The sequence below is a fragment of the Neovison vison genome, chromosome 13 (assembly GCF_020171115.1).
Source record: "Neovison vison isolate M4711 chromosome 13, ASM_NN_V1, whole genome shotgun sequence".
In the NCBI taxonomy this organism is placed as follows: domain Eukaryota; kingdom Metazoa; phylum Chordata; class Mammalia; order Carnivora; family Mustelidae; genus Neogale; species Neogale vison.
This window is the reverse complement of record NC_058103.1, coordinates 55403126-55475214: the sequence shown is the minus strand read 5'-3', so window position 1 is coordinate 55475214 and position 72089 is coordinate 55403126.

Sequence of the window (72089 nt, the reverse complement as noted above, 5' to 3'; positions counted from 1 at the left end):
CTACATTTGTATCTTTAGGGTAAATACCCAATAGTGTGATTGCTGGGTTGTAGGGTTGGTCTATTTTCAACTTTTTGAGGAACCTCCATGCTGTTGTCCAGAGTGGCTGCACCAGCTTGCATTCCCACCAACAGTGTAGGAGGGTTCCCCTTTCTCCACATCCTCGCCAGCATCTGTCATTTCCTGACTTGTTAATTTTAGCCATTCTAACTGGTGTGAGGTGGTATCTGATTGTGGTTTTGATTTGTAGTTCCCTGATGCCTAGTGAAGTGGAACACTTTTTCATGTGTCTGTTGGCCATTTGGATTTTTCTATGCAGAAGTCCCTGTTCATGTCCTCTGCCCATTTCTTGATTGGATTATTTGTTCTTTGGGTGCTCAGTTTGATAAATTCTTTATAGATTTTGGATACTAGCCCTTTATCTGGCAGGTTGTCTATAAATTTCTTCTCCTATTCTGTCAGTTGTCTTTTGGTTTCGTTGACTGTTTCCTTTGCTGGGCAAAAGCTTTTGATCTGGATGAAGTCCCAATAGTTCATTTTTGTGCTTTCTTCCCTTGTCTTTGGCGATATTTCTAGGAAGAAGTTGCTGCAACTGAGGTTGAAGAGGTTGCTGCCTGTGTTCTCAAGGATTTTGATGTATTCCTTTCTCACATTGAGGTGTTTCATCCATTTGAGTCTCTTTTTGTGTAGGGTGTACAGAAATGGTCCAGTTTCATTCTTATGCATGTGGCTGTATGATTTTCCCAACATTTTTTGAAGAGATTATCATTTTTCCATTGGACATTCATTCCTGCATTGTTGAAGATTAGTTGAACGTAGAGTTGAGGGTCCATTTCTGGGCTCTATATTCTGTTCTATTGATCCATGTGTCTGATTTTGCGAGTACCATACTTTCTTGATGATGACAGTTTTGTAATAGAACTTGGAGTCTGGAATTGTGATGGCACCAACTTTGGCTTTTTTTTTTTTTTCCTGCATTCCTCTAGTTATTCGAGGTCTTTTCTGATCCCATATAAATTTTAAGATTATTTATTCCATTTCTTTGAAAAAAATGGATGGCATTTTGATAGGCATTGCATTAAATATGTAGATTGCTTTAGGTAGCATAGACATTTTCACAATAATTGTTCTTCCAATCCATGAGCATGGAACATTTTTTCCATTTCTTTGTGTCTTCCTCAATTTTTTTCATGAGTACTTTATAGTTTTCTGAGTACCAATTCTTTGCCTCTTTGGTTAGGTTTATTCCTAGGTATCTTATGGTTTTGGGTGCAATTGTAAAAGGGATTGACTCCTTAATTTCTCTTTCTTCTGTTTTGTGGTTGCTGTATAGAAATGCGACTGATTTCCGTGCATTGATTTTATATCCTGACACTTTGCTGAATTCCTTTACAAGTTCTAGCAGATTTGGAGTGGAGTCTTTTGTGTTTTCCACGTAAAGTATCACATCATCTGCTAAGAGTGATAGTTTGACTTCTTCTTTGCCAGTTTGGATGCCTTTATTTCTTTTTGTTGTCTGATTGCTGAGGCTAGAACTTCTACTATGTTGAACAGCAGCGGTGGTAACGGGCATCCCTGCTGTGTTCCTGACCTTAGGGGGAAAACTCTCAATTTTTCCCCATTGCGAATGTTATTTGTGGTGGGTTTTTCATAGATAGTTTTGATGATATTGAAGAATGTATTCTCTATCCCCATACTCTGAAGAGTTTTGATCAAGAAAGGATGCTGTACTTTGTCAAATGCTTTCTTAGCATCTATTGAAAGTGTCATATGGTTCTTGTTCTTTTATGAATGTATTGCATCACATTGATTTGTGGATGTTGAACCAACCTTGCAGCCCAGGGAAAATTCTCACTTGGTCGTGGTGAATAATCCTTTTAATGTACTGTTGAATCCTATTGGCTACTATTGCGGTGAGAATTTTTGCATTTGTGTTCATCAAGGATATTGGTCTGTAATTCTTTTTTTTTTTTTTTTTTTTTTTTTTTTTTGATGGGGTCTCTGTCTGGTTTTGGGATCAAGGTAATGCTGGCCTCCTAAATTCAGGAGTTTGGAAGTTTCCAAAATAAGTTTGGAAGTTTTCCCTCCATTTATATTTTTTGGAACAGTTTCAGGAGAATGGGAATTAATTCTTCTTTAAATGTTTGGTAGAATTCCCCTGGGAAGCCATCTGGCCCTGGGCTCTTGTTTGTTGGGAGATTTTTGATGACTGCTTCAATCTCCTTACTGGTTCTGGGTCTGTTCAGATTCTCTATTCATTCCTGGTTCAGTTTTGGTAGTTTATATGTCTCTCTGGGAATGCATTTATTTCTTCCAGATTGTCAAATTTGCTAGTGTATGGTTGCTCATAATATGTTCCTATAATTTTATGTTTGTATTTCTTTGGTGTTGGTTGTGATCTCTCCTCTTTCATTCATGATTTTATTAATTTGGGTCTTTTCTCTTTTCTTTTGGATAAGTCTGGCCAGAAAATTGTCAATCCTATTAATTCTTTCAAAGAAGCAGCTCCTACTTGCGTTGATTTGTTCTGATTTTTTGTTTTATGTTTTTGTTTTTGTTTTTTATTTTGGTTTCTGTTTTTCTTAGTTTTTCCATGAATTTTTTCAATTCTTCTTTAATTCCTGGGTGACCCCTTCATTCTTTAGTAGGGTGCTCTTTATCCTCCATGTATTTGGATTCTTTCCAAATTTCCTCTTGTGATTGAGTTCTAGCTTCAGAGCCTTGTGGTCTGAAAATATGCAGGGAATGACCCCAGTCTTTTGGGACCATTTGAGACCTGAATTCTGACCCAAGGTGTGATCTATTCTAGAGAATGTTCCATGTGAATTAGAGAAGAATGTATATTCTGTTGCTTTGGGATGGAATGTTTTGAATATATCTGTGATGTCCATCTGGTCCAGTGTGTCATTTAAGGTATTTATTTCCTTGTTGATCTTTTGCTTGGATGATCTGTTTATTTCAGTGAGGGGGTTGCTAAAGTCCCCTACTATTATTATATTATTGTCATTGTGTTTCTTTGATTTTGTTATTAATTGGTTTATATAGTTGGCTGCTCCCACGTTAGGGGCATAGATATTTAAAATTGTTAGATCTTATTGGACAGACCCTTTGAGTATGATATAGGGTCTTTCCTCATCTCTTATAGATTTGGCTTAAAATCTAATTGATCTGATATAAGGATTGCCACCCCAGCTTTCTTTTGATGTCCCTTAGCATGGTAAATTGTTTTCCACCCCCTCACTTTGAATCTGGAGGTGTCTTTGGTTTTAAAATGAGTTTCTTGTAGACAGCATATTGATTTTTTTTTTTAATTCATTCTGATACCCTCTGTCTTTTGATTGGGGCATTTAGCCCATTTACATTCAGGGTAACAATTGAGAGATATGAATTTAGTGCCATTGTATTGCCTTTGTTCCTTTCTGGTCTACTACTTTTAGGCTCTCTCTTTGCTTATAGGATCACTTTCAGTGCTTCCTGTAGGGCTGGTTTGATGTTTACAAATTCTTTTAATTTTTGTTTGTCCTGGAAGCTTTTTATCTCTCCTTCTATTTTCAATGATAGCATAGCTGTATATAGTATTCTTGGCTACATGTTTTTCTCTTTTAGTGCTCTGAATATATCATGCCAGTTCTTTCTGGCCTGCCAAGTCTCTGTGGGTAAGTCTGCTGCCAATCTAATAATTTTAGTATTTTATGTTACAGACTTCTTGTCCCGGGCTGCTTTCAGGATTTTCTTTTTGTCAGTAAGACTTGTAAGTTTTACTATTAGATGATGGGGTGTGGACCTATTATTGATTTTCAGGGTGGTTCTCTGTGCATCCTGGATTTGAATGCTTGTTTCCTTTGCCATATTGGGGAAATTCTCTGTAATTCTCTCCAATATACTTTCTCCCCGCCTCTCTCCCTTTCTTCTTCTTCTGGGATCTCAATTATTCTAATATTGTTTTGTCTTATGGTATCACTTATCTCTCAAGTTCTCCCCTTGTGGTCCAGTAGTTGTTTGTCTCACTTTTGCTCAGCTTCTTTATTCTGTGTTAGTTGGTCTTCTATATTACTAATTCTCTCTTCTGCCTCATTTATCCTTATAGTAAGAGCCTCCATTTTTTATTGCACCTCATTAATAGCTTTTTTGATTTCAGCTTGGTTAGATTTTAGTTCTTATTTCTCCAGAAAGGGCTTTTATTTCTCCAGACAGCATTTCTCTAATATCTTTCATGGCTTTTTTGAGCCCAACTAGCACCATGAGAATCATGATTCTGAACTCTAGATCTGATGTTTTAGTATTGTCCATTTGATTAGGTCCCTAGTCTTTGGTACTGCCTCTTGTTCTTTTTTTTTGGTGGTGAGTTTTTCTGCCTTGTCATTTGATCCAAATGAGAATTTATGAATGAGAGAATAAAATACTAAAAGTGTGGCAAAGTCCCCAGAAAAATGTACACTAACCAAATCAGAAGAGATCCCAAATCAGGGGGAGAATAAAGGGGGTTAAAAGAAGATTTTATATATATATATATATATATATATATATATATATTAGACTGTTGAACTAAACAGAGCCACCCACTTGATTTTGGGTGTATTTTGGTCTCTTAGAAGAAACTACCTTCCAAAATTTTGAAGAAAGAAAAACTTATATATAAATGAAAATTCGGGCAAACATGCTGAAGGGATGGAAAATGACTGTAGGGATGAAAATTTTAAAAAATTCTAAAAAAGGAATTGATAAGATATGTTGGTTGGAAAAAGAAAGTGGAGGAAATTTGCTCAGGTTTGAGACAAGAACAAAGCCCTGTGCTAAATTTAGGCTATATTTTGATATATTAGAAGAAATTGTATCCAAAAAAATTTTTAAGAAGAAATAACTCTATATGTGTACAAAAAAATAAAGTTAGATACAGTAAAGGATAAAATATGACTATAATAATGAAGATTTAAAAGTTTTTTTTTAAAGAAAGGTATTATTAAGATAAACTAGCTAAAAAACATTAAAAGAGGAAAGAGGAAAAGTTAAAAATATTAGAATAAGAAAAAGTTTTAAAAATTTAATTAACTTTGCAAGACTAGAGAATCATGGGAAGAAAGCCATGAATTCTATGCTTTGCTTTCCCCTCCTCTAAAATTCCACTATTCTCCTTGATCAGTGAGCTTGGTCTTAGCTGGATATTCTTGCTGATCTTCTGGGGAAAGGGCCTGTTGTAGTGATTCTCAAATGTCTTTGCCTGAGGCTGAACTGCCAGGGACCAGGCTAACTAATCTCCTCAGGTTCGCTCTCAGGATCTTTTGTTCCCTGAGCACTTTCCATAGAGCTCTGGAAGATTAGAATGAAATAGTGGCCTCCCAGTCTCCAGCCCAGAAAATCTGAGACCTCTGGACCCCACTCCTCAGTGTGCCCTTGGAGAAAAGTACTCAGTCTCTCCCATCTCCCTGGTCTCCAGCCACGCTCCAAGCTCACCCAGCCTGTGACCGAGCATTTTTGTCTCTGGCACACAGCCCAATTTGGAGTCTCCAAACCCAGCAAGTTCCTGCCTTCAGAGATGGAAGGTGGGTTTCCCCAGATCTCCCACTTGTGGGGTCCCTGCTCAAAGAGCAGTGGTCTAACTGTGCCATGGATCACAGTTTAAGATAACCCCAAGCTGAGCGCTCACTCCTCAGCTCTGTCTCAGTAGCCAGCTTTCCCACTCTGACACCTGCAAGCTCTGCTACACTCAGACACCCCTGATCCTTCTGTGACCCTGTGGGACCTGAGATCACACTGTCCCTGTGAGAGCTCCACCCCCCACTTGGCCTCTGTAGCGATGGCCCTCAGTGGAGCAGACTTTTAAAAGTTCAAATTTTGTGTTCTGTTGCTCCACCAATTACCAGGAGTACCCCACCACCCCACCCCACGGACTATCTTCCCGTCACTTTGGATTCACTTCTTCGCCCATCCTACCTTTCAAAAAGCGGTTGATTTTCTGTTTCTAGAATTGGTGCTCTTTTCTTCGATCTCCTGTTGGGTTTATAGGTGTTTGGAATGGTTTGATAACTATCTAACTGAAGTCCTGCTACCTGTTATCATCTCAGTCTACTTCCCCTCAGCCATCTTGACTCCTCCCCTGCATATTTTTATTTTTAATAAATTTTCTTCTTTATTTTTTAAAAGATTTTATTTATTTATTTGACAGACAGAGATCACAAGTAGGCAGAGAGGCAGGCAGACAGAGAGGGGGAGGCAGGTTCCCTACTGAGCAAAGAGCCCAATGAGGGGCTCGATCCCAGGACTCTGGGATCATGACCTGAGGTGAAGGCAGAGGCTTTAACCCACTGAGCCACCCAGGTGCCCCAATTTTCTTCTTTATATTTAAGTTTTAGTAAGCAACATATATGTGGGTCTCACTTTCTTAATCAATTTGAAAAACATCTGCTGTTTGATTGGGTTGTTTGCTATTTACATCTAATGTGAATATTGATATGGCTTGATGTATATCTACAATCTTGAAGTGGTTTTCTATTTGTTTCAACTTTTTTTCTTATTTTTCTGTTTTACTTTTTTTTTCTATTGAGTTTAAAGCAATTTTCAAGTAAGTAACTATAACTGATAAGAGAATTTGGAAGGCCAGAAGAATATATTTTCAATATATAAAATTAAAAAATATGTGTACACACTATTAATGAACAATTGCAAGATAATATAAAAATTAAATGCCTTATAGTATAAGGTATTGATATCATATATAATAACTTGTATAATGCATTATAATGTATCCTTATATATTATTTATTAGTAGTAGTATGATATTAGTATAATGTATATGGCTTATACAGTAATATCAAAAACATATTCTTATGATTAATTTTATAAATATGTGAAAAATTTCTAGGATGAAATTATATATTTTATTTGTACATGTGGAATTTATACATATATGGAATTTGCATATATATGGACCTTATATATATAAATTATATATAAATACAATTTATATAATACATCTAATTATACCTTATGATATAATAAATTTATTATATTAATAATATGAATTAATATTCATATCACTATATTACATTATATAAATTATGATTTATGGATTTATAAATTTATGAATATATTAAATATAAATTTATATAGTATCTATGCATAAATACTATATAAATTTTTATATAACATTTTAACAATATTTTATTTATTTATTTGACAGAGAGAAAGATCATAAGTAGGCAGAGAGGCAGGCAGGGGTGGGGGAAGCAGGCTCCCTGCTGAGCAGAGAGACAGATGTGGGGCTCAATCCCAGGACCCTGGGATCATGATCTGAGCTGAAGGCAGAGGCTTTAACTCACTGAACCACCCAAGTGCCCCTATATACGGAATTTTTAAAAGCCTAAATAGCTGGAAATAATTCTTAAAAATTAATAACCCAATAAGATTTTAAAATGGGTAGTATGTGTAGACCATTTTACTAAAAAATAAAAGAAGCATTTAATAGCCATCATCATTCCAATAATTACAGAACAACAGCATTATATATCTACTAGAATTACTAAAATTAAAATAGTAGGCAATACCATTTACTAGAGTCCTTCACCTGTTCAGTACTTTTTTCCCACACCATATTTTGTCTATACAGACATTGTAGTTATCAAGCTGTATGTATTACTTTAACATTTTCATTTAAAATTAGTATCTATGATGTAATTCATATTTAGAGGGGTTTTTCATCTTAAAAATGTAACATAAAGTATTGATATCTAATGTATGAGGTGAAAGACTGATAAGCTTTAATCACTGCCTTCTATTTATGTATTCATCAATTGAATTAATAAATACCTGTCAAATACCCACCATATACTAGGCTGTGTTCCAGCACTAAGAATTCATCAGTGGATACAGTGGACAAAATGACCCTGATCATATCAAGTTTAGAGTTTAGTTAAATGAGAGGGACAAAAGTAAAGCATGAACTGGTAAAAGGGAGTGGGGGGATGCTGCTGTTTTGAATAGGGTTTTATAGAAAGACTAAGATGGAATTTGAAGGATAGCCAGAAGGAGAGAAGCTGATTAGTGTAGACATTGAAGTCCCAGACAGAACTTTCTACTGCTGAAAAATTTCAGGGACAAAAGTGATTGATATTTAATAAATTTGTGATTCTTTAAATGTAGAAATTGAATACTTGATTTTAATAACAATGTAATTTAATACATACATATGCTACATTCATATTATAGATGGGGGGCTACTCTCATTCAACTACCATCTCATCCTGTTGATTATTTCAGTAGATTTGCCTATTTTTATTTTTATGTGGTAATCATGATCATTATTAATATGAATTTATTCTGAGGGCAACTGAAGCAAAATCCCATGTGGATGTTTAAATTCTCTCATTTGTAAGTTCAAGTAGATGGTAAAAGTGGCCAACTATTCCATTAAACTGCTATAACCTAAGGCAATCTGTTCTGAAAATCACTGGGTTGTGAATTAACTACCAAAATAAAGGTGAAGACCTCTTAGTCACATTTCACTGGATACACATGAATAAATCTTAAGAATTAAAACTAACTTCTCTAACTGCTGAACCAGAAATGGCTGTATTATAATAATATAATGCCCAATATTCCATTTATAATCTCAGATGCATAAATTTATGTCACTTCATTATGTTTGCTGTGTAATGCATGTATTTTTAATACTATATATTGTTTAGAAATTGGTTCTACTGTAAATTCCTGAACCTTTATTCTACAAACTTTATATATTAGAACTTATTGTGAACTGTCCATGATAAAATATTTCTCAGAATTTTTAAGTCCCAGCTTCAGGTATATATTTTAATTGTATTTTAAATGATATAATCTATATTTATATAATACAGTAACATGTTTCAAATTATGTATGATTCATAGGATTTTCAGTTTTTACATATTGCACTATTTTGTAGAAGTGAAGTGAAAATGAACAATCGACTAAGGTAAGCTAACCTAAATTTGTTATGAATTAACCTTTCCATTCTAAATTAAGTCTTTACACGTGCTAGGATAACAGACAAATTTACCCTTTTCATCAGACTTTAATAATGGCTGAACACTAGGTTACTAAATGCTTTCTCTTCACTTCTAGGATTTTTGTTTGGGTTATTATAATTATTGTTGCTGCTGTTGCTGTTGGTGGTGGTGGTGGTAGTGGTATTTTGCTTCCTTTTAGGCTCTGTTAGAAGGCAGGAATTTCCAGCTGGACTCACCTACCTTTTTAGGTACTAGAAAAAAGTTAGCATGGAATGCAACCTGAAAATGTCAACAATATTTTACCCCAAGTATTTGTTTAAATACCTCATGTATTTAAATATCTTCATATTGCTAAGGTCCAAAGTCCCCTTTAACTCTCAGTGCATGTATATAATCAAAGAGAAAACTAATTTTCAAATATTTTTTATTTCCTTCCTTTTAAAGAGAATACAATGCTAAAATAACACAAAAACTGCAGAACTAAGAATAAATAATCAAACAACTTTTCCTTAGGATGATAAGAGTAGCAGAGAGCAGTATAAAATCAATAACTTAGGGACGCCTGGGTGGCTCAGTTGGTTAAGCAGCTGCCTTCGGCTCAGGTCATAATCCCAGCGTCCTGGGATCGAGTCCCACATCGGCCTCCTTGCTCGGCAGGGAGCCTGCTTCTCCCTCTGCCTCTGCCTGCCTCTCTGTCTGCCTGTGCTCGCTCTCTCTCTCTCTCTGACAAATAAATAAATAAAATCTTTAAAAAAAAATCAATAATTTAACTTTTTCAAAATGAATGGAGAGAAGAAAGGAAAATAGAGGAGAGATAAACATGAAAATAAATAATGACTCTGGTCTGTTTTTAGAGATGAAAATTTCATTTTAAGTGTGTTTATTCTTAGAGTAATATGTTCACTTGATACAAAATTCAAAAATTATAAATAAAGTTGGAATGGAAAGTGGCCCTCCCTTATACCTAGTCACTCACTTTCCTTATCTGATGGCCGCCCAATGTTTTCTGCTTTCAGAAATATGCTATGGATAAACACCTAGTACTGCAATTGCTGGGTGGTAAGGTAGTTCTATTTTTAACTTTTTGATGAACCTCCAGGTTGTTATTTAAAGGATACAAAAATACTGATTGGAAGGGGTAAACCTTGTTGTTTATAGCAACATTATCAACATTAGCCAAATTATGGAAAGAGCCCAACTGTCCATTGACTGATGAATAGATAAAGAAGTGTACTCGTGTGTGTGTAAAACACAATGGAATATTACTCAGCTATCAAAAAGAATGAACTCTTGTCATTTGCAATGACTTAGGTGGAGCTACAAAGTATTACACTAAGAAATAAGTCAGTCAGAGAAAGACAAATGCCATATGATTTCACTCATGTGGAATTTAAGAAACAAAACAGGTGAACATAGGAGAAGGGGGAAAAAAAAAAGAGAGGGAAGCAAACCATAAAAGACTCTAAACTACAGAAAACAAACTGAGGGTTGATGGAGGGAGGGGTTGGGATATGGGCTAAATGGGTGATGGGTATTAAGGAAGGCAATTTTGAGGAGTCCTGGATATTACATGTAAGAGATAAATCACTGAATTTACTTCTGAAACCAATATTACCCTATATATTAACTAACTAGAATATAAATTAAATCTCAAAACAAACAACAACAAAAAAATGCCCTACACTTGTGCAATGATGTACACTTATATTTTCATTTTCCTATTCAAGTGGTAGCATGTGCATATTATAGTTTGTTTTACAATTTATATCTTATAGATCATCCTATATCACTACAGAAATAACATATTTTAGAAGCATTCATATTTGTTTTTGCATTTTATAGCCTATTTAATATTATAATGTTGATTTTTTGCTTATTAAAGAAACTTGCATATATTAAAGAAATCAGTCTTTTACTTGCTATATGAGTTGAAACCTATTTTCTAGTTACTATAAATCATATTCCCAGACCGAATTGCCTTACTGTTTGGTTGGTCAAAATTATTAATATACATTATTTTACTATTTTGCATAGCATATTTAGAAAGAACTTTTCTATCCTAATAATAATAATGAGAGCAAAATATCTTGTGAGTTATGTTTGCACATTTAGAGTCTTTTTATATAGTGTACCTTAAAAGTGGAGTTAATTTTGTGTAAGTTTTGTTCATTTCTTTTTTAGATATATTTGAATTTATCCCCAAATGATTTACTTATGACCTTCCTTTTGTCATTGTATTTTAAATGTCTTCTAATGTATAATAGATCTCATATTTACTTGGGTATATTTTTCTGGCTTACTACTCTTTTACATTGTTCTTTTCATCTATGTGTTATTAATCACTACAGTATAGCTCTTAATGTATTTTAATTTCTTGAAAAGGTAGGCTTGTATCACCTTATTATTAATTTTTTGAAAAAAAAATATTATCCAACATTACATTTTAATTTATTCACCTGGATTTTTTTAAAATAAAACTGATTAGTTTTAAAAAGTTGTGGTAATCAGTTTATAGTTTTACCTAAGTAGACTTGCTATGACACTGTCTTTCTGTTTCATACTTGGAATCCTTTCCATTATTTTCCACATTTGGAAAATATACTGTGTTTTGAATTGTTAAAATGATTTAAAGAGAAACAGACAAATTTCAGTTTAAAAAAATCATTTCAGGGACATCTGGGCGGCTCACTCGGTTAAGTATCTGCCTTTAGCTCAGGTTATGATCCTAGGGTCCTGGAATGGAGTCCTGCATCAGGCTCTTTGCTTGGTGGGGGAAACTGCTTCTCCCTCTGCCTGCTCTAGCCCCCACTCCCTCTGCTTGTGCCCTCTCTCTCTCTCTCTGACAATAAAATAAAATCTTTTGAAAAAATTATTTCAGATTGATTAGCATTATTGACTAAAATGAGTGCTTAGACATTTGCAGTCTTTTCTCTTTTCTTCCTTCTTTCCTTCCTTTCTTTCTCTCCTTTCCCTTTCTTTCTTTCTTTCTTTCTTTCTTTCTTTCTTTCTTTCTTCTTTCTCAACTTAATAGTTAAAAATTCTTCCAACTTCCACAGTAGAAGCTGGAATTTCAGACACTTGTTCTTCTCACCACTTTAATGTGTAGAGTACAGGAACCTGATCCTACTTGAGCAGAAGCTTTGCAGGAAAAGCAGGAAGGGAACGTATCCCATCTGGCAGGTATGGCAAGACGGGATATGCCTTCACTCAGTTTCTAGAGGCAGGAGTGATTCTGACAATACCTAGTATTACCATTAGGTGGTCCTAGCTGCAGTGTCCAACTGTGCAAAGTTATTGTGCAGCCACTGACAGTGATATGTATGTCAGACTAACTCTGCTATACTATCTGAAGGTGGTATTCCTGACTGTGTCATCTTTAAACCTAAATCTCTGGCTCCCTTACTGATTCTGTGAACTTTCAAGCATCCTTTAATAAATTACCATGCCTCATAAATTAACTAGATTTTGTTCTAATTGCTTTTGTTAAAGGTGCTAAATATCTATACCATAAATCAGTATTCCTTAACCTTCACACTCTTGATATGTCAGACTAGATAATTCACTGTTGGGAACTAGGGAGTGGTTGTCCTCTGCATTATGGGATATTATCAGCTTTTACCTACTAGAGCCAGTAGCATATTCCCATTTGTGACAACCAAAAATGAATATCTCAAAGACCTTGCCATGTTTTTTTAATTTTTATTTTATTTTTCAGTATTCCAAAATTCATTGTTTATGCACCACACCCGGTGATCCATGCAATACATGCCTCCTTAATACACACCACCATGCTCACCCAAACCCCCACCCCCTCCTCCTCCCCCTCCAAACCCTCTGTTTCTCAGAGTCCACAGTCTCCCATGGTTTGTCTCCCCGCTCTGATATCCCCCCACTCACTTCTCCTCTCCATCTCCCAATGCCCTCCGTGTTATTCTTTATGCTCCACAAGTAAGTGAAACCATATGATAATTGACTCTGCTTGACTTATTTCACTCGGTATAATCTCTTCCAGTCCCATCTATGTTGATACAAAAGTTGGGTATTCATCCTTCCTGATGGAGGTATAATACTCCATTGTATATATGGACCATATCTTTTATCCATTTGTCTGTTGAAGGGCATCTTGGTTCTTTCCACAGTTTGGCAACTGTGAGCATTGCTGCTATGAACATTAGGGTACATATGCCCCTTCTTTTCACTACATCTGTATCTTTGGAGTAAATACCCAGTATTGTAATTGCAGGGTCATAGGAAAGCTCTATTTTTAATTGTGGCATGAAACCATTACATTTCAGTTTCTAAGAAAAATGCCCAAAGGCTGGTAAATTACTTTATGGAAAGGTATGAATATGGTTAAGTTACTGTCACTTGGGGCTTTGGTTCTCAGTCTTGCAGTTAAAAATTATATTTTATCTGTCCAATTAGAAATTAGTACACCACAGTAAAGTGTGCTTTCCTTTTATTTATTGTAGTAATATATACATTAAATTTACAGTTTGACCATTTTTAAGTGTACAGTTTTATGACAATAAGCATATCACATTATCATGCAACCATCAGCATGATTCTTCTCCAGAATTTGCCTTCCCCAATTAAGTGCTAAGTCCCTTTAGCCCTCCCACTACCCCCTGGTGATCACCATTCTACTTCCTTTCTCTATGAATCTGTTACTCTAGGAACCTTATACAAAATCAATCATTCAATTTTGTACTTTGTGATTGGCTTACTTCACTTAGCTAAAATTTTCAGTGTTGTAAAAATTGCTTTCCCTTTTAAGGCTAAAAAAATGTATAGATCACATTTTGTTGATCCAATCATCTGTTGGCAGACATTTTGGTTACTGTGAGCATTTGGCTATTGTGAATAACACTGTTGTGAGTATGAATATACAAACATCTGTTTGAGTTCCTTGTCTTCACTTATTTGGGAGATACACCCAGAAGTAGAATGGCTGGATCATATACAGGCAAACTCTTAATTCATCATCATTGCAAATTCTTTTTTTGATTAAAAGAGCACAATGTATTTCTTCTTTGTACTATAAAAAAGTTTACCACATCTTTAAAGACAACTCAAAGTACTTGACAAGATGGGGGTCAAAGTGTATTTACTTACTTATTTACTTAACTAATTTATTACTTAGATGGTTAGCAAGTAATGCAAAGTACTTTTTCAAAAGAAATTGACAGCAAGGTGTTCATACCTTGACTTACTGAGAATATATTTAATTAGATTTTTCTCTCAACTCAGTATCCATCAGGCTAACTTTCTGGGTAAAAATCACTTACCTTGATATCTATTTGATGTTAAAAAGATAGAACTTTATGTAACCAATATGCTATTAGGGAAAAGATCAGAAATGGATATTCCCCAATAAAAGGGGGTTGTGTTGGAAAGGAATAACAAAACATGTCCAACCCATGCAGAAACTGACAGTCATTTGAAAATATTAAGTTATTCGAAAATCATTCTCTTAAGATTATCTCCATACAGATTGCTTTTGGAAAATGAAAAACACAGATATGTATAAAGAAAAAAATGACAATTACCTATACATCCATTGGCCAAATGTAGCCTTTGTTAACTGTTTGGCACATTTCCTTCTAGTCATTTTTATGTAGATTTAAAGAAATTAAATTTACTTAAGTGAGTAAAGCATATTTATTCTTTATCCATCATTCAAAAAAGTAAAAAAGAACAAATAAAAATTGTGTAGTAATTTTATTGTTCTATAATTATCCTTGTTATAGTTCACTGAACCTCTGCAGATAATCTATTTATCTAGACAGATATATTTTTTACAATGTGATTTTACTTTGGGATGCTATTTACATCTTAAAAATAATACTGTGCTGAATTATTCTATAAAGAAACAAAAGTGAAATTGAAAGAAATTTTAATTCAAATAAATGTATGTTGAAGATGAAGTTAATTTCTTAGCTATGTTATTTAATTTTCAGTAGAAATAACTCCCAGCTGTTTAGGATAAGGACATTAGTATTCTTACATTTGATTGAATTTCCTCTGCCTCCCAATCTTAATTGTTAGTCTTAACTTCACAATGTCTAGTTTGTAACATTAACATTCCTGTCCTACATCTAATATTTGCATAAGTTTGATTTATCTTACATCTTTATTACATTAATACTATTTGTCAGTCCTTTACCATTTTTTTCTATTTTCCTCAGTTTAACTATAATTGACTAAATATTTTCAATTTATTTTAAAAAATAGGTTTAGGGGCGCCTGGGTGGCTCAGTGGGTTGAAGCCTCTGCCTTCAGCTCAGGTCATGATCCCAGAGTCCTGGGATCGAGCCCCGCATCGGGCTCTCTGCTCAGCAGGAGCCTGCTTCCTCCTCTCTCTCTGTCTGCCTCTCTGCCTGCTTGTGATCTCTGTCTGTTAAATAAATAATTAAAAAAAAATAGGTTTAATAGTATAGATATACAACTTACATATGTAGTGATTTAGTGAATAATAAAAGGCATTTTAACTTAATTTGGAAAATATAACTTTATTGAAGCATTTGAGTAGACTTTTTTTTAAGATTTTTTTCATTTACTCTAGTAAAGTAGGGAGTGAGAGAACATCAGGGATGGGGGAATATGGCAGAGGACAAAGCAGGCTCCCCACTGAGCAGGATGCCTAATGCAAGGCTCCATCCCAGGACTACAGGATCGTGACCTGAGCAGAAGGCAGATGCTTAACCAACTGAGCCACCCAGGGACCCCTTCAGTAGATACTTAGAAAATAAATTTAGATTCATTCCTTCTCCGTATGCCAAGATAAAATGAACACATATGGAAAATTTCATTGTAAAAAGAATTTATTTACAGACAAATAATTGGAATGTCTGTTTTAACCTTGGAATAAGGAAGAGTTTTCAACAATTACCCCAAAATTAAACTATTACATAATAAATATAAAATACCTTCACATGCAGAGAAATTGCTATTTGTTAAATTCAAAGATGAATTTAAATAAATATTTATAACTCACATACCAAAAGAATATATGCAGAGATTATAAGAAATTAAAAACTTTTTAGAAAACCAGCCAATGCACTATGTGTATTTACTGACCCTACTTACCAAATATCCATTTCTGTCTTGGATTCTTGTAGGATTGCACTTCCTTTCTACTTAGATTAAACATGATTACGTGATATGTTTGGACAGTAAAATGTGTACAGTAGTGATGTGTGTCACTTCTGAGTGGAAACTTTTGGCTCAACTGCCTCCTCAACTTTATTTAAGTACTCATGGAAGTACATGTGAAGATTGAACGTTGGTCAGCCCATATTCCTTATAGATTATGATCAGCAAATTTCCTAGCCAACTTGTGATATTCGGCACAATCAATAAATAAATCTTGATTTCTACAGCCTGGGTGGCTCAGTGGGTTGAGCCGCTGCCTTCGGCTCGGGTCATGATCTCAGGGTCCTGGGATCGAGTCCCACATTGGGCTCTCTGCTCTGCGGGGAGCCTGCTTCCTCCTCTCTCTCTGCCTGCCTCTCTGCCTACTTGTGATCTCTCTCTGTCAAATAAATAAATAAAATCTTTAAAAAAAAAAAAAAGAATATTTTTAAATTATTAGAGTATAAACTATTTCTTCCTGATTGATACACAGTACCAAACAAAAGACTCAAAAAAGACAAGTCATCTAAAGTGCATTACATGTATTTTAGAACATCTTGAAATTTTAGAACATCTTGAAATTCCAGTGTATTGTGCAGTCTAGTACAAGGATAAATGTACTACTTGTGGAGCAAAAGCTAGAAGTAATTCACTCTTGAACAGGAATATGCTCATAGATAGGGTAAACGGACATCTTTGTGTCTGCCAAATATCATTGAACAAAGGAACCAGAACATGAGGCACACTCTAGATTGAAAGGCGGTATTGAATAGAACAAAGTGAAGAGTGTGCTTTAAGTTGAAGAGCCAGAACAAGTATTACATGTGGTACAAAATCCTTGTGATAACGTTAATGGGTAATTATGAGATTCCTTTATCCCTTTCCTCAATGTCAACTCTCTGAAAATATCCTGATGTTCTGAGACAAGTAAATCCTCTCTTAAGGATAATTTTCCTCAATTGTATCACTCAAAAGAAATCCTACGTATGTTGTATTTTGGAGCAATGGTGGAAATAAAAAAATTTCCCTAATCAGCCAATTATCCATGCTAGGAGATAGATAACGAAAGTTTACACTCTTTTCATGATTAAATCATTGCCGAATCATCAACAACACAAAGTAAGGAGTCTATTTCACCCAGTATCTACAGAATTATTCTTTAATAGCTGAAGAAGCAAGTGGTAAATGTAGCTACTATATATGCAAAAGGTGATGGGGTGCCTGGGTGGCTCAGTCAGTTAAGCATTTGCTTTTGGCTCAGGTCATCCAGCTCCACATTGGGCTCCATGCTCTGTGGGGAGCCTGCTTCCCCCTCTCCCTCTGCCTGTCGTTCCTCCTGCTTGTGCTCTCTCTCCCCTCTCTCTAATAAATAAAATCTTTTTTAAAAAAGGTAAATATCTAATTTATATTATTTTCTGACATATCTTTATTAACTACTTGGAAATAATGACATATATATATATATAGAGAGAGAGAGAGAGAGAGGAGAGATTCTAATTTAAAAATTATAATTATGAACATTTAGCTACCTGACTTAATTTTTATATATATTTTAAAACTTTTATGAATCTTCAAAAGCAAGAAAACATAATCAAAACATAACAGTGAGTCATCTCTGATTTTAAGAGTTTTTGATATTTCATCTTGAGATGAAATATATATGTATATATAAATATATTCATCTTCTCTTGAGGATATTTTTATATAATTATATATCATCCATATTTTGAGCATTCATTCTTTCTTTTTAAACATTGACAGTTTTATTTCCTTATTTTCTGTTTGCATTAACAATAAGAATTCGAAGGTAAAAATTTGAGGCAAGAGGAACTTCTTCCTAATTTTTTAGTTATCTACTCCTTAGGAGGTATTCCTCCATCATGCATTAATTTCTTACTAAATTTTATCTTTCCATTGTTATTTGTGATAGTCTGCACTGAAATATCATATATTCTTTTTCAATATTATTTAAATTCAATTAATTAACATATAGTATATTATTAGTTTCAGAGGTAGAATTTAGTTATTCATCAGTTGCATATATCACCAAATGCTCATTAAATCATGTGCCCTTCCTAATGCCCATCCCCCTACCTACATCTCCTCCACCCTCAGTTTTTTACTTACAGGTAAGAGTCTTATGGTATGTCTTCCTCTCTAATTTCATCTTATTTTTCCCTCCCTTCCCCTATTACCTTCTATTTTGTTTCTTAAATTCCACATATGAGTGAAATCATATGATAATTGTCTTTCCCTGATTGACTTATTTCACTTAGCATAATACCCTCTAGTTCCAACCACATCATTACAAATGGTAAGATTTCATTTTTTTAAAATATCTTATAATCTGTCATCTCAGTTCTCAGGTTTGAATCCAAAACTTTCCACTTATTTGGTGTTTTAGGCAAATCTTTAGCAGAAATGAATCTTTTTCATTCAAATTCAAGTTAGTTAATGTATAATCTGGTATTGGTTTCAGGAATAGAATTTAGAGGTTCATCACATATATACAACACCAGTGTTCATCAGAAGTGCCCTCCTTAATGCCCATCAACCATTTAGCCCATCCCCCCATCCTCTCCTCCAGTAACCCTCAGTTTGTTGAGAGTCTTTAAGACTCTCTTATGGTTTGACCCGCCTTCTTGTTTATTCTATTTTTTATTTTATTTTTCCTTACTTTCCCCTATTTTCATGTTTTGTTTCTTAAATTCCATATATGACTTGAAATCATATGGTGTTTGTCTTCCCCCAACTACCATATTTCACTTAGCATAATTCACTCTAGTTCTATCCACATTATTACAAATGGCAGATTTTGTCCTTTTGATGACAAAGTAATATTCCATTGCATATATATATAGATAGATATAGATATAGATAGATAGATAGATATAGATATCACCTCTTTTTTTTTTTTTAAAGATTTTATTTATTTATTTGACAGAGAGAAATCACAAGTAGATGGAGAGACAGGCAGAGAGAGAGAGAGGGAAGCAGGCTCCCTGCTGAGCAGAGAGCCCGATATGGGACTCGATCCCAGGACCCTGAGATCATGACCTGAGCCGAAGGCAGCGGCTTAACCCACTGAGCCACCCAGGCGCCCAATATCACCTCTTCTTTATCCATTCATCAGTTGATGGACATTGGACTTTTTCTATAATTTGGCTATTGTTGATAGTGCTGCTATAAACATTGGGGTGCACGTGTCCCTTAAAATCAGCAATTATGTGTCTTTTGGGTAAATACCTAGTAATGCAATTGCTGTATCATAGGTTAGTTCTATTTTTAACTTTTTGAGGAACCTTCATACTTTCTTCCAGAGTGGCTGCATCAGTTTACATTCCCACCAATAGTGCAAAAGTCTTCCCCTTTCTCCAAATCCCTGCAAACATCTGTTGTTTTCTGAGTTAATTTTAGCCATTCTGACAGATGAGGTAATATCTCATTGTACTTTTGATTTTTATTTCCCTGAAGATGAGTGATATTGAACATTTCTTCATGTGTCTGTTAGCCATCTGTATGTCTTCTTTAGAGAAATGTCTGTTCTTGTCTTCTGCGAATTTCTTAACTGGTTTATTTGGTTTTGGGGTGTTGAGTTTGATGAGTTCTTTATAAATTCTGGATAATAGCCCTTTATCTGATATGTCATTTTCAAAAATCTTGCACTCCATTGGTTGCCTGTTAGTTTTGTTGGTTGTTTCCTTCACTGTGCAGAGGCTTTTTATCTTGATAAAGTCTCAGTAGATCAATAGGTGGTTTTTCCTTTCATTTCCCATGCCTCAGGCAATGTTTCCACTAGAAGTTGCCATGGCCAGGGTCAAAGAGATTGCTGCCTCTTTTGCCTTCTAGGATTTTGATGGTTTCCTATCTCACATTTAGGTCTTCATCCATTTTGAATTTATTTTTGTGTAATGGTATAAGAAAGTGGTCCAGTTTCATTCTTCTGCATGTTGATGTCCAGTTTACCCAACACCATTTTTTGAGGAGGCTTTTTTCCATTAGACATTCTGACTGCTTTATTGAAAATTAGTTGACTATATAGTGGTTGGTCCATTTCTGGGTTTTCTATTCTGTCCCATTAATCCATATGTCTGTTTTTGTGCCAATACCATGCTGTCTTGATCATTACAGCTTTGTAAGACAGCTTGAAGTTCAAGGTTGTGATGCCTCCTGCTCTGCTTTTCTTTCTAACATTACTTTGGCTATTCAGGGTATTTGTGGTTCAATACAAATTTTAAGATTGTTTGTTTTAGCTCCGTGAAAAAATGCTGGTGTTATTTGAGTAGGATTGCCCTGAATGTGCAGATTGTTTTGGGTAGTATAGACCTTTTCACTAATCCATGGGGATGGAATGTTATTCTATTTTTTTTTTTTTGGTCCTCTTCAATTTCTCTCATAGTGTTCTATAGTTTTCAGAGTACTGATCTTTTACCTCTTTGGATAGGTTTATTCCTAGGTATCTTATGGGTTTTGGTGCAATTATAAATGGGATCAATTCTTTAATTTCACTTTCTGCTGCTTCTTTATTTGTGTATAGAAATGCAACAGATTTCTGTATGTTGATTTTATATCTTGCATCTTTGCTGAATTCATGTATCACTTCCAGCAATTTTTTGGTGGAGTTTTTCAGGTTTTCTAGAGAATATCATGTCATCTCCAAAGAGTTAAAGTTTGACTTCTTCCTGGGTGTTCTGGTTGCCTTTTATTTCTTTGTGTTTGTGATTGCTGAGGCTGACTTCCAGTATTATGTTGAACAACAGTGGTAAGAGTGGACATGCCTGTCATGTTCCTGACCTTTGGGGGAAAGCTTTCAGTTTTTTCCTGTTGAGGATGATATTAACTGTGGGTCTGTACTAGAAATGAATCTTAATTTACTCGTTAGTAAAATGAAAATATTTTTTCCTAAATTCAGAGTATTGCTTTAGACATTAAAGAAGAGATGCAAATCCAGGCATGGTACCTAAGTTTTGGTAGATATTATGATATTAAACTAATGTTATCTATTTTAACATCTGACTAAGGCAACAAATTAATCTGTGCTAATGGAAGACATTGGAGGCCTCAAGTCAGGCTGACTCCTGTATGCAACAGTTGTGTACTTTGTTATTACATGTATTTCAGCTAAGAAATTTCTAGAGATTTTTGGAGGAGTCCATAATACATAGCAGGTATTATTTTGATCTTACGTAACTCAAACTGCAAAGACATTTACTTTTATTACATAAGTGTGAGCTCAGTTAAGAATATAGTATAATTGGTGATTAAAAAACAGAGTCCAGCTAACTGTCTCAAAAAGAATCAGACTGTGCCTAATATTCTCTGCCTTCTAGAAATTATTTTAGATATGCTAGTTTTCTGAATAAGCATTGAGTTTCTATTAATGAATTATTATGATAATCATAGACACTTTAGTTAAAATATATTAAAACAAAATTGTATTGAAATATGCAATCTGTTCTTCTGAGTATATGTACAAAGTAATTAATATATGGAGTCACATTTACCTCTACTTGTATCATAAGCTACAGAGATAGTGATCTCATGGTTGACAGACCAATAACATAGAAAGTGACATGGCACGCTGGGTTTTCTTTGAAGTATAATTCTGACATTTACTTTGAAATACCAGTAGCACTAAGAGGCCGTGCAGCCATAATTCAATTTTCAAGAAAAATGAGGGTCTATATATTGTGGTTCTGTTTTAAAGAACAGCCACTTTTTTATTTGGTCTCTCAAATAAGTAACAGTGTTGGTAGTTTGTTTTTTGTATTATTATTATTGTTTTTTCTTTTGGAATTTTGTTCCCATAACTCCTAGGGAATAATAACATTAAGACATAGTGCCATTTCCATATTCGATGTTTCTAAGATATACCATTTAATCAGTTCTTGGAAAAATCTTGTGAAGAACATTTTTAAACATTTTATGTAAGTGAAATTTAAAACTTTGATGGATTTTTAGCATAAGTATGGAAATAGAATGCCATTGATATTCTCAAAAAAATTTAAAGTATACTTGAACTAATAATAAGAGAAGGTGGTACTGTATTTTCTAAACAAAGCACAACATTAATATTGATGACTTCATATGTATTGTCCCTTAGCTCTGATAAAGGAGAGAGGAAATTACACTAATGGCTAATATTTGTCCAAGTGTACCCTGGATATTTTCTTTTACATTTTTAAATTGACTTTTGTAATAAATCATTGAGGGAGGTATAACCATAGTCATTTTATTTTTTTTAACTATTTTATTTATTTATTTGACAGACAGAGATCACAAGTAGGCAGAAAGGCAGGCAGAGAGAGAGGAGGAAGCAGGGTCCCCACTGAGCAGAGAGCCCAATTTGGGGCTCCTTCCCAGGACCCTGAGATCATGACCTGAGCCAAAGGCAAAGGCTTTAACCCACTGAGCCACCTAGGTGCCCCCACCATTGTCTTTTAAAGAAGAAACAGGTTTAGGAAAGGAAGATGATGTTTTTTTTATTTTGTTTTGTTTTAAAGATTTTTATCTATTTATTTGACAGACAGAGAGAGATCACAAGTAGGCAGAAGGCAGGCAGAGAGAGAGGGGGAAGCAGGCTCCCCGCTGAGCAGAGAGCCCGATGTGGGGCTCGATCCCAGGACCCTGAGATCATGACCTGAGCTGAAGGCAGAGGCTTAAACCACTGAGCCACCCAGGAGCCCCAGGAAGATGATGTTTTAAAGGGCATTAGTTAACATAGTTATAGAAATATAATTTAAACTCGAATTGTTTGACTAGCGCTCTTTTGTCTAGAGCTCTTTTGACTAAAATCATCTGTTCTGCCATTTACAAAAAGTCTGAGTATAACAATGAGTAGAATTTTACTCTAAAAGTGTATGCTATTACCAATACAAAATTTTAAATTTTTGAGGCCACTGAGAAACTGAAGCATCATTTAGTGACTGTGAGTGAACATATACATGATGGTGAGAAGTTCATTTTGTATTGGGTAAGCTTGTCTATGATGTATGTGTCATGGATGAAGCTATATATAAAGGTCTGAGGTAGATATGGGAACTGACAGTGGGGGACTTTGAATGTGATAAAGGATACAGAATATAAACAAATTTATATAAGAGAATTTATATAATTTATATTATATAATAAAAAATGAAATGAGTAAATTTAAAACTTCATTAAATATGAAAAACCAAACCTGACTTTGGGTAGGTTACTTTAGTTTTTTCATCTGTAACATGTAGGTAAAGATAATGTCTAGTTTAATGAAAGTTCTGAAGAATGCATTTTTAAGAAGAATGGCTTTGGTAGTGTCAGAAGGTCTGGTTCTTTCAGGAGACTCCAGGGTTAAATTTGTTTATTCCTTGCCCATTCTAGAATCTGGTGGCTGTTGGTTTTCAACCACATCACTTCAATTTATGCTTCTCTTCTTCTCTGTCACATCTCCCTCCACCTTCTTCTGAAGAGGACTGATATTACATTTAGGATTCATTTGGATAATCCAGGATAGTCTCCCTATCTTGAGATTTTTATTTTAATCATGTCTGCAAAGCCCCTTTTGCCATACAAGGTAATGTAGAAAAGTTCCAGTGATTAGGACCTGTGTGAATTGGGGGACTATCTTTTCATCTAACTCAAATCCAAGTGTATATGGGTAGTCTCAATGAATCCTCTAAACACCCAAATTCAGCTTGTTGTCTATTTATTAATTTTATATGTGAAGAAATAAAAAAACAGAGATTAAATAAGAGTTTACAAGTAAACTGCAGAGCTAGAAGTGGATTCTCAAACATCTTACGCCAGAAACCACTTGGAAAGCCACACAGTGTCTAACTAAAAGAAAACCATTAAACAAATAAAGGATCCCAAAAGGTGTGAAGAAGAAGGTCCAAATGGATGTATCTAAAAATATATGTGAGGATATAAAGGCATAAAAAATGATTTTTTATGTTAGAATCAGTAATCCTTAAATAATAATAATCCTTAGATAATATCCTTAGATAATAATAATAGTAATCCTTAGATATTAGATAAAATAATATCTATATAATAATAGATAATTATTAGATAATCAGTAATCCTTAGATAATTCAAAGACTTACTTAGAATGGCAGAACAAAATGTAAATGCTGTCAAACATGATAGTTAATAAAGTAAATGTGAATAGAAATAGGGAAGGAACCAGATGAAAAGGTAGAGTGACAATTGCTATTCATTAGTAAAATAAGGGAAAGGAAATCCTATACATGCTATTAAAAAAAGAGATTATTATGAAATCAGCAAGATAATAGGAATAAAAAGTAATTATGTCACCATAAGATATTTCTTTCAATCACTAAAATAAAACTATATTTAATGCACAATATAATGGCCACACGGAAAACAAATGAACAGGAAGACACTTCACTGCCTGTTACTTAACATTAAGTCAATATCCCAGGGGGTCACAAAAAATGTAAAATGTCTGCTAATTGTAGGAAATATTATAACCTTCAGCAAATTATATCACTATTTAATAAATAAGTTAAAGTAGTTTATTACATGACAAAATGTAAAGGGAAGGAAAATGTTCTCTGGTGTAAATGGATGAGATGTTACTGTGACAGAGCTAATTAGGCTCGGGAGAATTTATGCACAGTTAATAATAAGCAGAGCTAAATGTTGTCTTAATTTACCCTTAAGATCTCCCCACACCCAAAAAAATGTTCATTCAGGTTGCACTAATTGAGCCAATGACCATTAACCCCTCTTTTCTGGATACATCCCCATGCTAACATACAGAAACTGTGCTATTGCCAAAGAGCAAAATTTATTTTGTTTTGTTTTTCCATGTATCTTTTAACATGTATCAAAAGTTTATTCTATTTAAAGATAAAGCAAATGCACAGAATTCAGAAATTTATTTTTTCTCTGCAAGACATTTTGATTATTGATTTTTACTTTTAATATTGCATGATAGAGAGTAAAAAGGATTTATAATGACAAGTATTATCAAATGGGGTTAGACAAATACTCTCAAATGATGTTTGTGAGTGCCCCTCAGAATGCCCTTTGAAGTGAAGTCATCTCTTCATAACTCAAAATTTTTAATATCTTTCATCTCTCCTAAATGTGCCTGTTTTAGACACATGCATAGAGATGTGCAATGATGTATCAAAGAAATTCATTAAAAGAGTTTAAATCAGATTTGGTATAAATGACCCTAAGTCATATTTTATCTGTAAAAATTGATGTATCACTATGTATATTAAGTGGAATAACATTTTCAAAATTGAGCATGATATTTATGTCTGGGCAGATTTATATAAAACTTCAAACTATCTTTTTTTTTTAAGGATTTTATTTATTTATTTGACAGAGAGAACACAAGCAGGGGAGCAGGAGAAGCAGGTTCCCCACTGAGCAGGGACCCAATGTGGGGTTTGATCCCAGGACCCTAGGATCATGACGTGAGCTGAAGGCTGATGCTCAACCAACTAGCCACCCAGATGCCCCCAAACTATCTTTTTAATGGTAACGCAGAATTATTTTCTAATTTATAGATTTCTTTATTACTTAAAGGACTTATTATGAGTCTGTGTTATTTTGGAGATGAAACTATTTTAACATTGTTTGATAAACCTCATTAATAGAACAATTTAAATGATCTTAAAGGACATACTTGGCCACATGAAGTTTAAATTAATAAACAAATGAAGGGAATGGATAAATTTAACTTACATGATAAAAATGGAATTACACTCTTTTGATGTTAAAAAATAAGCACAGCGAAAAGTAATGCTGTTAGGAATACATACTGATGAAGGGAAACAATGTAAAAAGAAAACAGTGTATTGGTAATAATAGGATTGAGAAAGGTTATTATGATATACAGGAGTGTAGTCCTGGAGATTTTCAAAGCTAGATACAATTTTTTGTTAAAGTCATTGATTACGTTAGATGGTGAATTCAAAGTTACTAATTGCATGATTAATACTCTGGTTTCTCTTCAGATCGTATAAATCTTTTGCCTCTTTTGTACTAATTTCATGATTAAAATAAACTATAGGGAGGAAGGGAAGCATCCATGAACAAAGAACAAAGTTTAATTTCCATGGACTTGAGTTATATAAGAAAAAATTGAAAAAAAGTTATTATATAAAACTAATACCCTAAAACATTCTTAAATATGTTTGTTTTTAACATTAAAGATTTCTTGTTAAACTCCACACCTGTATACATAAAACAGAGACATAAATACTCAAAAATGTTGTTAGAAATTTTCTATAAATTATGTGTTTAGACAAGTATTCACCCCTTTTCTGTAATATCTAAACTTTTTATAATCATTATACTTCCTTGAATATTAAATATTCAATAAAATATATTTTGTACTAAAAAACTTTAAAATATAAACTACAAGGAGTTTTTCTAGACACATTTGAAGAAGGTCACTGGAACTTTTTATCTGCAATTCTATTCTTTTTGATATTGTACAATAGAGACTAATGAAGGAAATTTAAGTTACAATTAAAATGAGTGTTTAATAATGTGTGCATAATGTCTCCCCCATTGACCACATGCCAAGGTCACTCTGAGTATTTTTATTAATGTGAAGGGATTTTTACTTGAGTTGTTATTAAAAAACAAAGGAAAAAAGAAAACAACCCACACAACTGTTTTTACCTCTGATTTATTAGTACCCTGATCTTCAAATATTAAATAATTTTCATGGATATATGCTATGTTACAGTCACTAAAAATTACCAGACAATCTGACTTTCAGATTCTGGAGTGACCAGCAGGTACAGTTGATAGCATTTATGTATTTACATATTCTCTAAGGATTGTGATACAAATGCATGTAGCAAAAAAATATATGGCTTTCCCCCTTTAAAGAATTCATAGCCTTGGGAAATAAGACATGTGACCAAATATAGATAACATGCCACTTTTTTTTTTTTTTTTAAGATTTTATTTATTTATTTGACAAAGAGTGAGAAATCACAAGCAGGCAGAGAGGCAGGGGGAGAGAGAGAGGACGAAGAGACTTCCGGCTGAGCAGACCCCATGTGGGGCTTGATCCCAAAACCCTGAGATCATGACCTGACACAAAGGCTTAACCCACTGAGGCACCCAGGTACCCCAACAACTTGCTACTTTATACAGTTATCTATAAAGCTGAGTGGAATTGCTGTGAAGCTGATGTGGGCAAGCAGCAATGGATAATCATTTTGGGTGTTCACAAAAAGGAAAAAAAATTGTTGCACATTGGATCAAAAGGAAATGATGTACCTATATGAAATCTCAGCACATGTAAAGTCACAATACCATCATTTAAATATTCATAAGTCAATTAAATATGTTTTTTTAAAGATTTTAGCATATATAAAACTCTTACAGTTTTCAATGGTGCATCAAATGTGACGCATAGTGTCTAAAAATTAGTCTTTGACAGGAGGACAACATGGGAAAATACACACAGTATATTTTCATAAATTTCTGTGACTACACTATGCACTATGGGGTCTACTGAGGCAGAAAGGGGAGAGTGATTCCTTCTCTTTTTGGGGAACCTAGACTGTTTTCCTGAGGACATGACTTTGTATTGGTCTTTGAAAGAAATGTTAGCCTATAAAATGTACACCAGGCAGGGGCGCCTGGGTGGCTCAGTGATTTAAGCCTCTGCCTTTCGCTCAGGTCATGATCTCAGGTCCCAGGACCTAGCCCCGCATCAGGCTCTCTGCTCAGCAGGGAGCCTGCTTCCCCCTCGATCTCTCTGCCTCCTGCTCTGTCTGTCAAAAATAAATAAATAAAATTAAAACAAAAACAAAAACAAAAAACAACAACAAAAAAAAAACACCAGGCAGAAAAAGGATGGAAGGGATGAGGATTCTCTTAGTGGAAAGGTAGGGGTAAGAATACAGGGTCCACTGCCCGACTGGTTGACTGGTCTTTCGCTTTTGATCATGCCTCCATAGTCTTTGCTTTGTAAAATTTGAAGGAACGCATTCACATTGCAATGAATGCTGGTGTGCTGAAGCCCTAATGCAAGCAAAAGGAAGACAAAAAGAATATGGAAATTCAGTATAGGGATATTTTTATATTTATAAATATGATTTATAAATATAATTATAATTTATAAATATAATTATAGGGATATTTTTATATTTATAAATAATGTACATCTACTATTGTATTTCTAGTGATACACTATAGAACAGTTTTAAAAGGACAAGTATGAAATAAATTGATCAATTTTTGATCACTTATTAAGGTTTTTGGCTATGTTCTGTGTTTGAGTTTGTAAATGTCTGTAACCATGCCTTAATGATGATATTGATACTCTGTATTATTTTTAAATGTACTGTGTTTTAGAGAGATTTATTTTTAACAATAATAGACAAATATCTATCTCAGATTGTCTTTTTTGATAATTTCAAAGCTTTTGGCAGCTTATTCTCAAATCTGATTTAATTGTATTGTTTCAAGTCTGTAATGTAGCTAATGACTTATTTGCATTTTCCATTTACTTATAATTCTTAAAATTTGCATTGCACGTGTTATGTTCTTCCTGGAGTTCCTTTTCTTTTTCTTCCACATACTTGGTATCATGAGGGTTAAACTTACATATTTTGTTTTTATGAACTCACATACCTCAGACATATAAATTAAAAAAACCACTATATTAAAACAGAAGGAAAATACTAAAACCTGCTATGTTGAGACTTTCTCTTCCTCATACGTCAAAGCTATTATATGAGCTAATTATTTTTCTATAAGTATCAGCATACTAAATTTCTCTTAAACAAATCCACTTTTTCATTTTTATTGAAATACTCTAAGGAGGTGTTATCATCATTCTTCACTATATTGCATTGAAGTATGTGGAATCAATTGTGAAAAAAAATGTGATCAAATCTTAGAAAGCCATGCATGATGTGTTTGATAGCCTGGATATTATTGGAAATCAATAAAAGTTGATGGAAAAATATTTTTAAAAACTGACATGACCAGAATTTTTGGTTGAATGGACAACTCTCTGGTTCAAAGATAGGTGGAATGCAAAAGAGAGTGACTTTCAAGATTCAGAATGTTCCCTTCCCCTTATGTTCTGCAACTGCATTTCAGTGCCCCTAATTCCTGTCTTGGTCATATTTTTTTCCTCTTTGAGATCCAACTGAAGTAAGAAAGTAATACCAACCATTCATTAACATCAGTTTATCAGTTACCTAGCAAATCACTGAGAGACATAATTATGTAAACTATGAGGAGGTAAGAAGTTGAATGCCACAATGATTAGACAGAAAGTCCTGACTGGGAAAATGCGCGAAGTGTGAAAGGTCAGACTTTGAATATAGGCTGCCCTGACTGGTCCTATTTTACAGTAGGTCCCATTCTGATGTAAGTGTCTAAAATACTGCCTCACCAAATTCACGAAGAGTTTGTGACAATTAAACCAGTAGGGGCATAACTTCCCCAAAAGGCCTCGCATAGACATGACTAGAGAAATATAAAAAGTCCATAATATGTTGAGCCTGATTCTCAGGAGCCCACTCTCTCTTGGCTCTATTGATGAGGAACATTTAAACTTTTTGCCTCACACAGAGATCTATTCCACAAAGAATGAACCTGTTGAAAATGACTGTCCAGTTCACAGCTTTATATGTAACAAAACTGTCAAAGGTATCAGAGTCCCATTTCACAATTCTATACTGAAAGGGAAATGTAGAGCAAATGGACACTGAGCATAAAACAAACTTAGAAAAAGGTTTATAAAATTTTCAAGTCCAATTTTGTGACTAAGCATATGCAGTGTGGGTGAAGATTACATCACTTTAGCATGTGTGAATTTGATGGTAGATGTACTGCTTTTTAAAATTAAAGAAAAATTTAAAAAGTAGATCTAGCCCAAAATGATTTTCTTCCCTAAATCATTTCATATATATATCATTGAATCTTTTGACTCTCTTAAGAACTTGAACCAAATTCCATGAGTTCACAAAATAGAAGGAGCTGTAATTTAGGAAGAATAGTCTCCTTATAGATATAACCCATTCAATATTTATCAAACCTACTAATGACAACCACATTGTTAAAAGCTAGGGGCAAAAGACCAAATACAAATGTAAAGGAAGAAATGCAAATATAAAAAGTGTACAGCAGCTCCAACTTGACATTTCTGTATATCTATACTAACTTGATTTTTCCTAGGAGAGCTTTCTTTCTGCTCATGAGTCAAGGAAGCAAGGAGAGCTTTACATGCAGTTGGAGAAGGAAACTGACTGTAAAGAAAGACTTGAAGTACTGCTAACCTGTCCTCATCAAGCTCAACAATACCATCTTGTTGACCAATCTACTGAGACTTCTAGAAAAAATTGACACTTTTTATCATTCCTTTAATTCAAGAACTCTTCTCTTGATTTCTTTAATCTCCCAATTTTTGACCCAGTTTATAACTGATCTATTTCTTTCTGGGACTCTGTTCTGATAAGTTAGTTTTCTTTACATTTCAAACTTTGTTATTTTTTTACCTTTAGAACCCTCTAATTTTTGTGAAAAATCCTCTACATGGACTACCAATAGTTTTGCTTATAAATATGCATTCCTATATTCACATATGTTTTGTGTTTTATACATGATTTCAAGGTTAAATATTGTTCTTTCTTTTACACCTTTCTTGGTAGCTTAGGATAGATGATTCTCACACTGTGTTGATAAATCAATATGTGCAGTTATGGATTCCTTTTAACAGATTTTAAAATGGCAAGTATCTTAAACAAAGTGCTCTTAAAAATGCACTTGCCAGTAGGCATGTCATTTCACCCTGCATTAAACACAGGCCAAACAATGATGGAAAAGTCTAATAAGCCAGACAGGCCATAGAAATTAAATAATTATCTAAGCCTATTATAACATTAAGGACAACAAAGTCCAATGAGACTAAATGACAAATCTAAGGCTCTGCATGGAGTAAATATTAGAGGTAAGAATCATGTTTCTAGAGTCCTATTCCTAAGCTGTCACTCAGCACCTGGTTGCTAAGGAAACAGTGGCACAGCATTAGGAGTCTAAGATGGTCACAAGAGATCACCTTTCATAACCAGTTCCTTCCTGTTGTCAATTCCCACACACTGATCTCTCTATAAATAATACAAAAGGAATTGTTGAGCATAATGGGTTGAGGCAGAAACTTTACAGCTTTCCTCTAAAGAAAATAATTAAGTTATTTTTTTAGAAAGTCGTTAGTGATTATTTGGACATAGTCATCCCGGAGAAACATGATTCAATTAATTTCTTGCCTTGACTATATTCTTACTCTCCTGCCCTATTCCATTAAGGATTCAGGTTTTTAAATGTACATAAATATATATAAGTATTGGTTATAGAATAATTATTTAATTTAGTGATATTCAAGATATTAGATCATGATGTTCACAGCTTCAAGTTGGAAATCATTCAGAAATAATGATTACCATTTGGAAATTAACCATTCATTGCGGGTTCAGAGAAAAAACTTTTGCTTAGTGAGTCATAAAGGATGCTCATCATATTAATTTTACTACAGTTGGGATGTCACAAAAGCAGAAGGGCTGGTAAAACATTTTGTGGGCTGGTAAATATTTTTCATCTATTTGCATGGTTGACTGTATCATTTAATAAATTTGTTTTAAAGAGTCCCATGCCAAAGGCAGTAAAATGTGATATGAGGGGATAATAAGCCAATAAAAGCAAATTACTGCCAAGCAAGATAATTATATTTAGGCTTAAATAATTTTGTGCACTGGATTTATTACTGTGTCATAGTGTTACTGGTTAATCAAATGTAGGGCAAACACTAAGAAAATAAAGAACTTATATATGAGAGTTAACTTGTATGATGATATGGTTTAATTGTTAGAAATATTTGTATAAATGAAATTACAGTCATATCTATATTCACGTTTTCAGACAATGTAAAATGTTGTTGCTTTTCAAGATAATAAGCTGAATTTTAAGTCAATATTATGGCTTAAAGTGCATTTTTTCATATTATCATTTGATATTCACAAATATTTAAGGCTTTGTATTTACTGCATTTTTTAACTCAAGTGACTCAGAAATTATGTAAATTATTTATTGAAGTATAAATGACATATAATGTTATATTAGTTTCAAGTATACACTATATTGATTCAACAGTTCTATACATTACTCAGTGCTCACAATAAGTGTAGTCACTACAAAGTTATTACAATATTATTGATATTTTTCCCAATGCTACATTTTGAATCTCCTTGACACTATTTACTTTGTAATTGGATGTTTGTACCTCTTTATCCTTTTATGTTTTTCACCCATACCTCCCCTCCCCTCTGGTAAACATCATTCCCTAAGAGAGTTACCAGTCTGTTTTTCATTGTTCATTTGTTTTTTAAATTCCACGTATGAGTGAATTCATGGGATATTTATCTTTCTCTGACTGACTTATTTCATTTAGCATTATGCCATCTACATCCATCCATGTTGTGTAAATGGCAAGATTTGTTCTTTTTTATAGCTGAGTAAAATTCCATTGTATGTGCATACTACCTCTTCCTTATCCATTCATGTATCGATGCACACTTGGGCTATTTCCATAATTTGCCTATTGTAAATATTGCTGCAACAAATATAGGGCTGGGTATATCTTCTCAAGTTAGTGTTTCCATATTCTTTGAGTAAATCCCCATTAGTGGAATTACTGGATCATATGGTAAGTCTATTTTTAATTTCTTGAGAAATCTCCATAGTTTTCTGCAGTGGCTGCACCAGTTTTCATTCCCACCAACAGTGCACAAGGTGTCCTTTTTCTTCACATCTTTACCAATACTTGTTTCTTTTGTTTTTGATTTTAGCCATTCTGACCCGTGGGAGGTGATATCTCATTGCGGTTTTGATGTGTATTTCCCCCATAAATGATGTTAAGCATCTTTTCATGTGTGTGTCTTGGCCATCTTTCTGTATGTCTTCTTTGGAGAAATGTCTCTTCATGTCCTCTGCCCATTTTTAATTGTATTAATTCTTTTTGTTTGTTTGCTTAGGTGTTGCATTGTGCTTTTATATATTTTAGATACTAACCCTTTATTGAATATGTCTTTTGCAAATATCTTCTCCCATTCAGTGTGTTGTCTTTTAGTTTTGTTGACTGTTTCCTTTGCTGTATAGAAGCATTTTGTTTAGATGTAGTCCCAGTAGTTTATTTTTGCTTTATTTTCCTTGACTCAGGAGACATATTTTTGAAAAATATTGCTGTAACCAATGTCAGAGAAATTATTGTCAGTGTCTTCTAGGATTTTTATGGCTTTACACCTTGCATTTAAATGCTTCACCCATTTTGAGTTTATTTTTGTGTGTGGTATAAGAAAGTGACCAGATTCATTCTTGTGCATGTAGCTGCCCAGTTTTCCCAAAACCATTTGTTGAAGAGACTATCTTTTTCCCTTTGCCTCCTTTGTTGGAAGATTAAAAGACCATATAAGTGTAAGTTTATTTCTGGGCTATTCTATTCTGTTGATCTGTGTGTCTATATTTGTGCCATTATCACACTGTTTTGATTTCTACAGCTTTGTAGTATATCTTGAAATCTGTGATTGTGATACCTGTAGTTTTGTTCTCCTATTTCAAAATTGCTTTCATTGTTTAGTTTCTTTTGTAGTTGCATACAAATTTTAAGGTAATTTGTTCTAGTTCTGTGAAAAATGCTGTTGATATTTTAAGAGGGATTACAGTAAATCTATAAATTGTTTGGGATAGTATGGACATTTTAACAATGTTTGTTTTAACAATCCATGAGCATGGAATATCTTTCCATTTGTTTGTGTTGTCGTCAATTCCTTTCATCACAGTTCTATCCTTTTCAGAGTACAGGTCTTTTACCTCCTTGGTTAAGTGTATTTCTAAGTATTTTGTTATGTTTAGTACAGTTGTAAATAGGATTGTAGATGGAAGGTTTTCAGCTATCATTTATTCCAATTCATTTTCAGTTTTATCTCTCTTAGAATATCAATAATATTTGGTGGTAATAAACTAGAAATTATTTCATGTTATATAAGCTAATATTAAAAATTAAATAAAATAGTTAATGTGAGACTTGTATATTAATTTTTGTAACATTACATTCCCTCTTATGTAAAATGAGGGGAATATTGCCCTCTTCTCTCCTTTTTTGTTATTCTCCTAACCCAGTAATTAGTAGTCAATCCTTTAAAGTATCCTTTGTTTTTCTCTTCATCTCATCAATGCTTATGTTGGTGTGAAGTAGGGCTTATTTCTTGAGCCTATTTCTTTTTTATTGTATTTTCCCTTTTGGTGACCTCATGCTCATGTTTCTCAAATTTAGGTCTCTAACCTGCCTGTCCTTTGAACTTCAAAGCCATGTACCATGCCTACTTGTCATCTATTGAATATTCAATCTAATTTTTCCAAACCAAATTATTCATCTTTCATCCAAATATGCTCCCCATATTGTTTTCCCATTTCAGAAAACCGCAACACAGTTCTTCCAGGTGATTAGGGAGAAAACTGTGAACTCATCCTTGATTGTTCTCTTTCCTTCTTTCTTTCACAATATGTCTATCAAACTGTGTCAGGTGTAACTTCAAAATCATTTTTTTTAACGTAACACTTTCATAACTAATATTTTGAGCCAAGACTGAGCTATTGCAAGAGCCTCCTAGAAAATCTTCCTCTTTATGCTCTTGATACCACTCCCATCATGCACTTGGCTGCTTTCAATGCAGCTAGAGAGTGGTTTTTCCCAAAATTAGGTCAGATAATATCACTATTCTGATAAAAGACACCTAATGGCTTCCCATCTCACTCAGAGTAAGTGCAAGCCGTTCCTTCTGTTATTACTTTGCCTTAATTTTCTAAGGCTCTCCCCTCTTTCAGTAGATCCCATCTACTCTGGCCTCTTCATACTTCTCTAACATGCCAGGCATGCTCTCATTTTAGGGCCTTTATCCTGCTGTAGCCCCTGTTGGAAATGACATTTCCAGATGTCTACATGGTTTCCCCCTGCTTCCTTTAGGCTTCTCTTAAGCTTGGCAATTCATCACCCCATTCACTGCTTTATTTTCTAAAGAAATACACACACACACACACACACACACACACACACACACGTACCAAAGTCTCACATAAGTAAAACTGAATCATGTGTCTGAATTCCTTTATAACTTTGGTTCCACTTGCAGTTACAAACTTTTAAAATTACAGTATTACATACCTTGAAGCAATTTTATGAGCTAGATTGGGCCATGAAATGGAGGATATTAGGGAAGAAAATAAAGGATTTAAAACTTTATGATTTTTCTAAATTTATTATTCTGAGAAATCATGAAATACTCATACCAGTGTTCTTTCTATATTTCTTCAAGCACAATATTAAGAGCAAAAATATTTTATTATCCTAATATCCATCTTTTCATATGTAATAGTTGTATATAGTAACCACTCTAAAATGGAACTATTAGGAATAATTTATTGGTACAATAAATTAAAAACAAGGATAATAGTAATAGGAATTATAAGAAGTGCTAAAATTTAAGGACATTGTTGCTATGTATAGGAAATATGCTAATAATTTTAGACAACTTTTTATATTTGGCATTTACATAAATTGATGAGGTAGTTAGTATTATTCCCAATGTACAGATAAAGAAATTGAGACTTAGTGAACTTAGCCAACTTGGTCATATTTACCAAATGGGTCTCTGGCTGAGCAGAATTCAAGCTGTTTTGATTCCAAAGCCCAACCTTCTTGCAGTGCCCCATATATTATTCATACTGCATAATCATTTATTCAGAAATTTGAAAATACCAATTTTGAAAATAAAATGGTTTTATCTTTCAGATTAACGAATAGCAAATTTTTATCAATGTTCTTTTTTAACAATTTCTGTTCTATTTGTATAATGAGACTATGAAATACACATACCTAAATATAATATAATCCCAAGCTGAGAAATGAGAAAATAATCTATCTATATGGATACAGAAATAACATAACACAATAAAAAATTTTTAAATTGAATTCTGTCAAAATCTATGAGAATTAGTTATCTGTAATAATTTTGCTAGTTTTGTTCATGCCATAATCTTCCATATCCTAATATATATATATATATAAATTGTACTTTCCTAACCTGTAAAACTTGTATAGTCATGGGTGATAAGAAACTGGCATGCTTATAAACTGATAATGGGAGTATAACTTAACATTTCAGAATAGTGATTTTTCAAAGTTTTTAAGACTATAAAATGTGCCTAAACTTTAAAATTGCAATCTCATTATTTTGGCTCTATCCTAGGCAGATAGTAGCAAAGGAAAACATGATATGTAAAAAAGAGGGGATTCAGAGTGTTGCTTACAGTATTAGAAAGCATACAAAAAGTAGATGATTGATTAAATGATTATGATACATACACACGAGGCCATTAATAATGAAATACTATTATCCTTTTGATAACAACACATATCAGATCACCATCAAGAGTGCTCTGACCTTGGAGGAAAGTACTTTATTTTTTTTTTAATTTTTTATAAACATATAATGTTTTATCCACAGGGGTACAGGTCATTGAATCACCAGGTTTACACACTTCACAGCACTCACCATAGCACATACCCTCCCCAATGTACATAACCCCACCTCCCTTCTCCCACCCCCCTCCCCCCAGCAAACCTCAGTTTGTTTTGTGAGATTACGAGTCACTTATGGTTTGTCTCCTTCCCAATCCCATCTTGTTTCATTTATTCTTCTCCTACCCCCTTAACCCCTCATGTTGCATCTCCACTTCCTCATATCAGGAAGATCATATGATAGTTGTCTTTCTCTGATTGACTTATTCCGCTAAACATTATACCCTCTTGGGGCGCCTGGGTGGCTCAGTGGGTTAAGCCGCTGCCTTCAGCTCAGGTCATGATCTTGGGGTCCTGGGATCGAGTCCCATGTCGGGCTCTCTGCTCAGCAGAGAGCCTGCTTCTCTCTTTCTCTGCCTGCCTCTCTGTCTACTTGTGATCTCTCTGTCAAATAAATAAATCTTTAAACATTATACCCTCTAGTTCTGTCCACGTCATCGTGAATGGCAAGGTTTCATTTATTTTGATGGCTGCATAGTATTCCATCTTCTTTATCCATTCATCTGTTGATGGACATCTAAGTTCTTCCCATAGTTTGGCTATTGTGGACATTGCTGCTATACATATTCAGGTGCATGTGCCCCTTTAGATCACTACGTTTGTATCTTTAGGGTAAATACCCAGTAGTGCAATTGCTGGGTCATAGGGTAGTTCTATTTTCAACATTTTGAGGAACCTCCATGCTGTTTTCCAGAGTGGTTGCACCAGCTTGCATTCCCACCAGCAGTGTAGGAGGGCTCCCCTTTCTCCACATCCTCGCCAGCATCTGTCATTTCCTGACTTGTTCATTTTAGCCATTCTGACTAATCTGAGGTGATATCTCATTGTGGTTTTGATTTGTATTTCCCTGATGCCGAGTGATATGGAGCACTTTTTCATGTGTCTGTTGGCCATATGGATGTCTTCTTTGCAGAAATGTCTGTTCATGTCTTCTGCCCATTTCTTGATTGGATTATTTGTTCTTTGAGTGTTGAGTGTGCTAAGTTCTTTATAGATTTTGGACACTAGCCCTTTATCTGATATGTGGTTTGCAAATATCTTCTCCCATTCTGTCAGTTATCTTTTGGTTTTGTTCACTGTTTCCTTTGCTGTGCAAAAGCTTTTGATCTTGATGAAATCCCAATAGTTCATTTTTGCCCTTGCTTCCCTTACCTTTGGCGATGCTCCTAGGAAGGTGTTGCTGCGGCTGAGGTCAAAGAGGTTGCTGCCTGTGTTCTCCTCAAGGATTGAGGTCCTTCATCCATTTTGAGTCTATTTTCGTATGTGGTGTAAGGGAATGGTCCAATTTCATTTTTCTGCATGTGGCTGTCCAATTTTCCCAACACCATTTATTGAAGAGGCTATCTTTTTTCCATCGGACATTCTTGCCTGCTTTGTCAAAGATTAGTTGACCATAGAGTTGAGGGTCTATTTCTGGGCTCTCTATTCTGTTCCATTGATTTATGTGTCTGTTTTTGTGCCAGTACCATGCTGTCTTGATGATGACAGCTTTGTAATAGAGCATCTAGTCCAGAATTGTGATACCACCAACTTTGGCTTTCTTTTTCAATATTCCTTTGGCTATTCGAGGTCTTTTCTGGTTCCATATAAATTTTAGGATTATTTGTTCCTTTTTTTTTTGAAAAAAAAGGATGTTATTTTGATAGGAATTGCATTAAATGTGTAGATTGTTTTAGGTAGCATAGACATTTTCACAATATTTGTTTTTCCAATCCATAAGCATGAAACATTTTTCCTTTTCTTTGTGTCTTCCTCAATTTCTTTCATGAGTACTTGATAGTTTTCTGAGTATAGATTCTTAGCCTCTTTGGTTAGGTTTATTCCTAGATATCATATATTTTTGGGTGCAATTGTAAATGGGATTGACACCTTAATTTCTCTTTCTTCTGTCTTGTTGTTGGTATAGAGAAATGCAACATTTCTGTGCATTGATTTTATACCTGACAGTTTACTGAATTCCTGTACAAGTTCTAGCAGTTTTGGAGTGGAGTCTTTTGGGTTTTCCACATATAGTATCATATCATCTGCGAAGAGTGATAGTTTGACTTCTTCTTTGCCTGTTTCGATGTCTTTAATTTCCTTTTGTTGTCTGATTGCTGAGGCTAGGACTTCTAGTACTATGTTGAATAGCAGCGGTGATAACAGACATTCCTGCCGTGTTCCTGACCTTAGCGGAAAAGCTTTCAGTTTTTCTCCATTGAGAATGATACTTGTGGTGGGTTTTTCATATATGGCTTTGATAATATTGAGGTATGTGCCCTCTATCCCTACACTTTGAAGAGTTTTGATCAGGAAGGGATGCAGTACTTTGTCAAATGCTTTTTCAGCATCTACTGAAAGTATCATATGGTTCTTGTTCTTTTATTAATGTGTTGTATTGCATTGATTGATTTGCGGATGTTGAACCAAACTTGCAGCACTGGATTAAATCCCACTTGGTCGTGGTGAATAATCCTTTTAATGTACTGTTGAATCCTATTGGCTAGTATTTTGGTGAGAATTTTCGCATCTGTGTTCATCAAGGATATTGGTCTCTAGTTCTCTTTTTTGATGGGATCCTTGTCTGGTTTTGGCATCAAGGTGATGCTGGCCTCATAAAATGAGTTTGGAAGTTTTCCTTCCATTTCTATTTTTTGAAACAGTTTCAGGAGAATAGGAATTAGTTCTTCTTTAAGTGTTTCATAGAATTCCCCTGGAAAGCCGTCTGGCTTTGGGCTTTTGTTTGTTTGGAGATTTTTGATGACTGTTTCAATCTCCTTAGTGGCTATGGCTCTATTCAGGTTTTCTATTTCTTCCTGGTTCAGTTGTGGTAGTTTATATGTTTCTAGGAACGCATCCATTTCTTCCAGATTGTCAAATTTGTTGGCGTAGAGTTGCTCATAATATGTTCTTATAATTGTGTATATTTCATTGATTAGTTATTTCATTAGTTGTTATTTCATTAGTTGTGATCTCTCCTCTTTCATTCATGATTTTATTTATTTGGGTCCTTTCTTTTTCTTTTTGATAAGTCTGGCCACGGGTTTATCAATCTTATTAATTCTTTCAAAGAACCAGCTCCTAGTTTTGTTTATTTGTTCTATTGTTTTTTTGGTTTCTATTTCATTTATTTCGACTCTGATCTTTATGATTTCTCTTCTCCTGCTGGGTTTAGGGTTTCTTTGTTGTTCTTTCTCCAGCTCTTTTAGGTGCAGGGTTAGGTTGTGTACCTGAGACCTTTCTTGTTTCTTGAGAAAGGCTTGTACCGCTATATATTTTCCTCTCAAGATTGCCTTTGTTGTGTCCCACAGATTTTGAACCATTGTGTTTTCATTATCATTTGTTTCCATGAATTTTTTCAATTCTTCTTTCATTTCCTGGTTGGCCCATTCATTCTTTAGAAGGATACTGTTTAGTCTCCATGTATTTGGGTTCTTTCCAAATTTCCTCTTGAGACTGAGTTCTAGCTTCAGAGCATTGTGGTCTGAAAATATGCAGAGAATGATCCCAATCTTTTGATACCTGTTGAGACCTGATTTAGGACCCAGGATGTGATCTATTCTGGAGAATGTTCCATGTGCACTAGAGAATAATGTGTATTCTGTTGCTTTGGGATGAAATGTTCTGAATATATGTGTGATGTCCATCTGGTCCAGTGTGTCATTTAAGGCCTTTATTTCCTTGTTGATCTTTTGCTTGGATGATCTGTCCATTTCAGTGAGGGGACTATTAAAGTCCCCTACTATTATTGTATTATTGTTGATGTGTTTCTTTGATTTTGTTATTAATTGGTTTATATAGTTGGCTGCTCCCACATTAGGGGCATAGATATTTAAAATTGTTAAATATTTTTTATTTATTTATTTATTTATTTATTTATTTGACAGAGAGAGATCACAAATAGGCAGAGAGGCAGGCAGAGAAAGAGAGGAGGAAGCAGGCTCCCTGCTGAGCAGGGAGCCCGATTTGGGACTCGATCCCAGGACCCTGAGATCTTGATCTGAGCCGAAGGCAGCGGCCTAACCCACTGAGCCACCCAGGCGTCCAATATTTAAAATTGTTAGATCTTCTTGTTGGACAGATCTTTTGAGTATGATATAGTGTCCTTCCTCATCTCTTATTATTTTCTTTGGCTTAATATCTATTTGATCTGATATAATGATTGCCACTCCGGCTCTCTTCTGTTGTCCATTAGCAAGGTAAATTGTTTTCCACCCCCTCACTTTAAATCTGGAGGTGTCTTTGGGTTTAAAATGAGTTTCTTGTCAGCAACATATAGATGGGTTTTGTTTTTTTATCCATTCTGATACCCTATGTCTTTTGATTGGGCAATTTAGCCCATTAACATTCAGAGTAACTATTGAGAGATATGAATTTAGTGCCATCGTATTGCCTGTAAGGTGGCTGTACTTATATTGTCTCTGTTCCTTTCTGATCTACTACTTTTAGGCTCTCTCTTTGCTTAGAGGACCCCTTTTAATATTTGCTGTACAGCTGGTTTGGTGTTTGCAAATTCTTTCAGTTTTTGTTTGTCCTGGAAGCTTTTAATCTCTCCTTCTATTTTCAATGATAGCCTAGCTGGATATAGTTTTCTTGGCTGCATGTTTTTCCTCGTTTAGTGCTCTGAGTATATCTTGCTAGCTCTTTCTGGCCTGCCAGGTCTCTGTGAATAAGTCTGCTGCCAATCTAATATTTTTACCATTGTATGTTACAGACTTCTTTTTCTGGGCTGCTTTCAGGATTTTCTCTTTGTCACTAAGACTTGTAAATTTTACTATTAGGTGACGGGGTGTGGACCTATTCTTATTGATTTTGATGGGGGTTCTCTGCACCTCCTGGATTTTGATGCTGGTTCCCTTTGCCATATTGGGGGAATTCTCTCCAGTAATTCTCTCCAATATACCTTCTGCTCCCCTCTCTCTTTTTTCTTCTTCTGGAATCCCAATTATTCTAATGTTGTTTTGTCTTATGGTGTCACTTATCTCTCAAATTCTCCCCTCATGGTCCAGTAGCTGTTTGTCTCTCTTTTGCTCAGTTTCTTTATTCTCTGTCATTTGGTCTTCTACATTGCTAATTCTTTCTTCTGCCTCATTTATCCTAGCAGTGAGAGCCTCCATTTTTTATTGCACCTCATTAATAGCTTTTTTTATTTCAACTTTGTTAGATTTTAGTTCTTTTATTTCTCCAGAAAGGGCTTTTATATCTCCCAAGAGGGTTTCTCTAATATCTTCCATGCCTTTTTCAAGCCTGGCTAGAACCTTGAGAATCATCATTCTGAACACTAGATCTGACATATTACAAATGTCTCTATTGATTAGGTCCCTAGCCTTTGGTACTGCCTCTTGTTCTTTTTTTTTGTGGTGAATTTTTCTGTCTTATTGTTTTGTCCAGATAAGAGTATATGAAGGAGCAAGTAAAATACTAAAAGAGTGGCAAGGACCCTAGGAAAATATGCTTTAACCAAATCAGAAGAGATCCCAAATTGTGAGGGGGGAGAAAGAGGATAGAAAGAGGTTCATAAAGAAAAAATAAAGAAAGAAGGAAAAAAAGAAACAATTTAAAAAAAGAATAAAGAAAAAATATAAAAAACCAAAGAATATGAATATATATATATATATATATATATATGATAAACTAGTTAAAAAACGTTAAAAAAAGAAAAGGGTAAAAGTTAAAAAAATTTAGCAGAAGAAGAGAGAAAAAAATATATTGAAAAAGAAAATAAAAAATTAACTGCAAGACTAAAAAATCATGGGGAGAAAGCCATGAGTTCCGTACTTTGCTTTCTCTTCCTCTGGAATTCCACTGCTCTCCTTGGTGTTGAAACTGCACTCCTTGGTAAGTGAACTTGGTCCTGGCTGGATTTCTTGGTGATCTTCTGGCGGAGGGGCCTGTTGTAGTGATTCTCAAGTGTCTTTGCCCCAGGCGGAATTGCACCACCCTTACCAGGGGCCGGGGTGAGTAATCCGCTCGGGTTTTCTTTCGGAAGCTTTTGTTCCCTGAGCACTTTGTGTAGAGGATGGGAATGAAAATGTTGCCCTCGGTCTCAGCCCAGAGGAGCTGAGAGCTTGGGGCCCCACTCCTCAGTGCACCCTCAGAGAACAGTGCCCATTTACTCCCGTCTCCTTGGCCTCCGGCCGCGCTCCGAGCTCACCAAGCTTGCAACCTGTTCAAGGTAACCCCAAGCTGTGAGCTCACTCCTCAGCTCTGTCTCTGTAGCTGGCTTCCCTGTTCTAATACCTGCAAGCTCTGTGACACTCAGACACCCCCGATCCTTCTGTGACCCTGGGGTTCCTGAGGCCACACTGACCCCATGTTAGCTTCACCCTGGTTTAGCCTCTGGAGCAATGTCCCTCAGCGGTACAGACTTTTTTTTTTTTTTTTTTAAAGATTTTATTTATTTATTCGACAGAGCTCACAAGTAGGCATAGAGGCAGGCAGAGAGAGAGAGAGGAGGAAGCAGGCTCCCTGCTGAGCAGAGTGCCCAATGCAGGACTCGATCCCAGGACCCTGAGATCATGACCTGAGCCGAAGGCAGTGGCTTAACCCACTGAGCCACCCAGGTGCCCCAGCAGTACAGACTTTTAAAAGTCCTGATTTTGTGCTCCGTTTTCTGCTGCTTGCCGAGAGCTGGACACCCGCCCCCCCCACATGGTCTATCTTCTCGTCTCTCTGGTTTCACTTCTCCACCAGTCCTACCTTTCAGAAAGTGGTTGATTTTCTGTTTCTAGAATTGCTGTTCTTCTTCTCTTCAATCTCCTGTTGGATTTGTGGGTGTTTGCAATCTTTATATAAGCTATCTAGCTGATCTCCAGCTACCTGAAGTAGTCTCAGCCTGCTACTTCTCTGCCATCTTGACTCCTCCAAGTACTTCATTTTTTAATGTGAGAAAACCAAAGAGATAGTAATGTCTATTCCAATTGCTAAAATAATGTCACTAAATTGTGTGTATGTTTTATTTAGAGCCTGTTTACTCAGTGACATGAAAACATGTTTATAATATAAAGATTAACTTAAAAACTTGTAAGATAAAAAGAAACACTTTCCTGAATTTTTTAGCAGAAATAACATTCTATTTCTAAATCAAAAATAAATTATCTTTTTGTATTATATACTTAACTATGAATTGTGGGTACATCATTATTAATTGTAGACTATAATTTAAACCCAAATTTACAGTACTCAGTTTATTTTAAATGGTGTGCTACAATTTTCATAACTTTTGTTTACTTTTATTTTCATCTTACAAAGTATGCTTAAAAATAGCATTTATATTTAATAACAAAATAGTCACATTTCTTCTTCTTTTTAATTGATTTATTTTTACAGTTTTAATTTGAAGCCTGCAGATTCCCTCAATAGATGTGAAAGTGCCTATTCCACAGGTAATTTAATTTTTCAAATTATATGTGATAACTTCTTACTAATGGTGCCATCTCTTCATAACATACATTATTCTTTGATACAGTAGAAAGTACCTCAGTTTTAGAAATTTTCTTAAAACTATGAGATTTTTCACTTTCATGTAGAATTTCATTTTTCAAAATTTCAGTAGTTTCTTTTATTAATCTGTGGAGTTTTTTATTGGAGTTTTTTATTATTCATTCAAAAAACAACTTACCACCAGTAAAGTCACCAATACGTTCATGTTTGCTTTATCCTCACCCTTATCATTTATAGCATGTCCTTTAATAACCTATTTTAAAGAGAGTGAATTATTAGTAAATATTCTTCTGAAAAATTTCAAGTGAAAAAATACAGAAAAATAGAAATTAGCGTTGCTCTAATTCGACATGCTTGTCATAGAACATTTAAGTGTTCAGATTCAATTATTACTACAAAGATACATCTACTGTTGTACAGATCTCCAGAATTTCATTTTGCATAACTGAAACCTTATATCCATTTACAATAAGTCCTCCTTTTCCTCTTTTATTTAGCCCATGACAACCATCGTTCTACTCTCTGCCTGTATGACTTTGGCTATTTCGCATACCTCATATAAGTGGAACCATGCAGTATTTTTTCTATTGTGACTGCTTATTTCACTTACAATAATATACTTCGGCTTCATCCATGCTGTTGCAATAGCAGGATTTCTTTCAGTGGGTAAATAAACGTTCATCATGTGTATATCTCATATTTCCTTAATTCATTCATCCATCAGTGGATACTTGGGTTGTTGTCATATCTTGGGTATTGTGAATAATGCTACAGTGAATATAAAGGTGCAGATATCTCTTCACGATCCTAATTTTAATTCTTTTGCATGTTTATGTAGAAGTGATTGCTGGATCATATACTAATTGTAATTTAAATTTTGGGGAGGAACCTCCATACTGTTTTTTGCAGTTCCTTTACCATTTTACATTTCCACTAGATATAAGAGTTCTAATTTCTCCACATTCTTACTAACACATCATTTTTTTTTAATAATAAAGCCATCTTAATAAGTATGAGGTAATATCTCATTGTGGTATTGATTTTCATTTCTCTGATAACTAGTAATATGGAGCACCTTTTCATATACTTGTTGGCCATTTATATGTCTTCTTAGGAGAAATTTCTATTCAAGTCCCTTGCCTATTTTTAAATCATGCTATTTTTTTTATATTGTGTTGTAGGAGTTCCTTTATATTTTGGATATCAACCCCTTATCAGATATAAGGTTTGCAATATTTTTCTCCATTTTGCAGATTGCCTTTTTATTTGTTGATTATTCCCTTTGCTATGCAGAAGGTTTTCAGAGTTATATATGTCTCTTATTTATATATTATGTCTATTTTGTGTGTGTGTGTGAATGAATCTGGATGCATCATACTTCTTGATTTCATAGTATTTTACAAAGCTACCATGATCTAAACATTATGGTACTGATATAAATATAGTCATATAAACCAATGAGACAAAATGGAGAGCCTGGAAATAAACCCTCACTTATATGGTTAAAAATCTTTCAGGGACACCTGGGTGGCTCAGTCGGTTAAGTGACTGCCTTTGGCTCAGGTCATGATCCCAGGGTCCTAGGATCAAGTCCCACATCAGGTTCCTTGCTCAGAGGGAGCTTGCTTCTCCCTGTGCTTCTCTGCCTGCTGTTCTCCCTGCTTGTGTTTTCTCTCTTTCACAAATAAAGTCTTTAAAGAAAAAAAAAATCTTTCATATGGCTGCCAAGGCTACACAACAGAGAAGTCTAGTTTCTTCAACAAATGGTGTTGGGACAACTGGATATCCATATGCAAAAGAATTAAAGTGGACTCTTACTTTCAAATCATCTTACACTATACACAAAAATCAACTCAAAATAAATTAAAGGCTTAAATATAACACCTCAAATTGTAAAACTCCTAAATTGAAACATAAGGGTAAAGCTTCTAGACTTTGGTCTTGGCAATGATTAGCTGGTAAAACTTAACAGTATACTTCAATTTTTTCCTCAAAGTCACATCTCGAAAATGAATTCCATTTAAACAAAAATCTAATCTAAGTTAAGCATCTAGTGAAAATTGATAATTTTGTAGCTGATTCCCTGTATTGAATCTTTAAGGCTCTATGAAAATGTCTGTTTCCCTTTTTTTTTCTTCTGTCACTGAACATACATACATGTATACGTGTGTACACAACTTCATATATATGGCATATCAATATATTTATCACATTCTCTGTTTCTGTTTCTCTTTTTGTCCCTCTCTCCCTCTCTTTCTCTCTCTCCACCTTGTAGAAGAGAAGTGGTATGAAATTAAAGACCAAAATTATAGTTTATTAGTTCATCATGCATTAACATGAGCTTGGAAAATTCAAATGGCCTTTGGATTTGCCAAATTTAGAAGATTTTGGAAAAAATTCTAAATATATCTGGGTCTCTTCTCTATCTAACAAGGAGGTGTATTCTTGATGACAATTTTAACTTTATAAATAGCTCCTTCTATCATTATAAATTTGTTTCTTATTTTAGTGTAAATTATTCCTAAACCTTCTAAATATATGGTGATATATATGGTGATACATGTTTGTTTGTGATAATAGAACTTATCTCTGATTTTATTTTATCCAATATAATTTACAGAATATATAAAGTTAGAAAAAATTAGGAAAGATTAAAAATTACAATTTATTAAATCATTAAATAAGACACAGATTTGAAGTAATACATATTGTCCTTGTGTTCATGAGATAAATAGATAAATTTAATCACTGGCAGATAATGTCCTGGATTCCACCTTTGAATAATTTTTCTTACAACTTTTAGTGCCTATTCAATTGGTATTAATTTTATTATTATTTGAGATGTTTGTGTTTAGGATATATAATCCTATAGGATATATAATCCCCTATTAGTAACAATATATCCCATATAAATTGTTATTAGTGAGCCTAATTAATCAGATTCAACAAAAAGAAAGTAAATCATTTTGAAGTTCAGAATTTAAGATATTGGGAGGTATCAGATAAAGGTATTTTTTTTTTTAATGCAGATGGTCTTTTCATAAAATAATGCTTAATTCCAGCTTTTCATTATATAAGTTTTTAAAGATTTTATTTTATTTATTTGAGAGAGAGAGACAGTGAGAGAGAGCACGAGCAAGGAGAAGGTCAGAGAGCGAAGCAGACTCCCCATGGAGCTGGGAGCCTGATGTGGGACTCGATCCGGGGACTCCAGGATCACGCCCTGAGCTGAAGGCAGTCGTCCAACCAACTGCGCCACCCAGGCGTCCCTCATTATATAAGTTTTTATCAGACTTATAAGAGACTTATACAAGACTAGATGACATAAATTCTTTTTAATAGATTTCTTATTAACATTACAGAATATAACAGTTCTAACTCCGAAGTTTAATTTACTAATTAATGATAGGAAGCAGGATCCCAAGGTTTATAGTACTTTGCTAAGTACAAGGAAGCCAGAATTTTTTAAAAGTAGAATGATGGAAAAATAAAAAGCAAATCATCATTTGCTCTTATGAAATAATGATTGAATATAGTAATGAGAAAATGACAAATTAAAGGAATGTTTTCTAAAGATAATCCTTAACAGGAAGCTACTACTATGACTATGTGCTATCTCATTAACAATGATGAAACCAAATGATATAAAGAGAGATAATATTTTAGAAAGGTATGTATAACACACAGTATCTACAAATATACTACCATATTTAGAATATTTGTATATAAGTTTACAGTTGAGTTCTACAACAATGATTACGGAATTTCACATATAGCATCTTTTATTTAAATATTCATGAATCTTCATATCTTCAACATTTTGTGAGGAGGGACTCTTGTCACCTTTGGTGAGATGCTTGTTAAGGTCTTTATAAATACTGTTTGTGTTTTCATTTGTACGTGTTATAAGCTAAAATATTAATTTTGAAAAGTTAAATATCAATAATAATTTGAAATATTTTACCTTTTAAATTATACAAGATTCTGGATATCTTTACTTGAATATGTTGTTAAATCGCATTAGTTTCTATATACACATACACACACATATATATTCTTTCTCTTTCCTTTAACAATGTTAGGAGCCATAATCAACTAATTGTTTTTGCTATTTTAAACATTAGTAGGGTGCTTCATTACTGTCATAGATTATTCACTTTAATGTTTGTATTTAGGTAGTTATTATAAAAATATTACATATGTTGAAACTACCACCTTAAATACAAAAGCTATCAAATTACTCAGTAGTAAATGGATCTAAAAACATCAAACCAAAAACAACATCCTATATCAGAGGGAGCCATTGAGAAACATCTGTCTCTCCTAAATATAATTAAGTAATCAACTAAAAGGGGCCATGTGTTACTGAGTAACTCGTCTTGAGTATATTTTGCATTAATTCTCTAATCACTTGTAAAATACTAGTTTCAATGAAGTGTGACATGGCATATATTATGAGAACAAAATTATTCCTAAGTTTCAAAAAATGATTAATTTCTATATGAATGTCTTAAAGATGCATTTTTAAAAAAGAGATTTTATTTATTTATTTGGCAGACAGAGATCACAAGTTGGCAGACAGGCAGGCAGAGAGAGAGGAACAGAAGCTCTATCCCAGGACCCTGGGATCATGACCTGAGCTGAAGGCAGAGGCTTTAACCCTCTGAGCCACCCAGGTGCCCCCAGATGCATTTATTTAAAAGAGGTTGCAAATTCATGAAAATACTGCACTGCTGGGAATGGCCAGTAATCCCTGTACTGATAGATGAAAGATTACTCCAAAATTTGCTGTGAAAGAGAGAAGGCAAGGAGGTCCATGCTCAGAGAGGAAGACTCTTTGGTCTTCTTTGCTCCCACTTTTACTGGTCCTTCAGGAACATCACAAATCCTTATCACTGTTTCTCAAGCACAAGATGTCTGACAAGGGGTCTTAGTGGAACTAGGAGGATCTGTTTATGGGAATATGCTAATCTGTGTGTTCTATGAGTTCTGCTAAAAATAGCCTAAGCCACAATGCATACAGCTCTTAGATCCAGGGTGGCTATTTGGGCCAAGAAAGCTTGGGGAGGGAACTTCCCATGGCATTCCTCTGGCAGAGTGGTCAGCAGGCCCCAGCATTCCAAAGGCCTATGCCCTTCGCCAGAACCTTCCATAGCCTCCAATGGCTTCTATGGTACATTTTAGCAAGCCATGTATTATGGATGGTTTCATGCCTTACATCAGCCCCAACACTGCACTTTAGTGCCACATACCTTATGAGTTCCCTATGCTTATAAGAATATTGCCTTTCATATTTTCAGAAATTTTCAGTTAAAGTCTCAAAGAGTGGTTTGCTTTTTTTTGTTTATTTTTCTCTTCTTTTTTTTTTTCATTAAAAAATTCCAAGGGAACTGCATCAGCCATGACATTAACTATAATATGATATTTCATTCAGAAAACAACTATCTTTGAAAGCCCCATCTGCTACTGAGACAATGTTTCAGTCCACCAGACTGATAACTTGAGCCTCCTCTATCATTCATGCTCAAATATTTATCTACATTACAAACATTTCAGAGCTATTTGTCTGGATCTGCCACAAATCTTGTTTCCACAGCTATTGCTTAGGATTAAGTACTAATTTTTACTTGAAATGGTTTCCTTATCATAGATATGTTCTCTTTCTTTCACCATTTTCCAGTTATCTTAAAGATTAAAAGAGATCTTTCCCACAGGCTTTTTATATGTCCTTCATTATTATTAATCAGAGTTTAAAATTGACCCTAATTTTTCTTTTATTCCATCATCAGGATATTTAAAATTTAATGTTTGTGTACCTTTTTAAAAGATTTTATTTATTTGTCAGAGAGAGAGAGAGCACAAGCAGGGGGAGCGGCAGGCAGAGAGAGAGAAGCAGACTCTCTGTTGACCAATGAGCCTGATGTGGGACTCCATCCCTGTACCCTGGGATCATGGCCCAAGCCAACGGCAGATGCTTAACCAACTGAGCCACCCAGGTGTCCTGTTTATGTACTTTTAATAGCAAACATTAAAAATAAATGATAAAATAATATATTCATAATCTAATTCAGAGGTCAACACATTTTCACATACTGATAAATAAGTCAGTAGAATATGAGTAAGTTTGTAAAAGTCTTAATGCTGAAAACCAACTTGAAATAATCACTTTAATAAAACATTTCTGTGAAAACAGTAAAATACATATTCTTTAATTTTTTGACAAAGTTGCCAATACAATTGAATGACAAAAAGATAATCCTTTCAACAAATAGTCCTTTTACAACTGGATAGCCATATGCAGAAATAAATGAACTTCAACCATTACATTACAATATTACATGATTGCCAATGTTAACTCCAAATTGATCATAGGCAGAACATACACAGTAAAACTATCAAAGTTTTGTAAGAAATCCAGGAGAAAATCCTAGTGCACTTGTATCTAGCAAAGTTTACTTAAATGACCCAAAACTATAAAAGAATAAAAAATTTAGCCGGTTGTATTTCTACCCAATAATAATGAACTATCAGAAAAAGAAATTAAGAAAAAACACTCCTATTTACAATCACAACGAAAGGAACAAAATACCTTAGAATATATCTAAGGATATGAAACCCTGCTTTCCAAAAATTATGACACCGATGAAAGAAATTGAAGGAGACAGAAGTAAATGGAAATATATTATATATTATATGCTCAAGAATTGGAAGAATTAATAGTGTTAAAATGTCCATACTACAAAAGGCTTGAATAGTCAAAGCAATCTTGAGAAAAGAGGACAAACTGAGGTATATACTCCCTGGTTTAAAACTACAGTACAAAACTATGGTAGCCATAAAAACAGACACATGGAATAATGGAGTAGAACAGACAATCCAGAAATAAATCCACATTGGTCAATTAATTTGCAACAGTGGTGCCAAAAATACACAATAGGTGAAGGACAGTTTCCTCAATAAACAGTGTTAGGAAAGCTGAATAGTCACATGCAAAAGGATGAAACTAAACCTCTAACATACACCATACACAAAAAGTAACCCAAAATGAATTAAACACCTGCACATAATATCTGGAAACATAAAATTCCTAGAAGAAAACATAGCTGGTAAGCTTCTTGACGTTAGTCTTGACAATGATTTTTTTTTTATTTGACACCAAAAGCAAAAATAAATAGGACGATACCAAACTAAAAAGCTTCTGCATAGTAAATAGAACCATCAACAAAATGAAAGGGAAACCTACTGAATAGAAGAAAATATTTGCAAATCATATATCAGATAAGCAGCTAATATCCAAACTATAAACTTTTTTAAAAGTATAATTCAATAGCATAAAAACAATCTAATTAAGAAATAGAGGATCTGAATAGACATTTTTCCAAAGAAGACATACAGATGGCCAACATACATATTAAAAGATGCTTGACATCACCTGATCAACTCTAAGAGAAGCAACTCTAAACCACAATGAAATATCACTTCATACCTATGAGAGTGGTGATCATCAAAAAGATAAAAACTTGCAAGTGTTGGTGAGGATATGGAGAAAAGAGAACTTTTGTGTACTTCTGGTGGGAATGTAACTTGGTACAGCCACCAGAGAAAAAAGTATGGAGGTTCCAAAATAATTCAAAATATAAAATATAAAAAGAAAATAGATTATGTCCTTCATGGTATTCATATGTGTTCTGCTGAAACACTAATTCTAAGCTTTTGCTATCACAATTTGTGTTGTTTTATTTTCAGTTGCAATATAACTTACAGAGTGGAGCTTTCCCTAAACTTTCCACTAGGTTGAGACTCTTGAGTCATTTAGACCCCCATCACATCATATGTATATTTATAGTCCCATGAAGACTGAAATCCCTAAAAAGAACTGTGTCTGCCTTCCTACTGTGAGTTCCTGGAACATAAGAGAATATGGTAAACATTGACTTATATGGTGCATATATACCTAATAAACTTCTAACACCCTACAGATGAAGAAAGGAGATCTAAGAACTTTCATAAATTCACAGTATAACTGGCTGAAGACCAGAACTACTACTCCTAGTCAAATCTTCCAATTCTCAATTCAGTGTGTGTGTGTGTGTGTGTGTGTGTGTGTGTGTGGCTTTTTGTTTTACCTTCTACATTAGGTTAGCTAAAGACAAAATTAATTATTAAAATGAGTAAATCTCCAAATTTGAAATTTGTTATGTTTTTTTCTCCCTTACCTGCAATCCAAAGTTGATTTTACAGATTGGATAACACTTTCTAGTTGTGATACAATGACCAAGGCTTTTTCCATTTTGGAACATTTTTGTTTTTTAAGTTGTACTATATATTTATTTATATTTTATTCCAACAGCAGTTGAAAGTATACTTCTGAAAACTATAATATACATTGTAACAAATTAAAGAAACAAACTGAAGAAGTTAAAAAATGGCCAAAACTTAAAACACAATTAAATTTGTATATTCTACAAGAAAACAATCCTGAGTTTGGCCAGTATTTTGTTTTGTTTTGTTTCAAGTTTTTATTTGAATTCTAGTTAGTTAACATATAGTGTAATATGGTTTCAGGAGTAGAAATCAGTAATTCATCAGTTACATATAGCACCCAGTACTTGTCATAACAGGTGCCCTCCTTAATACCTCCCACCCATTTAACCCAACCCCACCCACATACCTCCCCTCTAGCAACTCTCAGTTTGACCATATGGATACTGAGTTTATGTTGGAAGCTGTCTCTGTTCCACCCAGCTGGAGGGGAGAATGACCAAAGACATTCTCTGTGGGAGACTTCTGTGGGCTGGACCTGAAAACAGTGTACATTACTTCTTCCCACATTTTATTCATCAGCTTAGTCAAACAGCCTCACCTACATGCAAGAGAAACTGGGAAATGGACTCTAGGTGCGTGACAAGAAAAAGTACAACAGCCAGTCTGCCAAATGCAATACACTGTGATTAATATGTAGATTCTAGAATGTCAAAATATAAGTGCTCTCTTTTAAAGTGGTACCTATTAGGAGTAAGGTTAGGCATAACCCAGTATCTAACAGACCGAGCTAATTTTGATGGGCATATTTTAAACCATATGACAGAATAATGGCATTCTATATAACTTAAAGGCCATAAAACTGTAATCACCTCTTCTAACTAAAATGTTCTAATTAGTACTGAATTACACTTCTTATTAGGTCAAAATTATTACAGTTACTCTGCTTCATAGTTTCACACTCTTGTTAGATATTAAAATGGTGAAGGCAATTCTTTTATTTTCTTAAAGAATAGATTATCATAAAGGTCACTGAGGTCTATATGCTCTAGAAGAAACAAAGAAGATTTTACTTTGGATATAAAAAATTCATTTTATTTATCGACATCAAATTCAAATTTCCTTGTATTGAGGAAAATACTACATGGGGTTCAGGGTTAAAATGTTAAGAGTAGAGGTGCCTGGGTGGCTCAATCAGTTAAGCATCTGCCTTTGGCTCAGGTCATGATCCCGGGGTCCTGGGATCAATTGCTGTGTTGGGCTCCCTGCTCAGAGAGGTGTCTGTTTCTCCCTCTCCCTCTGCAGCCCCGTCTGCTTGTGCTCTCTGTCTCAAATAAAAAAATAAAAATCCTTAAAAAAATGTTAGTGTAAATAATGCACAAAGAGAATAATGGTTGTAAGTTGAGTTGACTAAAATTGCATGTACTACACAACAAAATGGGAGAAAACATACATTGCCAATGATGCAGGCCAATGATGCAGTTTTTCCCAAAACTGGAAGTTGTGTTGGAAGCAATGTCATTTTTAATTCTATCAATATATTTTTCCTTCAAAGCTAATTTTGCAAAAAAAAAAAAATTTAAAATTGCATATTTTCATGTAAATTCACTAATTGTATATGGTTTGGTTTCTATATTTTAGTGCATAGAGATAAATTTCCAGAAGAAAAATACTTAATTTAGGTTGATACAATTGTAAAAGCAATGGAGAGGTGACAGTGATTTGCATTCATTCTTTGTTTCAATTTGTATCTGAAGAAGAAAACCAATTCAGTTTCTCTAGGCCTATGGTCCATGCTAATTTTCCTGGCTGTGCTTCTGCCTATTTTGATAACAAATATTATGTTGGCACCACTGTCAATAATCAAGGAGATTTAAGGATAACATTTGACAGATTAACAGCAATTTATATAGTTATATGATTTTATTTTTATTTAAGTATCTGATAAATAATACCTATTATTGGACTGTTTTACTATTACATAATAGTTTTTGAAAATATTCAGTCATGTCTATGGCCATACCACCCTGAATGCGCCTGATCTCGTCTGAAAATAATCAGTCACATCAAATTTAACTGTGGTGTAACAGAGAATCCACGTATTATAAAGGAATATACAAAATGTGGGAATGCCACTTCATTATTTACCAAATTAAAGCAAAACAAAAGTACAGATTTGATGGTCATTTGTGTTATGCATGTGCTGTATCTCTATTATACATATGTGTTCTAGGCTTTTAAGAAAAAATGGACTTTTAATACAAAGGATAATTTTCATGTTACAGTTATAAGCATAACCAAACTGAAATAGAAAACTAGTTATCTATACATGTATATATAGTTAAGCTTGTCACTAGGGCACTATAGGATATGGATGACCCTACACAAACACATACCTAAAATATATATTCATAAGTAGACTCTACCCACATAGTTTGACTTAAATATAAAATTAGTGGGTCTCTTATAGTGGTTAATCAATAATTATTTACAATAATTGATAGAGAAGGGTATTTAAGTACTTATTGTCTCAACCAGTACATACAAAACCTCTTCATAAAGCCCAGGACCATTTCCTCATGTTTAGGTCTAGGAATCATCTCTTTGTGTTCCTTATTTTCAAATTGCCAGTCTGAGAGCCATCGTGGAAACATTGACTAGAGAAAGTGGACATGTGGTCAGTCATACACAATCTTAAGCCAAAGCTTAGGTGATGGATCATAGATGGAGAGCCCTGAACTCTGAGTCAAAGTGTCACTTACGATCACTGTATCAGCACCCTTCTTCCTACTCAAATTAAAGTAATTTCATCAAACAATTACAGGCCAATGAGCATGATCTACTCTCCAGGCCACGTCCTTGTGACTGAGGTCTGGCCACTGTGCCCCAAGATGACCTGATCTGCCCAAGATCCACAGCTCCCCAGGGCCATCTGATTGAAGACATTCATGAGACAGAGTGCTGGAAGTATGGTAAGGTATGATAGCACTAAAAAGGGCAGATTTTTATATAAGCTTATAATTTATATTTGATTTTAAAAGAAATAAGATGCAAAGTTATCCCATACATAACGTGTTGAAAACTAAAACTAGAAATACAGTTGAATATGGAATTAAAATTTAGTATTAGCATAAATAATAACATGAGACCTATTTATAAGTGATAAAAGAGAAAAAGAAATAGCTCTAACTAAAATAGATATAATATGTCAAGACATAGACTGCCTATTAGAGAAAATGAAGACCGACAATATTCCAGCAAATGAACTGGGCCAACATTTTGTGTTGTCAAAACAAAAAAATCATGAAAAATGATAGCAAAATGTGTATTTTGTATACAAAATCTTACCAGTGTTGATGTACATATACGTTCTCTGGTATTTAAAATTTTTTGATAACATATTGTTGATAGGCTCTCAAAATACAGGAGAGATTGTAAAAAGAAAGAATAATACAGTAGACATTTAATGTATGCCACACCTTTAAGAGAATAGGAAATTAATGTTATGCCCCAAAATAAATACAAATTAAATTAATTAAAAGTAATTATTTTCAAAACTTAGGTTAATCAATTAGTTATTTAAAAGTAACATCTTTTTTTATACGTTTACATATGTGAATAGTAAAGTTTCATTAACACAGAATATTTTAATCCACAAATGCTTTATAAAGTTCATTACATAGTTGGTTTTTAAGATTTTTAAATTCTCACTGATTTTTCTCAAAAAGTATCTAGGTTCACCATAATAATACAATCCTAGTGAAGTCATGTAAGTTGCAATGTTTCCATTGTGTAGCACTGCTTTATAAAATAATTATTCACAGTATCAAAATAATACTTGACTTTATTAAAGTTAAAACTTTAGCTCTGCAAAACTAATTTTAAGAAAACTAAAAGGCAAGCCACAGAATTAGATTAAATATTTGAAACACACAGATCTAACAAGTTTTTTATATATACAGAATGTTTATATATAGATCTATATAGATATATATAACCCTTACAACTCAATAATAAGAATCCAATTTAAAATGGTCAAAATGTAAGCAAACACTTTACAAAACAAGATCTATGTATAATCAACACATAAAAATTGATTAAACTCATTACTCCTCAGGAGGTGCTAATTAAAGCTACACTGTGATAACACCACATACATACAGGAATGGTTTAAACTAAAAGCATTAGGATAAATAGGAAAAAAAGAATACAGACAGAAATAATTGCTAGAGAAAATGTGAAGGAACTGTCTTGCTGGTGAGTCATGAAAATGGGGCAACTACTTTGGAAAGCTATTGACAGTTTTTATAAAGTTATATGTTTCTCCCTAATTTATATGAACCTACCTTCTTGTCATTATGCATGTATTGAAAAAAGCATCATTTTCTTCCTATTGTAAATAATTTATACTTTAGGAACATATGTTATTGCTTCTATTTCATCATTTTTGAGGATACATTCTTTTTTTTAAACTTAGTGTGCTCTTTATTGTTTCAAGTTTTTATTTAAATTCCAGCTATATATTCTTTAAAAGTTTTGAGGGCTTGTTATTTGTAATGGAACAATAATTATCAGACTGATAATAGTAGGAACCATGATTTAACCATTTATTTCTCATCTATTTTATGGCAGGCCCTCTTTGGGACTCTGAGAAACATAAATGATTAAAATTAATCTCGCACTTGAAGGGGCACCTGGGTGGCTCAGTGGGTTAAAGCCTCTGCTTTCGGTTCAGGTCATGGTCCCAGGGTCCTGGGATTGAGCCCCGCATCGGGTTCTCTGCTCAGCAGGGAGCCTGCTTCCCTTCCTCTCTCTGCCTGACTCTGCCTACTTGTGATCTATCTGTCAAATAAATAAATAAAATCTTAAAAAAAAAAAATCTCGCACTTGAGGACCCACTATCTGCTGGCAAAGATATTTGTCACTGTATTTCAGCATTCCTAAATTGCCATGGATTATAACAATTATTTACATACTCTTAAGAAAGAAAAAAATACTGTCAATTAAAACTGAGCAAATCCTCTCTTATCTCATTAATTATAACACACTTCCAGATTTCAGAGGTATTAGAATATAGAAAAATATGCATTTAGAACATCTGAAATATTATACTGGTATCAATGTGATAAATGCTTTAGCAACCTGAAGACAGAGAACAAAGAGAAGAGAAATAGCTAAGGCTGGTTTTTCTTAGGAGAATGGAGGAGAGGGTATTTATGCTATGTCATAAATGATAAATAATATTTAAGATATATCATAAAGAGGGCACCTGGGTGGCTCAGTCTTTAAACATCTGCCTTTGGCTCATGATCCCAGGGTCCTGGGATTGAGCCCTACATCGAGCTCGCTGCTCAGGGGGAAGGCTGCTTCTCCCTCTCCCACTCCCCCTGCTTGTATTCCTTCTCAATCTCTCCCTGTCAAATAAAATCTTAAAAAAAAAAAAAAAAGGTATGCCATAAAAAATAAGTGGAGATTTTATGGTAGCACATTTAAGTAAAGAAAATATTATCACTCTTCGATGCCTAAATTTTATAATCCTACAGTAAGTCACTAGTAAAATGTATTATCATAATTTCAATTCACCCTCATGTATTTCATGCTATTGAGTGCTACTCTCTGTTTGTCATTATTTTAATAGTTATTTTATCCCTTCAGACCATAGGTTTTTGTGGGTTTTTTTGTTTTTTATCTAAATGGCCTAATTTTTCCTTTATTATCTGTGTCTTAAGAGTTTACATACTACCATCAGCTACCATCTTTCAAAGTCAAACTTTCAGACTTTTCTTTCTGTTACATTGAAGTATTTCCCTAGCAAATCCCATGTGAAAATACCATCATTTTATTCCTATGCCAGAGCTCTTTTGAAAGTTTTCAGGCATTCTGTTGCTAGAATGTACAGTCATTTTACTCAAGGAATATTAGACAAAATGTATTTTTTAGACAAATGATTCCCCCAAACTCCTCTACTCTTCGTGCCTCAGTTGGAGATTTTTTTCTGCTATAGTTTGAGGTAGAACTCTAGCCTATTAACTTTACTGGTGAGATAAATATTTTATGTAATTTTCATAATCCACAATCAGATTAAACAGTGGTACCTATTTCTTTTAGTCATCTACATCTTTTCAATAATACCCTATCAAAGGCTGTCTGCTTATTTGTTTAAATATCACATATTAAAAATGTATGGCTTCATTTTAAAAATTACCCTCCCCAAAATATTATATTTATTGAACTTTTTTTTATTGAACTTTACTAAGAACTGCTAATTGTGAACAAATGATAATAGGTGTTGGATAAACAACAGAAAAGATAAAATGGTCTATTTATTTTCTTTCTTATTTTCCTATACCACTACCAGAAAAATATTTATTATCCCTATGCTTCTGAAGACATTTTCTGTGAACTGAAAAATAAGATTTTGAATAAATACATAAATGAGGTTTGAAGAGACATTTTTAAATGATTATAACATGCCAACAATATGCAAAGTTACTTCATTGAAAAGCTCTTTCAAAAGCTTTAATAGGGATATTTTTCCAATTCTCATGGAGAAGATAATGACTAATTTTCATGTTAATGCTATGACCCTGATAGAGGGCAATTATCTCTGAAAACCAATCAAATATTCATTAGAACTGAATAAATTTGTTATTTAACTTAACTGCCTTTTTGGAAACTCAAATGCCAATTTTAAAATGATCTAAGGAGTATCTGACTGCATCAGCTGGCCCATGTTTTAGGGTCTTCTATCTAGGTACTCTACTATATCATCTTAAACACTGCTATTCTTAACTTACTTCTAGATCAAATTTACATAAAATGATCATGCTCAATATGATGTATGAGAGCATAAAAATTCAGAACGCAACTAGAGTAATAGCAGTGAAGTGAAATTTGATGTACTCCCTCCTGGCTGGTCATGTGCCAAGAAAGATGATACCTGAACAACTTCTAATAAAGTCAACTGAAGCAGGTCCTTGGAAAAGCTGATTCCACTTTGTGGTAGCTGGTAAAATGGAGGAGTAAACTGAACCCACATGCACTGTATGCTCATAATTCCATAATCATACATCCAGAGAATCATAGAAAGGAGGAATCCTATCATTTTCTCCCCTCTGAATGCATTTATATTTCATATAATTCATTTATATTTCAGCTTCTCTTCCTAAATAATATCAAATAAAAGATTTCTTCTTATAAGTTAACTGTTTGAACTCCCAAGTCCAATTTGTCCATTGAAAATTAAAGAGTGGCTGTTATAAAGTCATACATTGTTGGCAAATTGGTTTGGCTTTCTTTCTTTTTTAAAAATTTTTTCTTTAAAATATATAGCTGTGAGTCCATCATTGAACATAAAAAGTAGAGCATTGCCTGTACTTTGCATCCACGTATGTTCTGCTCCATTTGCCTATCTTCCTACCCTCTAATCCATAGATAAACACCAGACTTTGAATTGAGCATTCATTATTTCTTTTGAAAAGTATTACACTTGTCTTTAAATAACATGTTATTCAGAGGTGCTTTTTTAACACAAATTCTAGATAAAGGGTATCACTGTGTGTAGTCATTTAGAAGTTACATTCTTCAAAGAAAATTAAATTTCTAAGATTCATCTGTATTAAATATACTCCTCCGTGTATCTAGGTATCTTTTAATAGATTTAAATATTTTTAACATAACGACTTTGCATAAGTTTTATTAGGTACATTTCTAATTTTCTTAAAATTGTGTGGTAATTATAAATAGCATTATTTTTATTTAAATTTAATTTTTTAAAGTTTACTGATATAGAAGTATATGACTGATTTTATGAAATTTTGGCCAATTGTCAGTTTTTCAAATTTTGAAATGTTTAATTGTTACCCTAGCAATGACCATTTTACTTTCTCTCTGAATTTGACTACTATATTGAATTTCTCCCCATAAATTTTTAAATGTTTAATTGTTGCCCCAACAACACCTTGCTACTTTCTCTTAATTGACTACTGTCTGTACCTCATATAAATGGAATTGTACAGAATTTGTCTTTTTGCAGTGGGTTTATTTCACCTGGAATAATACCCCCAAGTTTCATTCAGGTTGTAGCATAGTTTACAATTTCCCTTTCAAAACTGAAAAATATTCATTTGGATATATATACCACATTTGGCTTACCCATTCATCTATAAATGGGCACTTAGCTTTCTTTTACTTTTTGGCTATTATGAATAATGCTGCTATGGACATGACTGTTAAAAATATCTCTTCAAGACCCTGCTTGCAGTTCTTTTGAGTATGTACCCAGAAGTAGATATTTATTTTATATTTTGAATTCTAATCTAGTACTAATGTATTACTTTGTTCTTTAAATAGCTACAGTTTTGGCTATCAGAAGCTCTTTGATTTGGTATCTCTGTCCCTCTGTCATACCACTATCACTGTGTGCAGACATGCATGTGTGTGTGTATGTGTGTACAAGACTGTGTGCAGAGCTCTAGATCATCCACTGACACTACAAGATACTATAGGCTCATATTGTGTAGTTCCTTCTTCAGTCTTTAAATCAGAAGACTTTGTTTCTTCTGCTGGTGAGTGATACTAGAAACCACGATTGAAATGGTAAGTGTAATCATTGCTACTGAGATTTTTTGCTTCTAAGCCCTTTCAGCTTACAGGGTAAGAAAATATATGTATGTTGCTAACCTATGTATATGCATATATCTATAAATACTTCTCTCTATATATGCCTTCATACTGATTTCTCCAACCCTAATCCATTACCCCATGGGTCTTTATAGTTTCATCCTCATAATTACATGTAAATGGACACTCCAAAAGTGAAAAACCTGATATTCGCCTTCTGCTATCCATTTGCTTAAGGGTTCAATTCCCATATACATTATAGCACCATCAGACTTGTTGCCATGTGGGATGCCTGGGTGGCTCAGTTATTTAAGCATTTACTTTTGACTCAGGTCATGATCCTAGAATCAAGTCCTGCATTGGGCTCCTTGCTCAGCAGGGAGCCTGATTCTTCCATTGCCTGTCACTTCCCCTGCTTGTGTGCTCTCTCTCTCCCTCTGACAGAATAGAATAGAATAACTGTTAACATGTATCCCTGTAAAAAAAAAAAAATTTTTTATGTTTTAGTCTGCATTGTTTATATATAATTACATTGTACAAAATCAAAGATTACATTTTTATATGCAAATTTTTTACCTTCAGTTTGAAAGATTCCATTCATTTATGTAGTTATTTTTAATTGTTTAAATATTTTTATTAACATATAATGTATTATTAGCCCCAGGGGTAAAGGTCTGTAATTAGCAGGTTTACAAACTTCACAGCACTCACCATAGCACACACCCTCTCCAATGTCCGTAACCCAAACAGCCTCTCCCTACCTACTCCCCCCGGCAACCATCAGTTTGTTTTGTGAGATTAAGAGTCTTTTATGGTTTGTCTCCCTCCTGATCCCATCTTGTATCATTTATTCCTTTCTTACCCCACAAAACCCCACATTGCTTCTCAACTTCTTCATATCAGGGAGATCATATGATAATTGTCTTTCTCTGATTGATTATTTCGCTAAGCATAATACCCTCTAACCATCCATTCATTGCAAATGGCAAGATTTCATTTCTTTTGATGGCTGCATAGTATTCCATTGTATATATATAACACTTCTTCTTTATCCAGTCATCTGTTGATGGACATCTAGGTTCCTTCCATAGTTTGGCTATTGTGAACATTGCTATAAACATTCAGGTACACATGCCTCTTCAGATCACTACATTTGTATCTTTAGGGTAAGTACCCAGAAGTGTGATTCCTGGGTCATAGGGTAGCTCTATTTTCAACTTTTTGAGGAACCTCCATGCTGTTTTCCAAAGTGGCTAAACCAGCTTGCATTCCAACCAACAGTGTAGGAGGGTTCTCCTTTCTCCACATCCTCACCAGCATATGTTATTTCCTGACTTGTTAATTTTAGCCATTCTGATGAGTGTGAGGTGGTATCTCTTTGTGGTTTTGATTTGTATTTCCCTGATGCCAAGTGATGTGGAGCATTTTTTCATGTCTCTGTTGGCCATCTGGATGTCTTCTTTGCAGAAATGTCTGTTCATGTCCTCTGTCCATTTCTTGATTAGATTATTTGTTCTTTGTATGTTGAGTTTGAGAAGTTCTTTATAGATTTTGGATACTAGGCCTTTATCTGATATGTTGTCTGTAAATTTCTTCTCCCATTCTGTCAGTTGTCTTTTGATTTTGTTAACTGTTTCCTTTGCTGTGCAAAAGTTTTTGATCTTGATGAAGTCCCAATAGTTCATTTTTGCCCTTGCTTCCCTTGCCTTTGGCGATGTTTCTGGGAAGAAGTTGCTGCGGCTGAGGTTGAAGAGGTTGCTGCCTGTGTTCTCCTCAAGGATTTTGATGGATTCCTTTCTCACATTGAAATATTTCATATATTTTGGGTCTGTTTTCATCTGTGGTGTAAGGGAATGGTCAAGTTTCATTCTTCTGCCCGTGGCTGTCCAATATTCCCAACACCATTTGTTGAAGAGACTGTCTTTTTTCCATTGGACATTCTTGCCTGCTTTGTTGAAGATTAGTTGACGACAGAGTTGAGGGTCTATTTCTGGGCTCTCTATTCAGTTCCACTGATCTATGTGTCTGTTTTTGTGCCAGTACCATACTGTCTTGATGATGACAGCTTTGTAATAGAGCTTGAAGTCTGGAATTGTGATGCCACCAACTTTGGTTTTCATTTTCAACATTCCTCTGGCTACTTGATGTCTTCACTGGTTCCATATAAATTTTAGGATTATTTGTTCCATTTATTTGAAGGAAATTGATGGTATTTTTGATAGGGATTTTATTAAACATGTATATTGCTTTAGGTAGCATAGACATTCATAATATTTGTTCTTCCAAACAATAAGCATGAAACATTTTTCCATTGCTGTGTGTCTTCCTCAATTTCTTTCATGAGTACTTTATAGTTTTCTGAGTACCCATTCTTTGCTTCTTTGGATTGGTTTATTCCCAGGTATCTTAAGGTTTTGGGTGCAGTTGTAAATGGGATTGACTCCTTAATTTCTCTTTCCTCTGTCCTGTTGTTGCTGTATAGAAATGCAACTGATTTCTGTACATTAATTTTATATTCTGACACTTACTGAATTTCTGTACAAGTTCCAGCAGATTTGGAGAAGAGTCTTTTAGGTTTTTCACATAAAGTATCATATCAAAAAGTATCATATCATATCATATCATATCAAAAGTATCATATCACCTTGCAAAGGGTGATAGTTTGACTTCTTTGCTGATTTGGATGCCTTTAATTTCTTTTTGTTGTCTGATTGTTGAAGCTAGGACTTCCAGTACTGTGTTCATTTGTGATAGTTTATATGTCCCCAGGAATGAATCCATTTCTTCCAGATTTTCAAATTTGCGAGCATATAGTTGCTCATAATATGTTCTTCTAATTGTTTGTATTTCTTTGGTGCTGGTTGTGATCTCTCCTCTTTCATTCATGCTTTTATTTATTTGGGTCCTTTCTCTTTTCTTTTTGATAAATCTGGCCAGAGGTTTATAAATCTTATTAATTCTTTCAAAGAACCAGTTCCTAGTTTCATTGATTTGTTCTATTTTTTTGTTTGTCTGTTTCTATTTCATTGATTTCTGCTCTGATCTTTATTATTTCTCTTCTCCTGAATGGGTTTAGGCTTCCTTTGTTGTTCTTTTTCCAGCTCCTTTAGGTGTAGGTTTAGGTTGTGTACTTGAGACCTTTCTTGTTTCTTGGAAAGGTTTGCAACATTATATTTCTTCCTCTCAGGACTGCTTTTTCTGTGTCCCATAGATTTTGAACCATTGTGTTTTCATTTTCATTTGTTTCCATGAATTTTTTCAATTCTTCTTTAATTTCCTGCTTGACCCATTCATTCTTTAGAAGGATGCTCCTTAGCTTCTATGTATTTAGGTTCTTTCCAACTTTCCTCTTGTGACTGAATTCTAGCTTCAGAGCATTGTGGTCTGAAAATATGCAGGGAATGATCCCAAGCTTTTGGTACCAGTTGAGACCTGATTTGTGACCCGGGATGTGATTCTATCCTGGAGAATGTTCCATGTGCATTAGAGAAGGATGTGTATTCTGTTGCTTTGGGATGGAATGTTCTGAATATATCTGTGATGTCCATCTGGTCCAGTGTGTCATTTAAGGTCTTTATTTCCTTGTTGTTCTTTTGCTTGGATGATCTGTCCATTCCAGTGAGGGGGGTGTTAAAGTCCCCTACTATTATTGTATTATTGTTGATGTGTTTCTTTAATTTCGTTATTAATTGGTTTATATAGTTGGCTTCTCCCATGTTGGAATAGATATTTAAAATTGTCAGATTTTCTTGTTGGACAGACCCTTTAAGTATGATAGAGTGTCTTTCCTCATCTCTTATTATAGTCTTTGGCTTAAAATCTAATTTATCTGATATAAGGATTGCCAACCCATCTTTCTTTTGATTTTCATTAGCATGGTAAATTGTTTTCCACCCCCCTTATTTTAAATCTGGAGGTGTCTTTGGGTCTAAAGTGAGTTTCTTATAGGCAGCATATCTATGGGTTTTATTTTTTTTATCCATTCTGATACTGTGTCCTTTGATTGGGACATTTAGCCCATTTACATTCAGGGTACTTATTGAGAGATAGGAATTTAGTGCCATCGTATTGCCTGTAAGGTGACTGTTACTTATATTGTCTCTGTTCCTTTCTGGTGTACTACTTTTAGGCTCTCTCTTTGCTTAGAGGACCCCTTTCAATATTTCCTATAGAAATGGTTTGGTGTTTACAAATTCTTTTAAGTTTTGTTTGTCCTGGAAGATTTTTATGTCCCCTTCTATTTTCAATGATAGCCTAGCTGGATATAGTATTCTTAGCTGCATGTTTTTTTTCATTTAGTGATATGAGTATATCATGACAATCCTTTCTGGCCTGCCAGGTCTCTGTGGATAAGTCTGCTGCTAATCTAATATTTTGATTATTGTATGTTACAGACTTCTTATCCCGGGCTGCTTTCAGGATTTTCTCTTTGTCACTAAGACTTTTAAGTTTTACTATTATATGACAGGATATGGACCTATTCTTATTGATTTTGAGGGGGGTTCTCTGCACCTCCTGGATTTTTATGCTTATTCCCTTTGCCATATTAGGGAAATTCTCTACAGTAATTCACTCCTATATACTTTCTGCCCCCCCCTTCTTCTGGAATCCCAATTATTCTAATGTTGTTTGGCCTTATGGTATCACTTACCTCTCAAATTCTCCCCTCTTGGTCCAGTAGTTGTTTGTCTCTCTTTTGCTCAGCTTCTTTATTCTCCACATTTGGCCTTCTGTATCACTAATTCTCTCTTCTGTCTCACTTATTCTAGTAGTTAGGGCCTCCATTTTTTATTGAACCTCATGAGTAGCTTTTTAAATTTCAACTTGGTTAGATTTTAGTTCTTTATTTCTCTAGAAGGGTTTTTTTCCTCCAGAAAGGGATTCTCTGATATCTTCCATGCCTTTTTGAGCCCAGCTAGCACCTTGAGAATCATTGTTCTCAACTCTACTTCTGACATATTACCAATGTCCATATTGACTAGGTCCCTAGCCATTGGTACTGCCTCTTGTTCTCTTTTTTTGTGGTGAGTTTTTCTGCCTAGTCACTTTATCCAGATAAGAATATATGAATGAGAGAATAAAATACTAAAAGGGTGGCAAAGACCCCAGAAAAATGTGCATTAAGCAAATCAAAAGAGATCCCAAACCATGGGGAGAAAGAAGGGGGTAAAAAGTTCAAAAAAATTAAAAAGAAAATATATATATATTAGACTGGTGAATAGAACAGTACCACCCACTTATTTTGGGGAATATTTTGGTCTCTTAGAAGAAACTACCTCCCAATTTTTAAAGAAAGAAAACACACACACACACACACACACACACTGAGGGTAAACACCATGAAGGGATGGAATATGACTGTAAGGATGAAAATTTTTAAAAAATTCTAAAAAAGGAGCTGATAAGTTGGGAAAAGAAAGAAAAAAGAAAGTAGAATATGCTCAGGCTGGTGACTAGAAGAAAGCCCTGTGCTAGATTTAGGGTATATTTTGATCTATTAGAAGTTGTATCACAAAATTTTTTAGAAGAAAAAATTTTTTGTGTGTATACAAAAAATAAAGTTAGATACAATGAGGAATAAAATATGACTGTAATAATGAAGGTTAAAAAGATTTTTAAGAAAGATATTTTTACGTTCAACTAGTTTAAAAAAGTTAAAAAGGAAAGAGTAAAAGTTTAAAAAAATTAGAGTAAGAATAAAAATAAAATTTAAAAAAATTAATTAACTTTGCAAGACTTAAGAATCATGGGGAGAAAGACATTAATTGCATGTTTTGCTTTCCCCTCCTCTGGAATTCGGCTGTTCTCCTGGATCAGTGAGCTTGGTCTTGGCTGGATTTCTTGCTGATCTTCTGGGGGAGGGACCTGTTGTAGTGATTCTCAAGTGTCTTTGTCTGAGGCAGAATTGCTCCACCCTTGCCAGGAGCTGGGCTAAGTAATCTGTTCGGGTTCACTCTTGGGAGCTTTTGTTCCCTGAATGCTTTCTGTAGATCTCTGGAACATGGGAATAAAAATGGAAGCCTCTTAATCTCTGGCCTGGAGGAGCTCAGGGCCCCACTCCTCAGTCCACCCTCAGAGAAAAGCTCTCAGTCACTCCCATCTCCCTGGCCTCTGGCCATGCTCCAAGCTCACCTGGCCTATGACCAAGTGTCTCTGACTCTGGCACACAGCCCCGCCTGGAGTCGCCAAACCCAGCAGATCTGTGCCATTCTTCTAGGGGTCTCCCCAGTTCTGCCACTTGTGGGGTCCCTGCTCAATAAGCAGTGGACTGACTGTGCCATGGATCACAGTTTAAGGTAGCCCCGAGTTGAGAGCTCACTCCTCAGCTCTGTCTCTGTAGCCAGCTTCCTTGCTCTAATACCTGTGAGCTCTGTGACACTCAGGCACTTCCAATCCTTCTGTGACCCTGTGGGACCTGAGACCATGCTGTCCCTGCAAGGGCTCCACACCCTCTTACCTCTGGAATGATGTCCCTCAGCAGAGCAGACTTTTAAAAGTTATGATTTTGTGCTTCATTTCTCCACTGCTTGTTGGGAGCTGTCACCTCCCCTCGCATTCTATCTTCCCTTTGCTTCATATTCACCTCTCTGCCAGTCCTACCTTTCAGAAATTGTTCAATTTTCTGTTTCTAGAATTGCTGTTCTTCTTCCTTTCAATCTCCTGTTGGATTTGTAGGTGTTCAGAATGGTTTGATAAACAATCTAGCTGATCTCCTGTTACCTGAAGCCATCTCGGCCTGCTACTCCTCTGCCGTCTTCATTTTGGTAGTTATTTAATTCAGCACATTTTTCTCCACCCCTTTATTGGTGCTATGGTCTAAATATTTGTGTCTGTCCAGAGTTATATATTGAAATTTTAACCCTTAAGTGTAATAGTGTTGGCAAGTGGAGCCCGTGGGAGGTGATTAGAGAGGAAGAAGCCTTCCTGAATGGGATAAATGCCCTTATCAAGGAAAATCCCATACAACTCCCTGGCACCTTCTGCTATGTAGGAATACAGGAAGTCTGAAACCCAGAAGAAAGCCTTTACTCAATCATACTAGCTGATCTCAGACTTCAAGTCTTTAGAACTATGTGAAAAATAGTTCTGCTGTTTGTAAGCCATCCAGTCTGTTATATTTCAGTGGCCCAAATGGACTAAAACAGTGAGGCTGTTAAATGTAGTTGAAATACAGTTAGACTATTCTGTCACATTCTGCTTTCTATTCTAGGGATATCCAACCTCCTAAATAAAATTTTTAAAATTTTCATACATTAAATTTCAATGGGTTTGACAAAGGCATAGTGTCAGGTAACTGTGATTATATGTCACAGAGAATGTTTTAACCTGTCTGTAAGTTCCCTGTGCTCTCTCTGTTCCACTCTTCCCTTCTCCCCAAACACCTTTGAAACAGTGATCTTTTTTACTGTCTCTATAGTTTTGGTCCTTCCAAAATGCTATATAATTGGAATCATACAATACCTACTTTTTCACATTGACTTCTTTGACTTGGTAATATGCGTTTAACATTCATCCATGTCTATGATGGCTTGATAACTTATTATTTTTTATTGCTGAATAAAATTCCATTATATAGATGTCACACAAATTTTATAAATCCATTTCATTATTGGAGGACAAATGTTGCTTCCATTTTTTGGCAATTATGAATAAAGCTGCTATACACATTTATTTGCAATTTGTGTGTGTATGGTATGGGCATAGTTTTTCAAATGAGCCTGATAAATATCTAACGGTGTGATTACTGGATGATAAGGTAAAACTATATTTAGCTTTGTAAAAAAGTGCTAAACTATCTTCCAGAGTAGCTGTAACATTTTGCATGTGGCTGCACCACAAGCAATGAATGAGATTTTCTGTTGCTCCACATATTCACCTGGACTTTTTGTATTTTAATCATTATAATAGGTGTTTAGCTCAGTGTTTTGTTATTCCTTTATGATATTTGGTGTTAATAGCCTATGCTTCCTTTCCATCAGTATATTTTGGTGAGATGTTCATTCAGAATGCCTTTTTATTTTTATTTTTTCTTACTTGCTTAGTTTTATGAATCCTTTCTATACATGGATATCAAGACCGCTAGCATGCATTTCAGTATTTTCTCCCAGCCTGTGTCTTTTCTATATTCTTTTAATGGTGGCTTTGGGAATACAGAAGTTTTTCTTTAATAAATTCCTACCTTAAACTTTTTCTTTCATGAATTTTGCTTTGGTGTTGTATCTTAAAACTCATCACCAAACCCAATATCACCTATATTGTCTTCTAAATTTTCTTCTACAAGTTTTATAGTTTCACATTTTACATTTAGACCTATGATCCATTTTGAGTCAATTTTTGTGCAAAGTCCATATCTAGGTTGTTGCATATTTTACAGATTTTTGTGGGACAAAATTCCTTTCTATATCTTTACAAAGAGTGATGAGATTACACCTCACCATTTTTTTACTTTTATATACTAATTCATTCATATTGGATGGGAATATTTGTGAATGAGTTTTGCTACTATATTCATGTATGCAATTAACTTTTTAATTTTACATTTTATTATATTTTTATTATTTTTCAAGCCATGAATATTCCTCCCTCATATAATTCATTGGAGGAATCTTCTTTTTTTTTTTTTAAAGATTTTATTTATTTATTTGACAGAGAGAGATCACAAGCAGGCAGAGAGGCAGGCAGAGAGAGAGAGAGGAGGAAGCAGGCTCCCCGCTGAGCAGAGAGCCCAATGCGGGACTCGATCCGAGGAACCTGAGATCATGACCTGAGCCGAAGGCAGCGGCCCAACCCACCGAGCCACCCAGGCACCCTGGAGGAATCTTCTTTTATTTAAAAGATTGTGTGTAAGAATTATTCTGTGACTATTGTGGGCAGATTTTTGCCTGTTCATTTCTCTGGTCATTAGAGGGCTTTTCAGTATTTATATTATAAATTATATTTATATGCTTGCTTCACAGAATGACTAAACATTTCAGATGTCACTTTATATTACAAATTAAAAATAAGAACCTAGTTTGTTTTAATTTCACGGAAGGTATACAAAATGCAGACTTGTCCACATGATTTCAGCTTGACTCAGTGGCATGATTTCAGATGGAATGGGAAAGATCCTATCCTAAGGTTGTAGAGAGAAAGGATACCCAGTGTAGTAAATGATTATCATAATGGCTCCCAGTGCATAGCATCTCCTTCTATCCACAGATATTTGCAATATAACAGTTGTGGGCCCTTATATAAGGAAATAATTACTTATATTCTTGAATCTGTACTGGTTGAGCCTTGGATGGACCAATATGGTATAGGAGAAGAGACATATGAATTCAGGAACCTAGGACATAAAAGATCTTCCTTCTTTTGCTCTCATCTTAACAACTTGAGAACACCAGGTGTAAAGTCTAATCTAACTTGCTGGAAGATGAGAAGTCACATGGCAGAAAATTGAAGCAACCAGCAGAGTGCCCTTGGGTCTTCCTGTTCAGCCCATCCACAATGTGAATACAATTACATGAGTGAGTTTTCAGCCTCATAACAACACCATCCATTACACTTGTTAATCCATCATCATCTAATTAATCCACAAATTTAGTCAGTTTTCCATAGTTTCCCCTATAGCTATAGATAATACTTCAGCACTTTCCAGAATGTCCTCACATAGAAATAAAAAAATATCTTCTTTTTGGATATACCATATTGTTGATTCATTAAGTTGAACTCATAACCAGTAGCACTTTAACTCATACCCAAGAAAGATTATCTAACACAAGTATTTTCTCCACAAGGCAAATCATAGCTTTCTGTGTTAATGTTACACAGCCCTTCAGCCAAGATTGCTTGACATTTTAGTTAAGTAGCCAAAAATAAGTCCAAATATATGACAAAGTGGCACCAAATAGATCTTGAAAGGGAAACATTTTCTTTTTTTCCCCCATTTTTTAAAAAAATTAACATATAATATATTCTTTGGTTCGGGCGTATAGGTCTGTGAATCATCAATCTTATACAATTCACATCATTCACCATACCATATACCCTCCCCAATGTCCATCATCCAGCCAAACTATCCCTCCCCCACAACCCAAAAGCAAACCTGAGTTTGTTTCCTGAGATGAAGAGTCTGCTGTGGGCTTTGTCTCCACCACCCCGTCCCATCTTGTTTCATTTTCTCCCTCCCTACCCACCACGACCCCCTGCCCTGCCTCTCAAATTCCTCATATCAGAGATATCATATGATAATTGTCTTTGTCTCATTGACTTATTTCACTTAGCATTATACCCTCTAGTTCCATCCACATCATTGTAAATGGCAAGATTTTTTTCTTTTGATGGCTGCATAGTATTCCATTGTATATCTATACCACCTCTTCTTTATCTATCTATATGTTGATGGACATCTATATTCGTTCCATAGTTTGGCTATTGTGGACATTGCTGCTATAAACACTGGGGTGCATGTGCCCATTCGGATTACTACATTTGTATCTTTAGGGTAAATAACTACTAGTGCAATTGCTAGCTCATAGTGTAGCTCTATTTTCAACTTTTTGAGATGCCCCCATACTGTTTTCCAGAGTGACTGCACCAGCTTGCATTCCCACCAACAGTGTAGGAGAGTTTCCTTTTCTCTGCATCCTCACTAACATCTGTCATTTAACCTTAAACAACTTGTTAACTTTAGCCATTCTGACTAGTGTGAGGTGGTATTTCACTATGATTATGATTTGTATTTCCCTGAAGCCAAGTGAGGCATCAGGCATCAAACTAAGTTGAGCAGTTTTATGTGTGTCTATTGGCCATTTGGATGTCTTCTTTGCAGAAATGTCTGTTCATGTTCTCTGCCCATTTCTTGATTGGATTAGTTGTTCTTTGGGTGTTGAGTTTGATAACCTCTGATTCCTGTGCATTGATTTTATATGCTGAGACTTTACTGAATTCCTGTATGAGTTCTAGTAGTTTTGGAGTGGAGTCTTTTGGGTTTTCACATAAAGTATCATATCAATTGCAAAGAGTGAGAGTTTGACTTCTTTTTTACTAATTCAGATGACTT